Source organism: Phascolarctos cinereus, unplaced genomic scaffold (assembly GCF_003287225.1).
Source record: "Phascolarctos cinereus isolate Bilbo 61053 unplaced genomic scaffold, phaCin_HiC Scaffold_3;HRSCAF=262, whole genome shotgun sequence".
NCBI classification, from domain to species: Eukaryota; Metazoa; Chordata; class Mammalia; order Diprotodontia; family Phascolarctidae; genus Phascolarctos; species Phascolarctos cinereus.
In genome coordinates this window covers 24887958-24959802 of record NW_027555736.1, presented here as the reverse complement: position 1 = coordinate 24959802, position 71845 = coordinate 24887958, and the positions used below count along the sequence as shown (strand labels likewise).

The window sequence follows — 71845 nt, the reverse complement described above, 5'->3', positions numbered from 1 at the left end:
GCCGCAAGGTGGTGCAGTGGATAGAGCTCTGGCCCCGGAGTCAGGAGGACCTGAGTTGAAATCTGGCCTCGCACATACAACACTCACCAGCTGTGTGACCCTGGGCAAGTCACTTAACCCCGAATTGCCTCACTTAAAAAAAATAAAAATGCCTCCCCCAATCTCCACTTTATCCAGTAACCTCTTAAAGCAGCAAAGGTGTTTTCTGAGGTAGTGTGTTCTAAAGAATGGGCTTTAAAACTGAAAGAGCAGCGAGGGTCCCTTCAGGATCCATTGAGCCAGGCAAATACAGAGAAGGTGTGGGGTGAGGATGGTTTCCATCCTGTCACGTCGAACACTGATGCTTTTCTGATTCCATCGAAGTCTGTACCAAGGGCACCTGACAAATATTTTAGAATGGCTATGGTAGCCTTTTTCCCATTGAGATTTTCCTCCTCTCCTAACCCACAGTGAGGCATCCCCATAGAGGACCTCCACAGTCTGGCTACAGAGTACATCTTCCTTCTCCTCTGTCCCCTCAAAGTCTGACCCACTTGGGTCAAATGGAGTTAGAGAAACGAGTCCGTTGTCTGGAATGTTGAGTATCCCTTTGGAAATTAGGAGGGGTAGGGGGCAGGGGCAGGGCTATCCCCATCGCCTTCCTTACCCCCAAGCTCAGAGAGGCAGAGACAAAGCTGCTGGTGCCGTCCCTTCTAAAGTGACCTTCCGTGCACACTTCTGTCCCGATTGAGAGAGATTTCCAGTTTAGAATGTAAGGTCCTTAAAGGTACGAACTCTATTGGCTCTTCCTTTGACTCCCCCGTGCTTAGCACAGTGCCAGGCACATAGTAGGGCTTCATAAACACGTCATGATTTGTCGGTTGCTTCATTGGGTCTGAGAGGTGTTACTAGGGGAGCTTCTCAGTCGGATTCCCCAGTCCATCCTCCAGCTCACAAAGTGGCCTTCCTGTAGTATGCAGGTCCAGTGGGATCCCATTATCTTCTGGATCGAATAGAAAGTCCTGTTTGGGTTTTATCCCCAAAAGCCCTTCATTACCTGACTCTTCTTAGATCTTCAACTCCTCCAAATACTCCATCCAGTGACGGTCGTCCTGGGTACTCTGGGCATTTTCACTGGTGGTTCTCCCATCCCTGGAATGTTCCCCTCCTAGCTTATCCTGTCTTCAAGTCTCATCTAAAATCCCACCTTTTGCAAGAAGCCTTTCCTGGTCTCTTTTTTTTTTTTTTGGCTAGGCAAGGGGGTTAAGTGACTTGCCCAGGGTCACACAGCGAGCTAGTAGGTGTCCTGTGTCTGAGGCCGGATTTGAACTTGGGTCCTCCTGAATCCAGGACCGGTACTCTATCCACGGCGCCACCTCGCTGCCCCCAACAGCCTTTCCAGGTCTCCCTGAGGCTAATGCCTTCCCTGTTTTTGCCTTTGTATCCCCAGTCCCCAGCATGCTTCCTGGCACGTAGTAGGTGCCTTGGAAATGGATCATTGACTTGGAGGAAACCATTTCCAGGGTAGTGCAGTTTCCGGGGTGTTCCGGAACCTAGACTAATACAGAGAAAAGGCACGTCTTTGGACAAAACTGTCCTTTCCGAGAAGAGCCTAAGCACACAGCTTGGAATAAAGAGGAAAAGGCTGAGGGGAACAATCTGGACTTGCTGCTAGCCGGAGCTGTTTGTTTGGTACAGATCTGATAGGAGGATTGTTTCTGACGCAATGCCAAGTTCGCTCCTCACAGGTGGAATCTAGAGCTCTTCGAGTATAGCCTGGAGAGCCCTGTACCGTTTTTTTTTTTTTTGTGGAGAAGGCAGGACCCACAAAAATCTCAGGACTTAAGAATTGTAGAACTTAGGGGCAGCTAGGTGGCGCAGTGGATAGAGGATCGGCTCTGGAGTCCGGAAGACCTGCGTTCAAATCCAGCCTCACACTTGGTCACTTGAAACTTAGTAGCCGTGTGACTCTGGGTAAGTCACTTAACCCCAGCTGCCTCGAAAAAAAAAATAAATAAGAATTGTATAAGCTATTTGCACGGGGGCTCCTAGAAGTGACTTGTGCTTTCTGCATTTTCGCTGAAGAGCCACGTGAAGGCTGTTCTATACCTCATGTGATTATTATTACCTTGAGTGCTTGTGTGGGATTGGGGCCCTCACCAGGGCAGATGTAGACAAGAGCTATACTTGGAAGGCCCTGGGGAAATTTTGCCCTTGAGCGGGTTACGTTTCATCCTAATGGATCCTCCTTGGAATAGAGGAGGCAAAACGAGATGGCTTCTTCATCCCCCAAGTTAGTAATGACATTCCTCCGCAACCGCACTTCTGTTCTACACGTCTGTACGCACATAGGCTCGTACATTTAGAGCTGGAAGGGACCGTGGAGTCAGTGTTGCTGAACCAGGGTAGAGACTCCGGATATTTTATTTCCAAGCTCTTTTTCTCAGAGAGCAGGGGCCAATTTCCGTCTGATTTTACATTTTTCCACCTCTTTTGATTTTGCTGCTAGGGTTCACAGACCCAGTTAACCTCTCTGTCCACTGCCGGCCAGCTTCACCGCCAGCTGCGGCGAGCCCTCTGGCCAGGAGCACAAGCCCACGAAGTAAAGAACACTGCCTACTTTGTGTGACTTTGGGGATTGGGGAGGATCCCTGGGAGGCTCTTTGAAAGAAGAGAGGTGGGGACTGCGATCTCTATCAGATTTCCCCTTTGGGCAATGACCCCAGCCAGCTTCTTGGGAGAGCCCACTGGGGCCTCGGGCCCTGATGCTGCTCCCCCATTGGTCCTAAACATTGGGTGTGTTACCATTTATCCTCGGGCCGAAGGGCGGGTGGTAAGCATCGGCTGTGAATGTAGCTGTTACTTCAGCCCCTCCCTTCCTATTCTATAATGTGGTCTGGCCTTGGTTAGGGATTGGTCTCCCCAGTCAATGAACCACACACGTAGGTTTGGAATCTACTCCGCAGGCTTTTCTCCCGCTCAGGGGTGAGTTCTTCTTTTCCAGTGAGCTTTCTTTGAGTGGGGGAAGGGGTGGATGAAAACGTTGAAGGTACTTAGCGATCCCCAGAGCAACGGCACGATAGGCTTGTTCTTGGAGCCCGGTTCGGGGCTGGCTGGAGGGGTCGATTTCCTTGTCCCTCACCCCTTTTCCACTGGCAGGCGGCATGCATCGCTTGCTTAGTCACCCGCTGGAGGAGAAAACTCAGCACCGCCAGTGATCGGAGGGAGAGTTGCCCGGAAGGCTACACAGTTACTCCGCTAGGAGGAGCCTAGGACTCGGCGCTGTTGGTGATACCTTTGGAGGGGGAGCCGAGCCCCTCATTTCACAGATTGGGAAGCTGAGGCACAGAGGAGGGATGTAATTTGCCTATGGCCTTTCAAGATGGAATAGCGGAAGAGGCAAGCAGGACATAAATCCAGGTCTTCCGATTCCTAGGCTCATGTTCCTTAGCTCCCTAAGACACCCTCACCCAGTTTCCTAACTGGGCACTAGCTTCCCCAATTCAGCAGGCTGAACGTGCAGCCTGAGCCGCTCATGGGCCCTCGTGAGGTCGGAGGGGCCGCTCGGTATCACGATTCTAGGATTTTCCTAAGATTATCCATCTGGGGCTTCTCATAAAGCACTGGTTGACTTTCAAGACGAAGAGAGAAAAAAACATCGCTGGCAGGCTTTAGCTCCCTGGCCGCAGACAAAGTGTTTTTTCCCCTTTTGGCTGGGGAAGTTTTCACAGCTGACTTCAGCTGCTCTCAATTGGTCCTCTGTAAATGAGCCAAGAGCCAGTGTTTCAACCAGGGTGGCCAGCTGCAGCTCTCCTAGCCAGGCCTCCCCGGCCTGCCTTTGTTTCTCCTGGCGTCTGCCCCTCCAAACTGAGCCTCACTGAGCTCCTGGCCAGCAGAGGACGGGCCCGAGACAAAGTGGGCCCTGTAGCTGGGGGTGGGACGCGGACTCCATTGTCATGGGGTACGCTGTTTGCCCCCGAGGACGCACGACAGATATCCAAAGGCTGGCTCTGTGGTTTGTCTGTCCCGGCCCCCATGGCCTCGTACGAGCACACTCGTCACCTCGGTCAAGCCTGCCCTGGTGAGGAGCCCAAGAGATCTGGGTCAGTGAACACCGAGATTTGGCAGAGAGCCCCCTCAGATGGAGGAACGGCGGCTCTGAAAAAAATCAAAGTCAAAAGTTTGAAAATGGAAGGGACAACGCAGATGCCACAAAAGGATGGGGGACCAGGTGAGCAGCTCAGGTTACAAAGGCATCTGGGCAGCGGGTAAAGCGAGACCCTTGACAGAAAGGGCCGCGAAGGACCAAAGGGCCAGGTCCCATTCCTGGCTCCGCAGCTCACCGCCTGTGTGCCCTTGAGCACCTGGGCCTCCTATTCCCCCCCCCCATAACACGAGGGGTTCCGGCTAGGCACGCTTTTAACCTATGATCCTGTGACCATCCCTGTGTTTGGGTTTGGCGGTGCGAAAGGCCACAGGTCAGCAGCAGTGCCTTGAGCTGGAAGAGAACTGAGCTGACCGTGAAGCGCCCCCCTCCCCCTGGTCGTACAGGTAAGGAAACAGGCCCCACATTCCCCAGGGAATGTGCCTTATAAGACCACACGAGAAGAAAGTAGCAAAAACCAGGATTTGAACCCAGGTCTTGTGACTCGAACCCTGGTGCGCTATCCTTGCCACAAATATGAGCCTCTTAGGATATAAATGTTTGTTGGTCTGAGAAGGGCTTGGAGACCAGTGTGTAATGGGTGCATTCAATTAGGCTCCAGGGAGTTTTAATGCGGGCAAAGCATTTTGCAAATCTTAAAGTGCCACAGAAATATTGTTACTATCTATGATCATTAGACTGTACCCGCTATGTGACGGCCGCTCTGGAATACGGGGGTCTGATCCACTGCAGATGTTGTTTTCTCTACGGACAACATGGGAGATGATCTTAGGGAATTCAGGGTTGCAGAAATGATGACCTAGGCCACCCACCCCTGCACCCAGTTTTACAAGTGAGGACGATGAAGCCGAGGGAGGGGGATTGACCGGTCCAAGGTCACCTGTGGAGGCGGCAGAATCAGGGCTCCACCTTGAAGCCTGCCCTCCAAAGTCAGCACTGCACTACCCCGCCATTGCCCTTTGGGGCCCCTGGCCCAAATCCCAATCACAAAGATTTCCCAGCCAAGCCAACAGGACAAATTCTCATTCTTCTGGAATTCTGTCCCCTCCAGGGCGTTAATCAGAAGGCGACTAGAACGAGGAACGCGCTGCCATGAGGCAGTAACTCACGGACAGGCTCCCTCCCCTCCCGCTGCTTTTAGAAATGCTGATGTAGCTGCCTACCCTCGTGTTCCCTGTTAGCCTGGGAGCTCCTTGAAGGTGGTGCCTGGTTTTTTCCTTTCTCTGTATCCCCAGACCTTAGCACAGTGCCTGGCACACAGTCAGTGTTTAATAAATGTTTGTTGATTGACTTTTAAAATTTTATTGATACCTTTTGGTTTTTACCAAAGTCATTTTCTAACATCCTCCCTCCCCCCCCCCCAACGCTCTCCCATTTGTAACAAAGGGAAAGTGCTTTAAAAAAAAAATGGACAAAGCAACGCTGCGGGCCTGTGACGTTCTGAACCCGCAGCCTCCCTCTTCTCTGCCTTAGGCTGACTACAATTGAGAGATGAAATCCCAGCTGCAGTATTTAATTTTAATGCATAGAACACACCAAGCTTTTTGAGTCAATGGAATGTATGCACCAAGACAATATAAGACATTTCCTAATTTCTTTGTGATATGATTAGCATTGGCACTCAATTATGTATTTTGCCAACATCTGAGAACCAGATGGAATCCCTTTCTGTAAGGTCAAGATGTAAATGGCTAACAAAGCTGATGTCCTACCCACTCCTTGACCCCCAGCTACTGTGCCAAATAGAGGCTTCTGATTGACATTGAATATGATCATATTACTTGTTGTGAACAATTCATAATTAAACCCTAGTGTAATAAGCCACACTATTATTTATACAATACATAATCAGTTATTTTGATAGTTCTAACTAAAACAATTTATTTACACCGTGTCATACTAATGAAACTGCCAAAAATATTTGATAGAGCTAGAAAAAAATAACAAAATTCATCTGGAAGAACAAAACGCCAAGAATATCAAGGGAATTAAAAAAAAAAAACACCACAATGTGAAAGAAGGTGGCCAGATCTCAAACTGTATCATAAAGCAGTAATCCTCAAAACAATCTTGTGGTAGCTAAGACAGAGAGTGGTGGACCAGTGAAATAAATTAAGTACACAACACAGTGGTAAATGACCACAGTGATCCGGTATCTCATAAATGCAAAGATCTCCGCTTTTGGACCAAGAATCCACTATCTGACAAAAGCTCCCGGGAAAACTGGAAAGCAGTTTGACAGAAACTAGGCACAGACTGACACCACTCACTACATACGAAGATAAGGTCAAAATGGGTACACGATTGAGACATAAAGGGTGGTGTCATAAGCAAATTAGGGGAGCAACAGTTTACCTGTCAGGGTGAGGGAAGACCTTATGACCAAACAAGAGGTAAAGAATACTGCAGGACGTCAAGTGGGTAATTTTAATTACATTTTAATTACATTAAGTTGAAGAGTTTTTTGCACAGACAAAAGCAGTGCAGCCAAGATTAGAAGGAAAACACAAAATTGGGGGCCAGTTTTACAGGAAGCTTCTCTGATAAAGGCCTCATTTCTCAACTATATAGAGAACTGAGTCATGTTTACAAGATACAAGTCATCCCCCAATTGACATGAACAGGCGGTTTTCAGATGAAATCAAAGCTATCTATAGACATATGAAAAAATGTCCTAAATCACTATTAGAGAAATTCAAACTGAAACAGCTCTGAGGCACCACCTTATTTAGACTTGTCAGATTGGCTGACACGACAGAAGAGAAAAATGATGGAAGGGATGTGGAAAAATTGGGACACTGATCCACTGTTGGTGGAGTTGTGAACTCATCCAACCATTCTGGAGAGCACTTTGGAACTATGTCCAAAGGGCTATAAAAATACCACTACTAGGTCTGCACCCCCAAGTGATAAAAAAAAAAAAAAGGAAAACGAATCTATATACAAAAATATTTATGGCAGCTCTTTTTGTGGTGGCAGAGAATTGAAAATTGAAGGGATGCCCACTATTTGGGGAACGACTTAACAAATTGTGGTATATGATTGTGATGGAATACTCTTGTGGTGTAAGAAATAAAGAGCAGGATGGTTTCCGAAAAGCCCAGGAAGACATATATGAACTGATGCAAAGTGAAGCAAGCAGAACCAGGAGAACACTGTACACAGTAACAGCACTATTGTAAGGATAATCAACTGTGAATGACTTAGGTATTCTCAGCAATACAAAGATCCAAGGCCATTCTGAGAGACTTGGGATGAAAAAATGCTGTCCATCCCCAGAGAAAGAACTGATGGAGTCTGACTGCAGATGGAAGCATGCTATTTTTCACTTTATTTTTTTCCATGGTTTTTCTTTTTGGTCTGTGTTTTCTTTCACAGTATGACTAATATGGAAATGTTCTGCATGATTGCACATGTATAACCAATATAAAATTGCTTAACATCACAGGGAGGGAGGAGAGGAGGGAGAGAGATGATTTTGAACTCAAAATTTTAAAAATGAATGTTAAAATTTGTTTTTAAATGTCATTGGAAAAATGTTATTCAAAAAGAAAAAAGAAAAGAGAGTGAAAGGGTCACCTCTAATGTAGTTGTCTTAGCTGGAGTGGAGTCCAGATAGTCATGTCTATTAAAGGAGTTCTTAAATATTTGGATAATTGTATTTCAATGTCTGGTTTCTCCTATCATCCCATGTATCTCATTGTATGTATTTAAAAACACTATTCCAAGAAGAGGTCCAAAGGCTTCACCAGACTGCCAGGGGGGTCCTAGGCAATAAATAAATAAATAAACAAATAAATGAATGAATGAATGAATGAATGAATGTATGAATGAATAAATAATGTAGTAGAGTGGATACATAGCCATAATACCCTTCCCTCTCATTCTCCCTCCCCCCTCCATTCTAGACACTTTGTGGGGTCAGAATAGTCTCCAAACCTTAGTTTACAAATTCCTACCCATGTCTTTTCCTCTTTACTAGTCTTCCAGATGACACATTTAGTTCATAACCAAGGTACTTTAATAGAAATACAATAGCCAAACCTTTTGCCCCACAAACCCTGAACTTACTCTCCACAGATACATACTCAGTGAAAAGTGGTGTTATATAGGAATTATGTGTGGGGCATACATAGGGAACATGTGGGCATCTACACACGAAAGGAGGCCCATGACCAATACATATGCACTCAGGAGGGGACGATTCACACAGCCAGGGCTGCTGAGCTGCTGATACCTTCTGCTAATGTCATCTTGCTTTTCTTTACCATTCTTGCCCCCATAAGATGTTGCTTCCCACCAAGTGCTGCTTTTCACTTCACCTGGTCATCAATTCTGGCTATTTTCAGGGTTAATGAATATCATGGATGTCCCTAATGTCCTTTTTAACTCACTCATCAGTTTCTTTAGCCACCTCTATCATTTACTGAGCAGGGCTATGGTTAGGAAGCCTCTCCTTTTATGACTCAGCTAGTTCTAACTGAGGTGATCAATTTATAGCACTTCTAATGGAATAGTAAGACTTTCCTTTTCAGGGAAGGCTGCAGCTATCCTCACTTAGCATTTTCAGCTGATATTTATGAACCCTTTTCTAAGTCTTCTTATCTATTTTGTAACAAGAGGTATGGAGGTTTAGGCTAAAGTCAGATCTGTCTGTCTTAGAGCTATTTCTTAAAAACTTTTCTCTGAACTGAACTGCTCTTTAACTTGACTGTGCTGCCCTCTACTGACTTCACTAGATCCCTCAGTTCAATTGTCACCTAATTTATAGTCAGAAATCCACTTCAGTTCTTAGGGTTTATATAAGGCAAATTCCCCAGGGCTCTACTTCCTTAAACAACAAAGGGATGAAGAGACATTCTGGTAGGAAAACTAACTTAGACCCCCAGAAGACTTCCTGTTTCATACAAATAGTATTAACTGTCCTGGCTAGGGAATTCTGAGAAAGATTATGACCTTTATCCCATTTCCCCTCTCTCTCTCTTTGATCTCTCTATAGATAGAATGCTATAGATAAATTTGCCTAGATTTTGGCAAAGCATTGAATGTAATATTCCATGTTATTCTCACGGAAAATATGGATAGATATAGGCTAGATCTGGAATTGGTTGAATGACCAGACTCAGAAAGAAGTCATTAATGATGCCGTATTAACTTGAATGAAGGCCTCCAGGGATGTGTGCTTGGCCCTGTACTAAATGATACAGGCACAAGTGGCATGCTCATCAAATTTTCTGATGACACAAAGCTGACAGGAATGGCTAACAGTAGAGGACAGAGTCAGGATCTTAATAGTCTATTGAGCCGGATCTAATAAGATGAAATATAACACAAATACAAAATCTTTCACTTGGGTTCCAAAAAATCAACTTCATATGAATAAGATGAGGAAGTTATAGTTTGTCTTAAATAGCTGTAAATATTTTCATCAATTGCAAGTCAACGGTGTGATCCGTCAGCTGAGAAAACTAATGGAACCTTAGGTTCCACTGAGCAGCAGATTATCCCTAACTAGAGAGGGGACCATCCCCTGCTATCCTTAGGTAGACCATTACAGGCACGCCTCATTTTACTGTTTCACTTTATTGGGCTTCACAGATATTGCATTTTGTACAAACTGAAGGCTGGTGGTAACCCTCCATCAAGCATGTCCATTGGCACCATTTTTCTGACAGCACATGCTCACACCATGTCTCTGTGTTGGATTCTGGTAATTCTAGAAATATTCCAAATTTTTCCATTATGATTACATCTGTTACGGTAATCTGTGATCAGTGAACTTTGATGTTACTATTGTAACTGGGGGGAAGGGAGGGTGGCACAAACCACACATATGTTAAGATGGCAAACTTAATCAATAAATGCTGTGTGTGTTGTGACTGCTCCACTGATCTGCCGTTCCTAGCTCTCCCCTTCTCAGGCCTCCCTATTCCCACAGGCACAACAATATTGAAATCAGGCCAATTAATAATTTTACAATGGCCTCTAATTATTGAAGTGAAAGGAAGAGTCAGTCAATGTGATAAATACCATCACTGTCTTATTTTAAGAAATTTCCACAGCTCCCCAACCCTCAGTAACCATACCACCCTGATCAGTCAGCAGCCATCAAAATAGAGATTATGACTGGCTGAGGGCTCAGATGACTGTTAGCATTTTTGGCAATAAAGTATTTTTAAATTAAGGTATGTACATTTTTTAACATAATACTACTGCACACTTAATAGACTATAATATAAACATAAATTTTATATGTATCAGGAAACCAAAAAAATTGTGACTCCCTTTATCGTGATATTTGCTTTACTGTGGTGGTCTGGACTTAAACCTGCAACATCTGAGATATGTCTGTACTAGGATATCGTATTCAGTTCCAGACACCGTATTTCAGGTAGAACTTTGATAAACTGGGGAGTGCCCTTGGAAAAAGGCAAAGATGGTGCTGAATATCTTCTAGTCCATTTCATAAGAAGATTGCTTTAGGAAGAGAAGAATTAGGAGGAAAACAAGTATTCTTAAAATATTCAATAGGATATTGGGTAGAAGAAGTATTTATCGTACCTAGCCCTAGAGGAGTTACAGAGGCTGATTTTGGCTTGATGCCAGGAAAAACTTCCTAATAATTAGAGCTGGGCCAAAATGGAATGGACCGCCTCTCTGGAAAGGTCGTTGATGCCCCCTCCCCGGAGGCTTTCAGCAAAGGCTGGGTGGCCATTCTGGGACAGGCTGTGATGGGGGCTCTTTTTCAGGTAGAAGCTGGAGTCCCTGGTTGCCAAGATCCTTCCCAACTCTGAGAAGCTGCGATTCTGTGAGTGGTTAGAGAGCTACATGTAGAATCAGGATGACCTGGGTTTGAGTCTTGCTTCTAATAGGCAAGTCAGCTAACCTCTGGGAGCCCCAATTCCCTTATCTGGAAACTGGAAGGAAACAAGCCCTTATTATGCACCTACTGTGTGCTAAGCTCTTTACAAATATTACCTCATTTGATCCATATAACCCAGGAGGTAGGTGCTGTCATCACCCCTACTTCATAGTTGAGGAAACTAAGGCAGACAGAGATTCAGGGACTTGCCTAGGATTACATAGCCAGTAAGTGTCCAGAGGCCAAATCTGAACTCAGGTCACCACCAAGATAGGAAAATGGGGTGAGGCTCAGATGAGATAATTCCTGTCAAGAGCTTTGTAGCATCCCACATAAATGGCAGACAGTAAGGAGTTGACAAACGCAATCAATGGATAACTATTATCTCCTAGGGAACAGCTGGGGAGGCTTTACACGCTCAGTGATCCTTGGTGCCCATCATGGCTCCCCTAAATGGGCAGGGCCTCATCCTGGAACTCTGACCTTTCTCTACAGTTGGCTCTGTTCCCAAATAATCAGACTTCAGTCTCCTCCAGGCTCTCACGCTCTACCAACCATCAAAGCTTGACTGAATAGCCCCAATCTGGGGTCAGCCTGCTCTTCGCTACCTATGGCCACTTGGACCAGCTTCTTCCCTTGGACAGGCAGTATGGTGCAGGGGAAAGGGGGGGAGGCTCCGGAGGGGTAGGTCCTGAATTCTAATCCTGCCCCTGACATTTACTCCCTGTGCCACAGTGGGGATGTCTCTTGGTTCATTTGCCAATTATGGCGATTAGACCAGAGGGCTCTAAGGTGCCTTCCTGCTGTAAACTGGATTCCTATAACCTCTCTGACCCTTAGTTTTTTCATTTCTAAAACGGAGATAATAATAATAGCTAGAATTAAAATGGAGATAATAATAGCTAGAATTTATATAGTGTTTTAAGGCTTGCAAAGTGCTTCACAAAGATCATCTCATTTTCACTAACAAATTGACAAAAAATCTCTTTTCTTTCCTCCCATGTTGGGGTTGGGGGTTGGGGAGTGAGATGGGGGAAATCCTTGTAACAAATATTCACAGTCAAGCAAAACAAATTCTTGCACTGACTGTGTCCAAAACATATTTGTGTCATTCTGTACCGAGTCCATCTCCTCTCTGCCAGGAGGGGGTGGAAGGAGACGCTTCGTCACTGGTCCCCGGGAATGATGGGCAGTCATGCACTTCATCAGAGTTCTTCAGTCTTTCAGAGTTGCCCCTCATCTCATCTAATCCCCACAATCAACCTGGGAGGGGTGAACGGCATTATTCCCATTTCACAGATAAGGAAACAGAACCTGAGGGTGCTTAAATGACTTTCCTAGGTTCCCACAGCTAATTTTAAGTATGTGAGGCAGGATTTGAACTTAGGTCTTCCTGTCTCCAAGTCTGGCACTCTCTCTGCTGACCCTCCAATGGCTGAGATAGGTGATCTGTAAGCCTCAAAGTACCCTTGAAACTGGAGTTGTTCCTTTTTCATAGAACCTTGTCAAAAGAACTTCTAGGAGCTCAACACCGCCCTTTTGGAGGTTTTGCATGTAGGAGCTTTGACTTTGTTGTCTTCTTCTGGTTGTATGTTTTGATCTTCTTTGTCACCAAAGAAAGATTCTATGGTCTGACTTTTTTGCATTGTTCGCTCATGATCCCAGCCAATTACTTGAGTTTCAAACTTTTTGTTAAGGTAGGGGTCTGCTTCAAGTGTGGAGAATGTACTGTTCCCAAGCTTCAGGGGTTTTGTGCAGCCGTTTTCAGAGATACTTGTTCCAAGGTGGCATGAGCAAAGGCGAGGTTTTTACTCCTTTCCTGGCCTATGCTTTGGTCTATCAGTGACCACAAGCACTTTTCTGCCTTGGAACTATGAAGACGATTCCCTCTCCACCGCCACCACAAGCTCCACCGCACTCCTCCTCGCCCCAGGACCATCACCCAGAACTGTGACTCAGATCCAAGCATGGGCAAAAGCAAGAGAATCCTGCCTCAGCACCAGCAAAGAGATCTCTGTAGTCCCCCTCTGATCAGCAGCTTGATTCCGTGCCCCCCCCATCTGTGGACCGGGAAGCTCCAGGAGCAGCTGCTGCCCCAAGGCTGTGCCAGGACTGGGACCTAATCAAACTCCTCTCTCACTGTGGTCACAGGCCTTTCCTATTGACCTTCTAAGTTCTCTTTGGCATTTGTGGGTTAAGAAGTCTGGAAACTGCTATAGCTGCCTGTGATTCAGTCTCCTGAGGCCTGGTCTTTGCATGCTCATGCCGTACTATGCTCCTCTCCCAGCCCCGTGCAACAGACCTTTCCCATCAACCATCCAGGTTGTCTCAGGCTGGAAACTTGCTTCACTCTTTTTGTGGGTTCTGCTGCTCTGGAATTTGTTTAGAGCCATTTTTTACAGGTATTTGGAGGGGTTTGGGGGAGAGCTCAGGCAAGTCACTGCTTTTACTCTACCATCTCGACTCTGCCAACTCCCCCTTTCAGAAACAAGGAAAGTGCCTCCCCAACATCAGGCAGGTACTGAGTGACAGGGATAGCTAGACAACACAATGTGTTAGATTAGGAGTCAGGAAGCCCCAAGTTAAAATCCTGCCTCACACACTTAACTAGCTGTGTGATCCTGGCCAAGTCACTTAACCCTGTTTGCCTCAGTTTCCTTATCTGTAAAATGGGGATAACAACAGCACCTATTCTGCAGGTTATTGTGAGGACCAGATGAATCCTCACAAAGCACTTAGCACAGAGCCTGGCACACAGTAGGCACTTAATAAATGCTTATTTCCTTCCTTCCAGGCAGGAGAGCTGGGCCTAGAGGATGTGTGGGGTGAGGGCTATGAAATCTGGAGACAGACCCTGCCCTCTGCACCACAGGCAGGGCTTGCCAAGGGCTGGAGGGTGTTTTTGGAGATGGCAGGTGGCAGTTGGGAAGGGCTTCACTCGATCCTCCTCCCCAGGTGCTGCCCTGGGCCTCAGTATTATGCCTCTGTCATGAGTATAGAGACAGGACCAGCCCACGACAAGAGTGTGGCAGCTACAACGGAGTCCACGGGCAGGGGCAGGGGCCTACTGGCCTGCCACCCACTCCAGGCCGGCTAGGTTAAGATTGACCACCAGATGGTGCTATTGGACAAAAAGTGGCCCTCATACTGGGCTGGTCAGAGGAGCCTCCCATGCGGCGACTTCTTCAGCATCCTGGTGGAGTCAACCCACAATGTCACTATCAATCTCTCTGTTTCTCTCTTGTCACAATCAATCTCTCTCTGTCTCTGTCTCTCCTCTGTTCAAAAGAGAGGCTCAGAGCTGACCCTGTCCCACTCACTCCAAAGGCAGCGAAACTGTGGGTCCTTGAACTGATCAAACTGGAACCACACTGACTGATGAGCACCTGCTGTATACACAGCACTGGGCTGGGGATCACAGGATCGGGACCTAGAAGGGTTCATGCCCTCCCACACCCTCCTTTGCTTATGTAGCTTCGCCTCGGTGACTACTTTGCTAACTCCCACTTGCAGTAATGGTGGGACAGCTCCCCAGTGGTATTACTAAGAGTTAATATTTATAGAGTTTACAAAGCACTTTATATACTATGTTTAGGTTGTCCTCCTTTTACAGTCAACAAGCACTGATTATGCACCTACCTGCATGCACTAGAACTGAGGATATCCCCAAAGGCCCTCCTCTCCTCTCTATACTATTTCACTTATCAGCTCCCATGGTTCAATTAGCATCTCCACACCAATGATTCTCAGATGTGTCTGTCCAGCCCTCATCTCTCTCCTGACATCCAGTCTCATCTACAACTGCCTGTCAGAAATCTCCAACTGTCCAGTCGACAGCTTCAACTCAACATGTCCAAAAGGGAGTTCATTCTCTCCCCCACCCCCAAACCTCCCACTGTCCCTATCTTGCCTATTACCATCCATTGTGCCACCATTCTCCCATCACCCAGGCCCACCACCTCGATGCTGTCCTCGGCTCCTCGCTCTTACCCCTACATCCAATCTGTTGCCATGGTCTGCAGGTCCTCCCTTCATGCTGTCTCTCCTCCGACGCTGATCCCCACCTTGGCCTAAGACCTCCTCACCTCATGACTGGACAGTCTCCCTGCACCATCTCTCCCCCCTCCAGCCACCAATGGGACCTTCCTAAAGCTCGGGTCTGACCCTCTACCAATCAACTCCAGTGGTCCCCTATTACCTCTAGGATTAAATACAAAATCCTGACTGGATTCTCAAGCCCTCCCTCACCTGGCCCCTTCCAACCCAACCCATCTCCTTCCACTTCCACCCCTTTGTGACCTCTTCCTCTCAGTGACATGGCTTCCATGCTGCTCCTTGCCCAAGGAGGACCCTCCCTCCATCTCTTACATCTGGGCATTTTCACTGGCTGGCCTAGAACATGCTCCCTCCTGGCTTCCCAGGCTTCTTTCACGGCCTAGCTAGTCTCACCTGATGCAGGAAGCCTTTCTTCACCTTCCTTAATCTCGGCACCTTCCCTCCAACCCCTCCTGCCATCATCCTGTTTGTACATAGCTGTCAGACCTCGGGGAGCTCAGGGGTTGTCTCTCGTCTCTCTCTGTACCCTCAGCACTTAGCCCAGTGCCTGGCACATGGTCTGGAGCTTAATAAATGCTTCCTCTTAGTGATGATCCGGAAGTCGTTCCTAGGCTGAGCTCCTGGTCTTCCACTGAGCCTCTGTCAGCCTGCTCCGGGCTCGCTCTGAAAACTGGACCCAAGAGCCAGGGGCCAGAAAGGTTAGCGGGCGTTCAGCAGGCAGCACCCTGGCTGGCACCTGGCCGGGAAGCTTGAGCAGAAGTCTTTTCCAGGCACAGAAGCCTATTCCTGGGGGCGTTTTGCATCACCTTTACCTTCTGGGGCTTGGCAGGATTGGGGTTCTGGGCCACCAAAGACTCCTGGTGCCAACGACAGCATCAGAAGCAGCAAGACGTTCTAATAAAATAAAGAGGCAGCCCAGGCACGTAATGACCTTGTAATACAGAAGAGGAAACGGAGGCAGAGGCAAAGTGACTCGCGGAGTCATAGAGCTGGTAAGGGCATGGGAATATTTAAACTGGGGTCTTCCTCCTGCTAAGCTCTAGCATTACACCATCTGGCTATGCCTCTTTCGTGTTCCTATGGATAACAAGAGTGTTCCCCATTGATTTACCCTCCAATTAATTTTTAGGAAGAGTATTCCCCAAGCAGATACTTTACAAGGACACATGACAAAAACATCCCCCCAAACCAGGGATCCACACACTCTCCCCTTGCACACATAAGATCCTTGGGGAGAGGGCTGTCAAACATAGAAGGCATGTGTGCCAAAGGGTAAACTCACAGCTCGTTACTAAAAGCATTTGTCTTCCCTCTGCAGATATCTCATGACGTTGCCCTTTGGGGTGGCTCTCGTTGTGTGTGTCCCTGGGGGGTCCCGATGCTGCCTCTGCTCAAAGTATCCAGTTTGCTCCTGATACAGACGCTGTTGCTGATTGTGAATGGGAATCCCAGATCTTCTGACCTTCCTAAGCCACCAAGGTTATCACCCGGTCAATGGCTGGGTGCTAAGAGCGGCTGCTCTTCCCGGCCCTTTCTGGTGTCCTTCCTCACCTGGCTGCTGGTACCTAGTGTAGGATGCGGTCTGGGTTCTCTGCGTTCACATTAATTAGCCTCTTGGGTCTCAGTTTCACCAGTAAAATCCGAAGCACCCACCCAGCACACAGAAAGATAAAGGCTTTTTGAAGAGTGTGTGAACGGGGCTGGACTGAGGGTCTCTGGTTCCCTGTGGCTCACACCATTCCCTATGATAAAGCGTCAAGAACCACTGGGTCAGCCAGGGGTCACAGTGGGCAGGGCACTGCACTGGGCGTCACAAAGAGCAAGGTTCACATCTTGCCTCGGACACTTACTAGTTCTGGGACCCTGAGCAAGTCACTTACTCTGCCTCAGTTTCTTGATCCGTCAACTGCAGCAACTGGTCTAGGGAAGGTTCCCAAAGTGGTTGATAGCGCCCCTCGGGGGGTGCTGGAATGAACCAGAGGGGTGGTAGTAGCCTCTGGTGCAACTAGGGGCTTTGAATAAAAATAAGTGGGTGGTGGAAACAAAAGGAAAGAAGAGGGGCAGCTAGGTGCCGCAGTGGATAGAGCACCGGCCTTGAAATCAGGAGGACCTGAGTTCAAATCCGGCCTCAGACCAAACACTTGACACTCACTAGCTGTGTGACCCTGGGCAAGTCACTTAACCCCAATTGCCTAAAAACAACGACAAAAACACCAAAAACAAAAACAAAGAAACAGAAGGAAAGAAGGGAAGAAAATTCTGAAAAACCGTTCATACATGTTTCACCTGCTGTGTAACAGAGTTGAAGTCGTAGTGATTACATTATTTTTCAAATAAACACACAAATATAAGTTAAAACAGATCAGCGGTCAAGTCCACCTACAGGTCTTAAGAAGCAAGTGTTGGCAGGCAAAAGTGTCGTGCATTGTCGGGAAGTCCAGCATGCACTGGCAGGAATGTATGTGTGTAATGACTTGTTTACAATATGATACTATATAGTTATGAGTCATCAAAATTCCAATGCAGGAAAAAAACCACAAATTTACAATAAATTATTAAATTTAAGATGTCATTTAAAAAAATTTTATATATTTTGAAATGATGCAAATTTTCTTAAAAAACTGCTAAGGCGTTAGAGAAAGTAGATTTCCAGGGGGGCACCGAGTAATTTTTTTTTAAAAGGAGGCTATAGGCCAAACAAGTTTGAGAACCTCTGGTCTAGATGGTTTCTACAGTCCTTTCTAGCTTCAAATCTCTGATCCTTTGGGAGTCAGGCAGTGACTGAGTGGAGAACCCGGAGGGCCTTCCACAAAATTATTTAGCAAGAAGACTCACGAATGGAATTGTAGCATGGGAGGAGCAGTGAATTGGGAGTCAGAAGACCTGGATTTGAATCCTGGCTCTCCTATTTGTCTAAGATGGACCAAACACAGTTCCTGTCCCATAGACGAAATGTTCTAATGGGGGAGAAAACATGAAAACCACCGTGTGCATCCACGATCCCCACGGCATCTGTGGTAAGTTGCTCGGTGAACAAGCACCAGTGGTGTGGAGCCGGAGAGGCCACAAGGGTAAAGGTGTCCTTCACGAGGTGGGATCTGAACAGAGTCCTGAAGCTAGGCCAGGGAGCAGCAGAGTATGTGAGGCATGGGGGCCAGCCAGTGAGAGGGCATGGACTTGGGAGACTGTGTATGGGGAGAGTACTATGCTTCGAAGGGAGTCAAATGTAAGGAGGACGAAAAGGTAGGAAAGGTCCAGGTGTCAAGCCAATTTTATACCTGATCCGGGAGACAAGAGGGAGCCCCTGGAATCTGTCGAGTTGGGGGAAGGGGAGTCCAGAATATGAGGAGACCTTGCACTCTGTGAGCTCAGGGGGGAGTGACTTGGGTCAGAGGCTATGGCAACAGGGCAGCTGGGAGGGGATGCAGGCTTTTACAAGGGTAATAGATTTGTGAGGAGAGAAAGGGCCGAGACGGCGGAGGAGGAAGTAGCACTGCCTGGCTGTCCCCTACCACCATTCCACAAGGACTTGGAAAGTGCACTGGATGGAATCCTGACTGGGAAATCCCAGGGAGTCAACTTTCCAGAGCAGGCTGGCACAGGGAGACAGAGAGGGAGGTCTGTGCACATCGGAACACGTCTGGCCAGGAAGGTGCCATGGGATCCTCGCAATGCTGGGATGAAACAGAGGCCTGTGGCTAGGACTAGGCCTGTGCACTAGGAGAAGAAATGTTCCTGGATCCAGCCTGGAGGAGTCTGAAGTTGTGGAAAGAGCAGCAACAGGCACCAACTGGCAACTCTGCCACTTGTACCCCAGGGCTAGCTCGTAGATTCAGTGGTTTTAGGCGCTGCTGTAGTGGGTATGCAGGAGCAGTCATATAATTGTGACCCTGGAGTGGTCTCAGATCTAGCCCCCAGTCCAGTCTGAAGTGGAAGAACAAGTTCAGGAAACTCAGACCCAGGGGCAGCCAGCAGTTCTGCCATTCTTAATCTATGGAGCCTTCCATCTAGCTGACATCGGCTGGGTCTAGCAGCAGGGTTCTGTAACTTCAACCAGGGTAAGCCCACAGCTTTGTTGTTCAGACCCAAACCTGGGTCATGAACTTGCCGAGTTCTGACTAAGAACGTGGATCAGGCCATTCTAGATGCACTGAAATCCTGCAGTTTCCCAACCCGAGAACACAGCACTCAATACTGGAGAAGTCATCAGTGGGACCCAAGAGAACCCACAACAGGACCATGCAAAGTCCAGGCACTCCTTGTGTCTCTAACACAAAGCTCAAAATCAGGAAGACTGGAAGAATAAGTAAACAAAAAGAGACGCTCACCATAAAGGGAAATTATGGCAGCAAAGACTCCCAGGACACAAATCCAGAAAGAGACAAAGGGATGTTAAGGAGGGATACTGAAAAGGTAGAAGAGACCAGTTCTGACAAGAGGTAGGTTATGTGGGTTAAGTGCAAGTAAGGAGTCAGTTAGGGGACCCAGAAGAAAACAGCATCAAGAAAAACTAGAAAAGAGGTAGTATTCAGGAGAATACAGAGGTGAAGAAAGTAGAGGACTGAGAAAGAGTCAGCCAGGGCAGCTTGGTGATACAGTGGAGAAAGCACCAAGCCTGAAGTCAGGAAGACCTGAGTTTAAATCTGGCCTCAGACATTCACTGGCTGGGTGAACCTGGGTAAGTCACTTAATCCTGTTTGCCTCACCTTCCTCTTCTGTAAAATGAGCTGATGAAGGAAATGGCAAATCCTGGCTTTGCCAGGAAAACCCCAAAGGGGGTCATGAAGAGTTGAACACAACTAAAACAACTCAACAACAAAAGAAAAAATCATCAGATTTGGTAACTTAAAGTAACTCTGGAGAAAGTAACGAATGTTAGGTGAATGAGGTCGAAAGCTAGACAGCAAAGTGTTTAGAAGCAAGTGGGAAGAGAAGAAAGGGAAGTACCACGTGTAGACAACTTTTTAAAGGTTAGCTAGAAGAGTTATAGGAAGAGATATAGGACAATAGCTAGCAGAGCTAGTGAGATTGTGAGAGGTTTTAAAATATGGGGGAGACATGGGTATGTTTGTAGCAATAGGGAAGGCAGAAAGGAAGAGGAGGGAAGAAACTGGTAGACGTCGAGATTTAAGACTAGAACGGAGATAAAACTAGGGGCAATCTGTTGGAAAGGAAAGGAAGAGATAGGGTACACAGATGTGTCTAGGTAAGGAAAAGGGCCACCTCTTTGATGTGATATACAACTAAAGGACGTAGTAGGGAAAAGACATTTGTGTGATGTAAGGTGAGGATAAGGAAAGCGAGAGCCACTGGTGAATGGACGCAATTTTTCAGTGAATTACGAGAAGTCCTTAGCTGACCAGATGAAGGGAACAGGTTCCATGGGAGGCTTGAGGGAGAAGGTTTACAACAGGCACCATGGTGAGTGGGACAGTGAATTAGGAAGTGTTAAAAGGAATGACTTCCTGCAGTGAGGGCACAGCTGAGATCATGTAATAAATCTGTGCTGGACATACTCAGCATAGTTTTGTGATTTTCTTTAGTTCCATTTAATAGCATGAGAATAGGGGCCAAGTATATAAATAGTGGGAGTAATCTAAGTTCAGGGTTTAGTTAGATGAGATCAACAACAGGACAAGAGAGCAAAGGTGTAGAAGGCAGTGTAGAATTCAACCGCTTCACCAAGGGGCGTTGACAGGGAAGAGAGAAAAGTGTAGCCAGTACAGGGGCAAAAAGTCAAGGAAAGAACTGAAGGGTAGAGCTTGAAGACCATAGTGGGGATGAAGAACAGGCCATGGCACTGGACAGAAAGATGACCAGATAAAGGAGTTTCAAAGTTCACCAACACAGAAGTTTAACATGTGGATGATAGCAAGACAATGACTATAATCCTCTGAGTATAACCGAGATGGAGTGGAGGAGTGAGTAGGTAGTGGGAAATGAGAAGAACCGAGAAATTGGGGGAGTTAAGGTAGTTGGGAAAGCTTCAGTACATATGCTGAAGTCAGCAAATGTGATGGCAAGTTGGGGTAGACTGTGAACCAGGCAATAAAACTCACTGAGCTACTGCTGATGAGAGACTAAACTTGTGGCCATGTCAGCAAAGAGGACGGATTCAAGAAACATCATGGAGACAGAAATTTGATGAGGTTACCCCGATCTCTTTGCATTCTTTAATACTGTTGACCACTCCCTCCTCCAAGACACTCTCCTCCCCTGGTTTTCCTAACAATGCTCTCCTACCTCCAAGACACTCTCCTCCCCTGGTTTTCCTAACAATGCTCTCCTAATTCTTCTACTTCTATGACCACTCTTCAGTCCCTTTCCTAGAAGTCATCATTGACCCTTCCCCCTCTCCTTTACTGCTAACATCTATCAGTTGCCAATTCTTGTCAATTCTATTTCTACAATCTATCTGGCAACTGTCCTGGGAGCTAACAGATCACTGGTGACCCTGGAAGCCAGAGTACAAGGAGTTAAGAAATGGAAGCAAAGATTGTAGACGCAAGGTGTCAAATATGCACCATGGGCCAGCAACACTCCCCAGTACGGAACCAGATTAAAATCTAATTGGGAAAAATAAATAAAAATACAATAGAAAACCACATATTAACATTATGTTCTAAGTCAACATGCAGACAGGGATCCTTATGTACCTGTTAGTGGCCCCCCCGTTTCTGAGTTTGACACTGATGGAGTAGAGGCTTTCCTAGTTGTTTGGCTATAAAAGGGGAGATTATAGGATACTAATGTGAGGGGATGATAGGACTTAGCGTGTTTTCTTTTTTAATGATGGAGGAAATAATTGTTTTCAAGTAGTAGGAAGGAACTTATGGAAAAGAAAAGATTGAAATTTAGGGAGGGGATATAAGGGACAGCTCTGAAGAAGGGAGGGAATGGGATTTAAAGGTTCAAGCTGAGGGTTTGGGGTTTGCAAGGCAAAGGGCCACCTTCTTTCTGCAAGACTGGAGCAAAGGAGAAGAGTAGGGAATGATGCTGAAGTGATCTGGAGTTCAGAGTTGGGAAAAGGGGTTTCAAGACGGATGGCCTCCATTTTGCCAGTGAAGTATTTATCGAGGTTCTCTTTCGAGAGTAGCGAAAGGCCAGTTTAGGCGGCTTGAAAGGAGGTTTTTAACAGAGGCAAACAGGTAGTTCACCACCAAGAGAACAGAGGGTTTCACAAGGCACTAGGCAAGGAGAGTAGATTTTTAAAGAGCCAACACAACATTAACTTGTTCAAAGGGGCTTCAGCCTCACTAGGGAACCAAGCGGTGATATGGGTAACTGGAGCCTTACGCTTACCTGTGCAAGCAGAGCGGTGGGAAGACGGCTACATCTGGAAATAGGAAACTTCTGAGTATTCTCTCACACACTAACTAGCTGTGCGGTGTTGGGGCAAACTACTTACCCTTTCTGAGCCTGCTGCCTCATCTGTAAAACAGGGAAACAAGCTCAGAAGAGCCATTTTGTCACTACCCTGTTAAACATGGGACCTAAGCCACTCCACAAAAGTTTTCACAGAGGATCCTCATTTTTGCTCTTTGTCAGTGATTTAAAAAAAAAAATACAGTAAGCATTCCACATATACCTCCTATGTTACAGGGTGGTCACAGAAAGCACTCTGCAAATCAAAACATTCTCTATAAAAACGAATGTTATTGGACTAAATCTCAGGTCTCTTTTGCATTGATTTTATGATCCATTTAATCTATGGTGAGCTGTAAAATAGTACAAAGCAATGTCCAAGGGGTAAACAGAATGATTTGATGCTTTAAAATTAACTTTTAGGCAGCTAGGTGGCACAGTGGATACAGCACCAGCCCTAAAGTCAGGAGGACCCGAGTTCAAGCCCAGCCTCAGACCAAACACTTGAAACTTACTAGCTGTGTGACCCTGGGCAAGTCACTTAACCCCAACTGCCTACAAAATAATAATAAAATTAACTTTTGTTTAGATGCAACAGGTCGTTTAGACAGGTAGAGGAGGCAAGGCAGAGATGGGAAGTAGAGAGACAGGGCGGAGAGCTTTGATTGGAGGCAGACTTTGAGAAAGAAGACCCGAGTTTGAATCCTGCTGCATACACTTAACTAGCTATGCATAACCCTAGGCAAGTCATTCACTTTTCTCAGCCTTAGCGCCCTCAACTGTAAAGTAGGTACCACCTACTTTACAGGGCTGTTGTAAGAATCAAGGAGATAGCTTATTTAAAGTGCTGTAAAAATGCTATTATCATTATTTGTTTTTCTTGATCAAATGAGGCTTTTCTGAAGCTCAATCTTCATTGACAAACTTCCTGGAGATTACGAGACAAATTATGCTTTGTTTACAAAGGCTTCCCTAAAAGCAGTTTGGCTTTGAGAAGTTTACTATCAAGTCATGGGTTTGCAGTGGCCAAAACTTCCCCCTCCAAGTGGCTGCACTTCTGGGGACGCATCTTGCCATGCTGACCTAGGCTGGTTCTTGAACTGTGGAGTGTTACTGGTGTCTTCCCAGCTTGGTAGCACCTGCCAGCTCCTGCTCCCCTGGAATGAGCTTCAAGATTCTTAGGGCAGATGAAAAGCAGAGCAGGGACTCTGGATTCCCATTCTCAGCTTTTCAGGATTCCTCTGCTCCCATGCACTCAAAAGAGCCATAGAAACCGCAAAGTAGGGAGAATAATAACTGGGCCAAACTTACTTGGCTCATGGGGTGTTGGGGGGGAGAAGAGGAGGACGAAGGGAGGGACATTAACTAGATAACAACCTTCTTGAGGTTAGATATCAAGCAAGCCTTCAATTAGTTCCTCCAAGGGTTCCCATATACTACCCAAATGTGGCAAATTATATGACCTCCCTGCAGCTGTTCACTCACCAGCACAGAGAGAGAGTTCAGTGTACTCTGATGCAATGGTGTCAAACCCAAAAAGAAATGAGGCCCACTAATCCATACAGAAAGATCACTGTGGGCCGTGTAGTAATTTGGTTTTAAAATGAAATGTTATCTACGTTGTACTGCACTTTCATTATTTTGTTAACTATTTCCCCACTCTGGCTTGGGAGGCACCTGGGACTGTCATGGGCCACCCGCGATGTGTCTGACACCCCTTCTTCAGCTTGATAGTCTGTGAGAACCATCAAGTGCTCTATATATCGATACAGGAGCTCAAATGTTCACCTGACTGGAGAACTCACCTTGAAGGCTGAGCTGCCACGCGCAGGGCACACATCACGAGCCTGATGAACCTCCAGGGTCTGGACTAGTCCTGGCTAACAGAGAGCTCTTCCCCCCTCACCTTTTTCTTCAATACTGGGAAAGCATACTTGAAGACTTGATATGAGACATTCAAAACTCCAATGTCATTACTAACCTTCTGTCTTACCCAGTCGATCCTCCCAGATCTGGATCACTTTTTGGTTTCAGAGGAAGGGAGAGGACAAGGGGGAAAACAAATGTGGGAGCTTCTGGGGGACTCACTTTGTCATCCCGCTGTCCACACCATGTTTCATTCAAGCTGCCAATTCTAGAAACACAGGAAATAGCACGCGTCTACATGGAAGAGTACGTCACGTGCAGTGACTATTTCCCCCAGCTCACATGGAGGATGCTTTCCTGGGGACAGAGGAGTCCTCATACTCAGCACCAGATGCACTTCTGAGCCCAAGGCATCCCTTAGGACCACCCGTGGTAGTGGCACCAGTGGTAAGAGAGGACCAAGGGAGAAGCATCACCAACCCAGAGGAATCTGTACCCAGCACACCTGAGCAGATGAAAGTAGTGTCAGCTGGAAGAAATGCACTCAATACTGTGATAATTCAACAGATGGGAGGAGCTGCACCAAATGTGTCTTCTATCTGCCAATCAGATTCAACAAGGGTAATAAAACACAATTATTTTATTGATTTCTTGCAAATACCGCCAACTAGCATTACTTCCATTCATGCACCATTCAAAACAAAGGGATAATTCGGTGGGTATTTTTTAAATGATGCGTAACATTTTAGTAACAGCAAACAGAAAGTTAAAACTGATGATGCACCCTGATTATGTAAACTGATAATTTTTTTTAAAAAAGCAGAACTAATAATTTGGTTCCTTTCTTCATAAAGTGGAAACTGAAACATTTCTCCTAATAGTCTTGAGGTTATCATCATGTTAGGAGTAGTGCAAAGTGTGGCACATGGAGGATCATCTAGGGAGGCATGTAACTGACACGCCTCATGAGAATTAATAAATTGTGCATAACAAAATGCATGCAGTCAATGCATGATAGAAAGCATCTTTCCAATACAAGGCCACCCTTGGGCTCCTGAATTAATTCAATTTTGCGTTATCCTTTATGGCATTATAGATTAATTATTACATATAGCATAACCCTGAAGTTAAGAGAAGGAAAATAACTGCTGCTTGAAAAAAGTTATTTCGGGTCGCCATTTGGTTTGAACGGGAGAGAGACCCTCGAGAGGTCAGCGCCTGCCACCTGCCGCTTCCTCAGCCCCGGTCAATTCCTCAGCTGTGCGAGGTGCTTCACAGTGACCGTGGTCTACAGCATGGCCAGGCCTCTTCTCCTCCACCTGGACTGGACCATCCCTAGCTCTGTGGTTTTCCCTTTTTGCTGTTTTCACTGTATGATTTCCTCGCCCTTACCACCACCATTTTAGCCCCTTGTGAGCTTCCATTTAACTGTTCATAAGTCCTTTCAGAATATCTTCAGGGAGCTCCAGAAGCTGGAGCTCTGGGGATGGAAAGTCCAAGGGAGGAAGGTTGGGGATGGGAATGTCCTTGGCTTTCCCCGTGTTGGCTGCAAATTCCTGCCAGGGAGAAGAGGCTGAGGCAGTCTCTACAGGGGGAGGCAGGCTCCATAATTCAGATTTTTCTACAAAGTCAGCATCTACATCCAATTCCTTGTCAAGGGGAGCCTTCTGGAGCCTGGCCTTTTCAGCCCGCAGCTGCTTGTTTTCTCTCCTCAGCCTTTCGTTGTCGGCCACAAGAAACTCGACGTGCCGCTTCAGATCGGCGATCTTAGTCGCCTGCTCTTCTATCATCGTTCTGTCATCTTTGGGGACTTTGCTGCCAGCACACGGTTCTGTCGGGTCTTTCCTCTTCTGGAGGAGAAAAAGAAGAGTGTCTGGGTCCCTGTCGAGGACCCCCGGCACTGTGGCAAGATTCAACTGCTGAGACCGGGGCACGCTGGGGCCCTCAGAACTGTCCTCAGCCAGCGGCCTGCACGACATCAGGAGATGAGGGGTTCCATCAGCAGTCTGTTGTGCTTTCCACCTTTCCTCCCGCTTTGCTCTTTTCCACCTCTCCTGAATAAGCAAGAGTTGTTTCATGTGGCTATCCCTTTGTAATTCCAGTGATAACTGAGCCTAGAAAGAGGAAAATGGTCATTTCCAGAAGTTACAAAGCTAAGGCACTTCAATGCTTCTCCATATTCCTTTCAAGTTCCCTACTCTTGGGTCCAATCTGCTAATAATGTGGAGTTACATAAAGAAAAACTACAATATTATCATTTTAATAAGCTCTCTTTAGTCAAAGAATCAATGAGAAAAAAAATTCAAACTTATCAAGATTTAGAAAGCCTGAAAATTTTGCTGAAGGATAGGCTGGCTATCAATTCATCTAGAGAAAGAGATATAATTCCAATAATATATTTCCCCAAATAAATGTCTGGAAATACCTATTTTTTTCCAAAGTGCTTAAAACACACCAAAGCCATCTGCTCCAGTAGCCAAGGTCCCCCTACCCACCAACACTGAAATCTGAGGGTGACGGTTTTTCTCAGGCCACTTGGATAAAGCTGAAATTCCTTCTGCAGCCAGCTGATGAGAAGAAAGGGGATGATGACTAATAAAAAGGCTGGTCTTCCACAGGGGCTCACAAGACACCATACTATGCTTGCCAGGAGGAATTGCGACACACCACAGGAGAGTCAAAAGGCTCATGTGTCAACAGGAGGTTCAGTTCGGGAGAATTTGGGGGACCCCTGGCACAGCACAGACTGTGAGAACCACTGATCTATAGGGTAGCAAGCTTGGACCTCTCAAAGTTAGGTAGTCATGGATGGCCCTTACTCATTTTTTCCCTGAGTAAGTGCAGAGCCTCTTAGGAAATGAATCCATAAGCCCAAGGGCAATGGAAACCCTAAAATCACTCTTATTTCCATTTGGAGCAACAGGAGGGAGGAGCCCATTGCTTCTACTAATAAATCTGCTGAACCAAAAGGCTACAAATACAACCCAGGAACTAAATTTCTACTTAATGAGGCCATTTAAAATGACTCTCTGCACAACCTGGAAGGGTTTACCTGCTGGGACACCAAGCGTGCGCGCACACACACACATGCGCGCACACACACACACACACACACACACACACAAATCAACCTGGAAGGCACTACCAGATGAGTAGAACAAACAAACGCCATGGAAGCCGAGAACAGGTTGAACGGGGCACAAGGTGAGAAGCCCAGGTGCCTGGCACTTCACCCCTCAGGCTCCTCAGTTCTTTCATTTGTAGAATGAAGAGCTTGGGCCAGATGGCCCCTGAGGGCCCTTGCAGTTCTAATCTCTGATAATGTCCATCTAGGATCCAAAGACAGTCCTTTTCTTTCCCCTTGGGCAAGGGTCTGTTTAGCTCAAGGAAGCAACATTTCAAAGGTCTAGAGTGACTCTGACTGGTACTCCAGACTGAGACTGGGCCATCTGGCCATGTACTGAAAAGCAAACTGACAGTGCAAAGAGATCAATATTTCTGCAAGGGGGGCTGCAGAAATACTTTTTCTGGTAGGAAACTGGAAGCAGTCCAGATGCCCACTGATTAGTAATAAAACTGTGCTACATGAATGTAACGGAATATAATTGAGCTGTAAGGAACAATGGATACGAAAAATTCAGAAGTTTGAGAAGCAAATGAACTGATGTAAAAAAACAGAGAATCAGGAAAACAATATACATAATGCCTACAATGATGTCAACAAGGGGAGAGGAAGCCATACAGTGACCAAGCAGCCCCAAATAAGAAATGAGCACAGCTGTGCTCAACTGCTCCCTCTCCTCTTAAATCTCCATAACAAAAGGAGGCTCACTGCGCAGGAGGGATATATGCAGAAAAGAATGTGACATCAAAACCTGTGGCCTCAATAAATGTCTCCTTCCTAAGGGACCTACCACTGTCCACACGTGAATGTCTCAGAGGCTTCCCAGGCAGGGTATTTTACAAGACCTAGTCTGGGTAACAAGACTTGATGTGACATTCCTGGGCCTCAACTATAAACTGTCAAGCCATCCTTTCTTACAAATGTAAGTAAAGCATCTCACCTGCTCAGACTGTGTCAGCTTCATGGCTTCAGAAAGATATGCTATATAAAAAGAGAGACATATTAATAATATTAATAAAAATTAATAAAAAAAAAGTTTTGCAAAGAACACAATAAGTATAAATTTCAAATAATATAAACTGTCAAAAACACTGATATTAAAATTGCACTTGTATAACCAACAGAGGGTTGCCTTCCAGGAAAGATGTTGAGAACAAAGGGTGACCTTGGGTAAATCACTTCCCCTGTGAGCCTATCACTACAAAATCACCACTGCTCACTAACGCTAAACCTTCTGTCTATACCCTTAATCCCAACTGCTCTAAGCCTCTTCTAGCCCTTGGCTCTACCAATGCAGAGGAATCAGGCAGCTCCAGTACCAACGGTGTCTTCTATAACTAAGGAGCCAAAGGGCGGAGCTTACAGCACAATGCCATTCCATTCCATTTATTTAGAGGCCAGCTAGGTGGTGAAGTAGACAGACTGCTACGCCTGGAGTCAGGAAGCTTCATCTACCCGGCTTCAAATATGGCCTCAGACACTTATACCCTAATTGATGGGTACCCTGTTAATTTCTAGTTCTTTACCACTACAAAAATAATTCATTATAAAGTTTTGCACTTTATGACCGTTTCCTCTTTCTTTGGTCTCTGGGGTACAGGCCCAGTTCACTTTCTCAAATGTAGTATCTTATTGCATAGTTTTCCTCTGCACCCAGACCTCTGCTCTTCTATATGGAGAGCTCAACATTCATGCCAACATCCCCTCAAACAATCGGGCCTCCAAGTTCGCCAAACTTATGTCTCCTGACAGTCATTTTCCACTTGTACCTCTACCACTGCAAAGAGGAAGCCTCTCCCTTTTGATTATAATCTGCGAGGTCAGGACTATTACTGTGGTCTCTTCTCTCAACGGCAGCCCTCAATCCATCACTCCTTTTCTGGCTGCACTTCTGTTTTCTCTCAGACTTGACTCTACTATATTCTTCCCTTAAATCTTCCATCCCCTGGTCTTTCCACTATTCGGGCCATGCCTGAATCCACTTTCTCCCCTACACTTGAGCTGCTAGAAGTAATACAGTCTTAATCTGCTGTAATTTTGTGACTGTGTTAGCCATCTCCACCTACTGGATATACTCTCCTCCTCCCTTGGTTTCACAGACATCATATGTTACTGGGAGAGAGATACAAAGACAAAAAAAAAAAGTGTTCCTGCCCTCTAGACTCTCCTGGATCTGTCATTTACTACCTATATGACCTTAGGCAATCACCTGACCTCTAAAGGGCCTCCATTTTCTAATTATAAAATAAGGGATGGAGCTGATAACTTTTAAGATGCCTCTAATCTGTCTTCATCTTATCACTGCCAGAATAATTTTTATACATGGATTTGGTCATTCCTGCCTTGGACCAAAAAACTGTAGGCTCTCCTACTGACTTCTGAGTATAGTTTGATCTTCTCTGCCCATCATTCATTCAAAGCCCTCCACAGCCTGCAACCACCTTATCTTCCTAGCTACCTCACATGACTCCCCTCCAAACATTCTATAATCCAGCTAACCCCTTGGACATGCCTTTATGCTCTTTGGTCTCAAGGCCTTGCCTCAGGCCACTTCTTGTGCCTTAAATGACCTCTTTCTTTCCCTCTCTTCACCTGCTGAACTGCTACCACCCTTTAAAACCTAATTCTCATGTCACCATCTCCATGGAACTTCCCCCTGGCTGGCAGCCGCCCCTTTCCCCGCAAACCTCACACAACACTTCACTTTGTAACTTCCCAATGCACTTCTGCTACACTCAACAGTGCCGTCTTATCCTTAAAGCTACATCCCTGGAAGGCAGCACCATGTTTTAGCTACACCTTATATGTACCCACTGCCTCAAATCCCACACAGCATATCTGTATTGAATATGTGGCTTGACATTCTGCTATGTTCTCCAGCTCTGGAATCTAGGAACCAGCATTGAAAGAAGAGAGCAATTCAATTAAGGACACTTTAAGTGAGGAAATCCCCTGATCCAACTGAGGGGATGTTGTCTTTATGTCTGCACATTCATTGTGAATGAAAAATAAATTTGATTGCTTTCTCATGATCACAGAAGCCCGTGAAAATGACAAAACCGCAAACCAAGAATGAAGGATTGCTACTGCAAAACCATCATTTACTCACTAAAAATATGCAAATCATTTCAAGCCCATCATACAGTTTGTTCTGAAAAGGGATAGGAAAAAAAGTGAAGCTCCTCAAGACTCTTTGAAGTGAAGTCTGATGAGGACATTTCACACACGCCCCACTTCTGTCGGCTCAAGTTTGCAGAATCACAGACTTCTGGGCTGGAAGCTTGGGGGTGCTCGAGTCCAACCCTCTCCTGCTGTGAATGAGGAGACTGAAGCTGAGACAAGTCACTTTCCCAAAGTGTTAAGTGGAAGGGGTAGGACTTGAACCCAGACCCTAGATCCACCATACCTGCTCTTCTCCCAGTCCTGTTCAGAGCTATGTTTAAAGACTCATATGAACCATATACTTGGAGCCACAGTGTTGGAAAAGACATTTTGAGAATCAGTTCAACTCCCTCACTCACAAAGGAAAAACCAGAACCAGAGAGGTTCCCATGCTTTGCCCAAGGTCACACAACTCAATCACAACAGACCTCAGGCACATTTCAAACACTAAAACGTTCAATCCTACAAAGTCTGATCAAACTGCTCTTCACCCTCCTCCCTACCCCCCATTTTGACTAAATGTGGTACCCAAACCCAGTATTTAAAGTATATTCAGGGTAACTGGCAAGCAAAAGGGACTAATTCTCAGGCACCCTGCTGATTTTTTTTAAAGCAATATCTATTAAAATTCTCTCAGCAATCTGTTAAACTATTACCAAAGCACAAAGCCATGATTGTGCAGCCTGATTGCAGAAATATGGCAAAGCATGTCCCATGAATGATGGACACCGATCTGCTCCAGTAGAAATGTAATGTGCCCATTGTCCTCAGCTTTCCCCTCTCTACAGCCTCTCTCCCCGCCAGCCACATGAGGACAGAAAGCCAGAGATCTGTTTTCATCTACAAGTTGGTCAAACAAGTTTTCAGATGTTCAGTGTGCTCTTGGGTCACCTCAATTGTTCCCTCTCTGAATCTCTCTCTTGACAGCCAAAGTCCTTTGGTCTGGCCCTGCTAGCTAGCTGCCTTATGTTTTCATCGGCCAACTAAGCGCTCGCATGACCGCCAGGAGCCAGATGGCCAGCAGTCGTGTTGTGCCCATCTCACTTTGCTAAATTCCTTAAGAGTCTGCCAGAATCTCACATTCCCTTTCTTTCCTATAAGCCAAAGTAACCTCATTTTGGGTGAAGTTTAGACAGGATTTCTGCTCCTGACCCCACTGTTTACTGGTCAGCTTGTTTCCTTACAGCAACTACACTCACACTTATTTCTAGCAGCAAGTTCCTAACTTACATGAGTTCCTTGTCTCAATTCATTTACAAACTAAATTCTCAAGAAAAGTGGACTGCTCACAGACAAACCATGAAGCCATTTTAGTCACTCCACAATAAGGAAAGAAACCGTACCTTTACTAAAAGCAGGGAAGGCCAGAAGTAGAGCTCTGGAACATGCTCACCGAAGAACCTCTGAGCTCCTGGTGCTGACTCAGAAGTGGCCTCAATTTATTCTTAACTTTCCCCTGTTCCCATGTCCTAAGACAGGGATTTAACTTCAGACTGCTGTTCAAAATCCTAATTTGTTTCACCCAGAACATCTTTTCTGTAGATTAATAATTTCCACTGTGGACCTTCATTATGAGTTACATTGTGCACCTTATTTTAGAAAACACGAGGGTGTCTATTTCTGTATATTTCGAATCAAAATAATTTGCTATACTTAGAATACCACAATACAGCACTAGATAAAGACTAATTGGTTTAAAATTACTAAAACCAAGAAAACCACCCAGCCCCATATCTAAGTCAATTATCTTTGTCGGACTTACTAATCAGACTTGAGTAATATGTCTCTTAATTAAGCTGACAAGCTCTGGAAGTCTGCTTCCTTTCATTTCTCTACACCTGAACGTGACAAAAAATCAGGACAGAGAATTTTAGAACCAAAAGGGGTGTTCAAGTGATGCACTCTGAGGGTTCTTCTCAGAATGAGAAAGCAGATAAAGGTGGCTGACACTGGTCCAGCCACTTAGATTCAGAACCCCAAATGGTCAACTCTTTGAAATCCACGCCCACCTCCCTGGGTGAAATAGTGAACAAACTGATACTCATCCTACAATCAGTTTCTGTCATTACAAATTGATAGGCTCCATGGAATTCCCCCAATAATCTCTGACCAGCCTTAGGACGCCATCATAGGTTCTTATAAGATTAATTCTTCCATGCAAGAAGGAACAAGTCCGAGAGGCTGATTAGCACGCAGCCATCACCACCAGTGGAAAAACAAATGTTCCACTGGAGATTCTACATGTGAAGGCCAGAGTGTTATTACTGCTCTTTCCATTCTAAATAAAGGACTGTGAAGACATGTGTAGGGGAAGTGAAACTGCTCAAGTTAGCACAAAAGTTACTATCATTTAGTGGGAACATTTCTTCTAGAACACCTACCAGCCGCCTGTTGGTGACACAAAATGGCTTCTTCGTATTTCCCTGCAGCTAACAACCGGTCTGCTTTCCTGCTCTGCTGATGAGCCTGGAAAACAAAAATGCCAGAGGGCTGCTGAATAGGGGACTCAGGGCAAGCAGTGAGCCAAGGCAACAATGTCGTGTCCAGAACATGAGGAATAAGAGGCCACATTCAGGTCTGGGTACCATGTTTTAGAAAAGACACCAATAAAGTACAATGGGCCTAAACCAAGTAACCAACCCAGTGACAAAACTGGAGGTGGGCTGAGGGAGCTGGGCATACTGAGCTTAGAAAAATAGGAAGCTGCTTTATGGTATTTGGAGGCTTTCATGTAGGGCAGGGATTAAAGCTTCTGCTTGACCCCACAGGGCAGACAGAACTGGGAGGAAATGAAGAGAGATGGATAAATTTCTTAACACTCAAAGCTGGATCCAAGAGTGGAGTGGGCTGCCAGGGGAAAGTGAGTTTCCTCTCACTGGAAATCGCTGAGCAGAGGTTTGTGGATCATTTCTAGGGAATACTGTAGAATGGACTCTTGTTCAGGCACTAGTTAGACTAGCCAGTTTCTGAGGTCCTATCTAGCTCTAAAATTAGGAAGTTATTAAGGGTGGGAAGAATCAGATAATGAGGGTAAACAAATCTATAAATAACAAAAGCTCACTTACTATCAGTTTTATTCCTCAAAGATGTGAACTAATAAATAAAAATGTGATGATACTCAATTTGTCTCACCTCCTACTACCAGAGGTACCAAGTACGCAAAAAGAGTTAGAAGAAAAACTCAATAGGGTTGACAATATTAGTTGTCAAACACTTGGTACTTGCTAACTATATTACTCAGACACCTATCAGATGATCAATGTTGCTTTTTCCCCCTCTAATTTAAAAGGATTTCTTCAGATCAGACCTTCCTAGGATATATATGGCTCTGCTCCTATATGAACTTAATGTCATACTTAGTCTCATTATAGCATAGCACCACCATGCCCTAGCTACCCCTTTCTACATTAGCAAGTTACTATTCACAATTAAGAGATAAAGTTTTAGTTATGTAACCAAAAAAGGAAAACTCTAGAAACTGCATCAACACAGACAATATACAGTATGTTTTTAGTTTTCACAGATACTATGATAAAGACTTTTAGGACTTAAAGTCTCCACTGCACTCCACAATATTATGGTGTTGTGCACAGAGAGGCAGACTTGGGCATCAGAAAGACCTGGGTCCAAATCCTGTCTCAGATATACTAGTCCAAGTAATAGGGCACTCCCTTTTATCTTTCTCTGCCTCAGTCTCCTCATCTGTACAATGAGGAGTCCACTGCATCTCCAGCTCTAGGATCCTACTGTCCTACCCCAATGCTACATCAGGGTGTGGAGGGGACTCTGGGTTCTCAAAGGCTGTGGGAGAGGCAGGCTCCGGTCTGTCCTGCCAAGTACAGGCAGAGTAAATTTATTAAGCACTTACTATGCACCAGGTCTGACGGTGTCTATGTCTCCCAAAAACTCAATCAGCAAAGCTGTGAGAAGCTCATCACTGGAATATTAGCCAATTAATTCATTAAACAATCTCCTAAGACTGTGGAAAGAACATCCACACTGAAGAAAGCAAGAATTGTTTGCAGAGTTAATCAGACAGGTTCTCAAACTGAAAATGAAATGCTCACAGAAAATTTATTCTGTCAGCTATGCATAAAACGCTTCGAATCATTCTCAAGAAAGTTTTCGTGATTCAAGAATCCCACGGAATTGAGTAGTATACTTTGGGAATCAGAGGATAGTGGAACTGGGAGGGAACTTAAGAAATGATCTGTAAAATGAGAAAGGCTAGACTAGGTCAGTAGGTTCTAGACCTTTTCTAAGTCATGGGTAATCTGGAGGAAATCTACGGTCCCCTACTCAGAATACTATTTTTAAATGCATGATAAGAAACACACAGGACACATGTTTTCCCATCCAAGTTCACAGTCATCAAGTGAGAATGTTTAAGATCCGTTCAGCTCTAAAATTCTATGAAAAGCTGAGATCTCTTATCTAGCTGGCTGAGTCTCACTTTACAGGTGAGAACACTGAGGACCAGTGACCTGAGTGACCTACTGACAGGCAGGGGCAGAGCTTTATGGGAAGCCTCAGTCATTAATACCTCCCCTGCTGACCTGAAGCCTTCACAAAACACTTTGTGGTCCCCAGCTCACAGGTTGGGGGGCTGCAAGGAAACTTGGAGATCTAGCCCAACTCCATTTTACAGATGAAGAAACTGAGGCTCTTAGAGAAAGTGACTAGCCAAAGGTCACAGAAACAGAAGAACCCAAACCTAGGCCCTTTGACCATAACTCCAGCACTTTCTGCTAATCTCTCTCTGGAACTTTCTATGAGTCAAGAGCACTTAAAAGCTGTGATATTGGGCAGGCTCTTCACTCTCATCTTCAGTTTCCTCATCTCCCTAACGAGATGGCTGCATGCCACAAGTCCGCTTGAGTTCCTTTCAGGTTCTAACAGGCTACATTCTCCTAGTAACTGTGGTGCAGAAGAAACCTAGCACTCGCTTAAGTTTTGCTCTCTCCCAATTCAGAGAATAAGGCAGCTGGCACCTAAATGCTTGTTGACATGAAACAAACTCCTTCTTTCCATCTAATCTAAATTCAGTTTATCAATAAGCATCAAACATTTTCTGAGTATTTTGTAAAGAAGAAGGTGTTTTGGTTTCTGAAAGAACTTTTAATACAGCAGATGATCCAATTCAACATATTCAAAAGGCAGATGAAAGAAAAAAGGCCAAGTTCCACTTGGGCAGACCGGGATGAAAGATGCCTCTTCCCCAAGCCCTTCCTGTTCCAATTCTGCCACTTTGTAAGGTTCACGGATGTGGAAAGGGAAGGAACCTAAAAGCCACCCAGTGCAGGTATGCTTAAGCTCTCTGTAGCCTCTGACACCAGTGACCACCTTTCTCCTTCTTGGGACTCTTTTCTCTGGCTTTGGGGGACATCCCTCTCTCCTGGTTCTCCTCCTACCTCTCTGACCACTCCTCGGTCTCCTTTGATGGATCCCGGTCCAGGTCACACCCACTAACCTTGGAGGGCTCCACAGAGCACTTGGTGGTGTCATCATTTCCCACAACACCTGTCTGCTTCAGTTTTCTCAACTATAAAATAGGGATCATAATAGTGTCTATCTTACCAGGTTTTTGTGAGGATCAAATGAGATATATTTGTAAAATGTTTAGCACATGCTGGCACTTAAATGCATTTTTCCTTCCTTCCTTCCTCTCTCTCCTTTTTTTTTCTTTGTTCTTTTCATGCATTTAGTTACCTCTATACTGATTCTTTTCTTTTTCTTTTTTTTTTTAAAGGCAATTGGGGTTAAGTGACTTGCCCAGGATCACACACCTAGTAAGTGTCATGTGTTTGGTCTGAGGCCAGATTTGAACTCAGGTCCTCCTGACTTCAAGGCCGGTGCTCTATCCACTGCACCACCTAGTTGCTGCTATACCGATTATTTTCAAATCTAATGATTTAACCTCTCTGCTGACCTCCAGTCTTATGCCTAAAACTGCCTAGTAAACATCTCAAGTGGGACGTCTTGTAGACATCGCCAACTCAATGTGTCCGAAACTGAACTTCCCATTTCTTCCCTCCCCCCTCCTAACTTTCCTCTTCCTGTCAAGGGTAACACCACCTCTCCCCTTGGCGCCGAGCCTAAACATCATCCTCTGACTCTGTCACACCCAGATGATACACTGTTAACATCTCTTGTGTGCTCCCCTTTCTCTCCTCTGACAGGGTCATCCCCTGTGCTATTCCACACATGGACTACGGCAATGGCCTGATGGTTGGTCTCCCTTCCTCCTGTCTACTCCCACTTCAGTCCACCCTCTACTCAGCTGTTAAAGTGATCTCCTAAGCAAGTCTGATCATGTCACACACACCCTAGCCATGCGATGAAGCCCAATAGCTCCCTATCACCTTTGAGAGCAAATACAAAATCCCTTTTGTTGTTCAAGGCCCTACACAACCTGTCCCCTTTCCTACCTTGCCAGTCTTGTACCTTAGAGCCCATCTCCTCACCCCTATCCCATTCTGTAACCCAATGATACTAGCCTCCTTGCTATTCTTCAAACTAGACACTTCACCTCCCAATTCTGGGAGTGTTTACTAGCTGTACCCCAAGCCTGGAATTCTCCTCCTCATCTATGCCTCCTGGCCTCCTTCAAGGCCACAAAACCCACTTCCGTGAAAAGCCCTTCCCAATCTCTTTTAATGTTAGTTAGCACCTTCCTCCTGCTAAGCATCGCCAGTTTATCTTGTAGATGTCTTGTCTGTGCAAAGTCGTTGCACGTCATCTCCTCATGAGGCCCTTGAGAGCAACAACTGCCTTTTGCCTTCCTTTTTCATCACCAACACTCAGCACAGTGCCTGGCACATACTAGGTGCTTAGTAAATGATTATTAACTTGGAGTCTATGGGTCCATGGATAGATTGAGGGGTCAGGAACTTTGGATGGGCAACAAATTACATATTTCCATTACCTTGTAACTGAAATTTACCATTTCCTTCAATTAATCTAAAAACGTTATTCTGAGGCATCCATAGGTCTCCACCTGCTGATAGCAAAAAAGCTTTTAATCCCTGCTCTAATCCAACTGTATGTTACAGATAAGAAAACAGAAGCCTAGAAAGATTTAAAGAGATCTTGAAGGTCAGAATGATAGGAAAAAATCAAGACTGTGAAGCTTGAAAGGTAAATATTAAAGTTCTGTATTTGGTTTCAGAAAATCAACTGCAGAAGTACAAGATAAGAGAGGCGTGACTAAAACAGGTGTTCATCTGAAAAAAAAATCTTGGGGGGAGGGAGCAGGAAGTATTATAGGCCTGAAAGTTCAATATGAGTCAACAGAGCAAACTGCTTGCCATAAAACAGCTCATGTCATTTTAGGCTGTATTTGGAGATGCATAAAATCCAGCCTATGGAAGTGATGGCACTGCCAGAACCACACAGAACCATGTACATGCAGAGCTGTGCTCAGTTCTGGATTCCACCTTTCAGACTGAAGGCTGAAAAACTGGCGCACATCCAGGACAGTGAGGGGTTTCAAGACCACGTTGCCACCATCATCGTCGTCACCACCACAAGAATCCCATGCAATTATGTTTCTTGTTTCCTTTGGATGCACAATAACCACAGTTCTACCAGCTCCTTGATTTCTTCCTCCAAAGAAAGGCTAAGATATCCTTCCATTCTGCAGCAATTTCCTTCTGTTTTCTAATTTTGGTATAGCTAGAATGTTAAATCATAAGTTTAGTTTTTCACTGTCACTGGACCGGATTCTGACATTCAGAGCATATCAATAACTCTAGTTAAAGATTATAAAGTTAATAGTAAAATAAAGTTAAAGTTTATAGAAAACTAAAAACTGTCTCAAAACTGTGATTCTTAGGACTCTCTCCTCTCCCCCTCTCCTTTCCACACCAATGGTATCACGACCATGGGAGTAGAAATCATCCCTCCTTTCTCATCTATGTACAATTTTTATGAAAATGATCTACCCCCAACTTGAGAATGTTTTTGATGAAGGTATCAACAGGAAAAAGGTAGGCTTTTTGCAAGGAATATTCCATAGTAGACCATATTCTTTATAATCACCCAAGTGAGTAATGTAAAGAAGATCCCACTCTCCTCCTTCTACTCACTAAGGTTCTCAACTTCAAAGTCATCCTCCACGAACAACTCTCCTTCGTCTTCCCATAGCCAATGTCCGTAACATTTCTTCCATCCACCCTCTCCTGTGTTTACACAAGCCACCACCCCAGTTCAGGCTCTCATCACGTCTCACCTAAACTACTGGAAAAGTCTCTTTCTTAGGATCCCTGCCTCAAGTCTCTCCCAAAGTGAGATTTCTACAGATCTGACCAACTTACTTTCCAGCTCCAAAACCTCCAGCAGGGGCTTCCTATTGAAGTGAGGATCAAATGCAAAGTCCTCTTCTCCATTACTCCTTTCACATACTCTACAGGCCAACCAAAATGCAGCTTCTCATCTATGACATTCCATCTCCCAACTTCCTCAAGCCCTCATCATCAAGCCTGTGACATAATTCCTTCTTCCCTCCACCTTGTAAAATCCTGAATGTTCGATAATGGCTCAAGCGGCATTCATGTCCTATGAGGCTTTTCACCATTCCCTCAGCTGTTACTGCCTCCCTTACTAAATGATCTTTTATTTACTTTGTATATATTTTGGTTACACTTAACTTAAGGTTTCCCTTGATAAAACTTAAGCTCCTTGAAGCCAGAGAACCTTTCACTTTTGTCTTTGTATTCCTAGTTTCTAACACAGAGCCTAGCACATATGCCTAGTAGTTGCTTAATGCTTGAAAATATGCTTAAATCTTAAAACTAGTAAATCACAAGAAAAGGAAACTTAAACACTTAAGGAAATGTTAAGTGTTTAACAAGAGCAAAGCAGTGCTAATCCCTTCATGTTAACCACCTCATAACAAGGAGGGTTCCAATTCTGGGAGAAGGCCCTTCTATCCTCCCAAAACTTCATACTCGGGGCAATAGCACTGTTAGATTATAAACAAAGCTTGCTCAGGAACAACGTTCCAGTCCTAAAACAACTCCAGCCTCTTTCAAGCTGCCCCCTTCCCTGCCAGCTAGACTCTACTGTTGCCACCTTGGTATCCATGTCTCCTTGGTGTAAGGCCTTGTAGTGGGCACTGTGGGGGGTAGAGGATGTTTGGGGAGGACTAGCACCTCCAATGTGAGGGCTTACTGAGCCCTTTTCAGGACTGCACACCCACCTTTGGTCTCTACCTAGCATTCAATCTGTGGTTCCAAAGAAGCTGTAGCCACACCTCAGTAAACCATATCTGCAGACGGGCTAAACCAGGTTGGGGGTAACCAACAGGCCTCAAACTTGTCAGTGAGTCAGGGGGATGTCTACCCCAAGCATGTGATGACCTTCCCTGGCAGAATGCAGGGATGAGAACAATCTGTTCCAACTGCCATGAAGGTGGCTGAAGTTGTGGAATGCTTAGACGTTGGTTACTGGTCAGACACTGAAGATAACAAGGTCAACTGCATTCAGGACCACTGCCAATCTTCTTGATTTTTGTCCTGCCACTAGACTTCACTGATTTAGGAAGAGAGTGAGCTGCCAACTTTCACAACTCTGCCTCACTTAAATCCAACTCACAGGCAAATCAAGATATCACCCATGATGTCACTGGTCCTCTTCAAAAACAAAGGATGAACAACTAGGCAGTGTGGGGTGACCCACACAGAGCTAAGCTGTGACCTTTAACCATAAAACACAAAGTTTTGGGAAAAACTATTCAGTACAGTAAGTGACTCCTATTTTTAAAAAAGTAAGTATTCAAAGAATATCACAAAGTGCTCGTGGAATTTAAAAAAAAAAAAGAGCAAGGAAGGTCTCCCCCCTAGTTCGAGAAATGAACACACCTGAAATTGTCACACCTTCCAAAAAGCAGCCCAACAATTTTGAAAAGTACTGAAACAGGCATGAAAGGTGAAGTGGTAGCAATTACTACAGACTTATCAGGAAACTGACATTAAGTGATCTCACTAGTAACAAAACACCAACACAAGCTCACATTACAATATGACGTGTCCCAAAAATCTTAAGTGCAGTTTTAAACTCTTAAAAACTCCTACAGTTGTACAACTTACACTACTTAACTGTTACACACATGTGCCTACTACTGTTGCCAGGCATGGGCTAAGCATTAGGGAAACAAACACACAGAAATTTTTTTTTAAAAAGACAGCAAGATAGTCCCTGTCCTCAAGCAATCTATAACTGAATGGGGAAGACAACCAACACACAAATCGAAGCTGAAAGGGTGTGGGGTGGCAGAGAGAGAGTCAGGGGAGGATGATGAAGAAAGAAGCTGAGAGGAGTACTATAGCCAGATGGGAATGAGGAGACAGCAGAAGTTCTCACTCCAAACTCATTCCGGGTCCCAGGAGCAGACAGTACAGAGGAGGTATAAAAATCAAGGCCAGCTGTCCTGCAGGCAGGGTGAACAAGTCCAATGAATGCAGCCACAGAATCTAGATGGCCCTCTCCTACGGGCAGATTGCTGGTGGAGGTCCTGACCTCACCTGGCTACCTCAGTCACTTGATCTCTCTGACTTTTCTTGTGGGGTCATGTCAAAACTGTCCCATGTGAATTAAAACCTCATTCTTTGGGTGACCTTAAGGCAGATTACAAATGTAATCCTTTCAATCACTGATCAGCAGCTAATGAAAGATTTTTACAAAGTTCAGAAACTGACTGAAGAGCATGACAATGAATATGTTAAATTTTAATAAGAAATATATCAATATATTAATAATGCAAAAAAAACCTTTTTAAAGTTATTTTTTAAAAGTCTATAGCACGAAAGAACTGGAAATTGAGAGGATGCCCATCAACTGGGGAATGGCTGAGCAAGTTGTGGAATATGAATGTAATGGAATGTAACTATTGTGCTGTAAGAAATGATGAACAGGCTGACTTCGGAAAAACCTGGAAAGACTTGTATGGTCTGATGCTGAGTGAAGTGAGCAGAACCAAGAGAACGTTGTACACAGTAACAGCCACATTGTGCAATGACTAATATTGATAAACTTAACCCTTCTCAGCAATACAAGGATCTAAGACATCTCCAAAGGCCTCATGATGGAAAATGCTATCCACATCCAAAGAAAGAACTATGGGGTTTGAATGCAGATGGAAGCATACTATCTGCTATTTTTTTTTCCTTCTGTTGAGCTTTGTTTCCTCTTTCTGGTGGTTCTTCCTGTTGGTTCTAATTCTTACTTACAAGATCACTAATTTGAAAATGTTTAATAGGAATGCATATGTATAGCCTATATCAGATTGTGCACCATCTTGGGGAGGGTGGTGGGGAAGAGGGAGAGAAAAATTTTAAACTCAAAAGCATATGGAAGTAATTGTTGATAAATCAAAATAAATTTTTTAAAAAGAAAAAAGTCTATAGCATGTACACTTTTGAAGCTATTAAAGCTTAAAATTGCACTACCATTTCTGGGACACCCTTATTGCTTTACAGCCCACTTTTCTCACAATGACTGGGAGGTAATGCAAATATCATCACACCCATTTTACAGACAAGGACAGAAGCTTCAAGGCTAAAGAAATCCCAGTAGATCCGTCACTTCAAAGTTGGGTCTTCTGACACCCAGGTAAGTGGCCTTTCTTGTAGCAAAGAGTAGAATTCAGAGTCAAGGGGCCCAGGCTCAAATCCTGGTTCCAGAACTTCCCTGTCCATGAGAAGTTGGGTAAATCTTGTCTTGAGTAATATTTCTAAGTCATTTTCTCATCTACAAAATTGGGATAATTCTTGTCATGCCTACCTCATAGAATTGTTTTGAGTAAAGTGATTTGTAAAATCTTAAAGAATTAACTAAATCTTTTTTTTATTATGAAACCAAACTGTTTTCAATATTGATTTGCCACTGAACTTTAAGTACATGCAGAAAATGAGCTACTTAATCCATTTTACAGATACAGCTAAGAAGTTAAAGGCTCATTAAAACAAGGAAGATATCAGTATCATTTTCAAGTTAACCAAAACATTTTTGGTGTAGACTTAATCAGCAAAGAGTATAAGCTTATTGGCACTAGCGTAACTTTTAAACCTTACATGCTGGGATCTGATTTTTTCTTTTATATGGTTTATACTGTTAAATGGCTAGACTTGTCAATTTACACATGTAGCTTTACAAGTACAAGTAAAAGAAGGAAACGAGTTCTTTCAGTCTTCCAATCACACTAGATATTGTCAGAAATAAGTAATATTCAAATAATGACTCGGTAATTTGAATGAAAAAACAGAGTAAGTGAGAACAAGAAGACCAAGCGCTTAAGAGTGCCAAAAGCAAAATAGTTTCTATAAAGTTATAATATAATGTTCCTATAACGACAAGCATCTTGACGGGGGAGACCCTCTTCATCTATAACTTGCAAGGTACCTAGCTATGCCAAAAAAAAGTTTTTTGTTTTCATAGGGCTTAAATTCTACTTAGAATTATAAACAAGTATGCCAGTTGACATAATATTGACCAAGAATCTTTTTGAATTAGTTGTGACTAAGCACCCAGTTACTTTACAAACAAATCAGGTAACAGCAGCGAAGTCGGGTCTCCTTTGGTGGCAGAACAAGACAAAAACCCCCTCTTCCTGCCAAGCCTGGCTCCTCATCAAACTCTCTCCCTAGATAATTAAGCAACCAACAAGTATATACTAAATACCCACTCTTTCTAGGCACAGTGCTAGGTGCTGTAGATACAAATATAGAGAACGAAACTATCCCTACTCACAAGGACCTTACATTCTAATGGGTAGATAACAAGGCCATATAACAAAGCACTATAGATATCAATAGTTAGTAAAATTATTACTTAAATGATACATACAAAAACTTAAGGGACTCTGAAGGACGGCAGTAACAGTTGGGGAGAATCAAGAAAGGTTTCATGCAGAAGATGCCTAAGATGTATCTCAAAAGGAAGAGAAGCCATCTCTGAGGCAGAGGTAGAGAGGGAGCATATTCTGGGCATAGAGACAGCCAGTGCAAGGGTACCAAGACAACAGATGATGTGGGATGTGTAAGGCTCAGAGGGCAGGAAAGAAACTGATTAGGCTTAAAAAGGAGGTTGGTGAGTTTATAGTTTATCTTAGAGACAAAAGGAAGTCACACAGATCTGCATTTAAGAAAAGTTACTTTGGCAGCAGTATGTGGAATGGACAAGAGTCAGGAGAGACCATGGGGCTGTTATAATGATCTGAGAGATAAAGAAGGCCTGGACTAAGGTGGTAGCTCTGCACATGGAGAGAAGGGGTAGGATGCAAGAGATGTTGTAAAGGTAGAAATGGCAAGATTTGGTAACTGTCTTGATGTGTGGGTTGAGAGAAGAAGGAGTCCAGGATAATGCAAAGATATGCACCTGAGATACTGAAGAATGGTGGTGACTTCAACAGAAATATGGAAGTCTGCAACAGGGGAGAGGGGGAATTCCGAGGGGGAAATATGGAGTTTCATTTTCGATATGCTGAATTAAAAATGTTTCTGGAATATCCTGTTTGAAACATCCAACAGACGACTGCTGATCTGGATGTGAAGTTGTATGCATTAAGATGATTAAACTCATGGGGCAGCTAGGTGGTGCAGTGGATAGAGCACTGGCCCTGGAGTCAGGAGGACCTGAGTTCAAATCTGGCCTCAGACACACAACACTCACTAGCTGTGTGACCCTGGGCAAGTCACTTAACCCCAACTGCCTCACCGAAAAGAAAAAAAAAAAGATGATTAAACTCATGGAACTAATAAGGTTACTGAGAAAGTACAGAAGATGACCCAGAACAGAACCTTGGGGACCACTCACAGTCTAAGGAGATGATATGGTTGATGGGGCAGCAGAGGAACCTCAGATGGTACGAGGCAAACAAGGAGAGAAGTGTCACAAAAACTCAGAGGAAAGAGGCAAGAGAGGGTGGGGAACAGTATCGGATGCAACGGACTGGCCGAGGACTGCAGTGGTTCAGCTGTGTCCGACTCTACGACCCCACTGACCACAGCATGCCAATACCATCCATGGGGTTTTCTGGTTTGCTATTTCCTTCTCTAACAGATTAAGGCAAACAGAGGTAAAGTGGCTTGCCCAGGGTCACACAGCTACAAAATGTCTGAGGCAGGATCTGAACTCAGATCTTCCTGACTCCACAGTCAGTGCTCTATCCTCCGGCTCCAAGTCGCTGGTAATTTGACAATAGTGCAGAGAGAAAAGAGGGTCCGAGATAGAGCTTGAAGTACACCAACAGGTCGGAGGGCAGGATGTCCATAATGATAAAGCAAAGGGAACCTGAATTAGACCAGCGGAACAAGAGTACCATGAAAACCCTCAGGAAGAGTGCTGGCCAGCGTCAAATGCCACAGGGAAATAATAGGGGAGCGTGCAGAGGTCATCAGATTTGCCCATGAAGAGATCATCTCCTTGCTCCTGGACTGGAAAAAGAGCCTGCTGGTTGGTCAGTCCAGCCCAAGTCTCTCCCCACTCCAGCCTAAGTGAATTTCCTAAAGCTGAAGTTTGACCACGTCACCCCCAACCCAATCAACGCCCGGGGCTCCCTATCACTTCTAGGGTCAAACATGAAATCCTGCTTTGAGTTCAAAGCCCTACATCCTCTACCTTTCTAGTCTTCTTACACCTTCCGCCCCTCCTCCCCCATGTAGTCTTCAACCCAGTGACATCAGCCTCCCAGCTGTTCCTCACATAAGACTTTCCATTTCCTGACTCCATGCACTTTTTTTTTTGGGTGAGGCAATGGGGTGAAGTGACTTGCCCAGGGTCACAGAGATAGTGCGTGTCAAGTGTCTGAAGCCAGATTTGTACTCAGGTCTTCCTGAATCCAGGGCTGGTGCTCTATCCACTGTGCCACCCAGCTGCCCCTACTCTATGCATTTTCACTGACTGTTCCCCATGCCTAGAATTTTCCTCTTCCTGTCTTCCTTCTAGTGCCAGCTAAAATCACCTTCTACAGGAAGCCTCGCCAATCCTCCTTAATTCCAGTGTCTCTTCTCTGTTGATTATTTCTAGTTTATCGTGCAGCTTGTCTGTCCAGTGGATTGCATGTTGTTTACATTAGATCACGAGCTCCTTATAAGTAGGGACTCTCTTTTGCCTTTCTTCTTAGCCCCAACATTTAGCACAGTGCCAGGTACATAACAGGTGCTTAATGTTTATTAATGATGGGCAGCGCTTTTTTTTTTCTATTTTGAAGGAATCAGGGTATAGATCACAGGGAGGAACTGTTTTCAGTGCTTGAGAGGAGGGTTCAAAGAATGCATTGAGTAGTCAAAGGAGATTAAGTGACCACAGTCTTATTAGCTAGATCAGACCATTAACTCCAAACTGTTTTTAACATATTGTAACCTTTTCCTTAATCAAAACTGTTCTATCAATTTGGAGGTGGCCAGGTCAGACACACAACTATGTCTGGATAGTCTCTAAGCTAAAATGCTTAGATTTAGAATAGTGTTACATTAATAAAAATTGTTTCTAGTAGTCATGCCCCAAATTGAAAGTATTGTATTCATATTTTAGCTTCAACACCACTGTGAGGCCTCAACTAAGGAGGCTGAAGCCTCGGGGAGTCATTTCAGATCTCCCTTCCCTCTCATAAGCAGTAAGTCACTAAATCTTATGCACTTCAGAACGTCCCTCCCACCCACCCCTTCTCTTTATTCACACTGCTACCTCCCTAATGAAGGCTCTCAGCCCAGCCTGCCTGTATTACTGAAGAGCCTTCCTCAATACTCTCCCTGCTTCAAGTCTCTCTCCACCGGAAACTGTTCTACACACAGCTGGCAACGGGAGAGTCTAAAAGCACAAGTCTGACCATCTTCCTCACCTACCCAAGACACAACCATGGCTGGTCTCCAAGGGCAAAGGCAATCTCCTCTTTTTGGCGTTTCAATCCCTCCAAAGCCTGGCTCCCGATTTTCTGCAGCACCGGTGCTAGCAGTGTTACGTGAGATGGAGAGAATGGATGAGAGACCCATAATTCAAGCAATATGAAACAGGGCCTCTAATAGGGTGACAGACAAGATACTAAGGAGGTAGGGAAGGGAAGGAGAGGAGATAACAGAAAAGAAGAAACAGGATCAATAAGAATGAAAGCACATTTCTACTGCATTTTATAGCAGTAGAAGTATTATCTTAAAGACTAGGAAATTGAGGCTCAGCAGGGTTGTGACTCACCCATGGTCACATAACTAGTAAATGTCTGAGATGAGACTCAAACCTGTGCCTCTGGAAGCCACATCAGACCTCTCTTTGGCACACCACACGGCCTGTACCAATTACATGTGGGACTAAGGAAGTAGAAGGGAAAAAAAATTAACATGGCCAGTTGGGAAGATGACAAAACCATTGACATACCTAGAAGTTAAGAATCAGAGCAGGTTTAGGGGTAGAGGTGACAAATTTCGCTCTTAAAAACTAAGGCAGTTAATACTACCAGATTTAGTCTTTAACTCTTCGGTAGATTTTGTACTAACTGTTGTGCTAGGAAATTAATTTGTTCCAGGGAAGTCCATATCAGTGTCTTAAGTTTCTCACATGGCCTAATTCTTGTGGAGGCTTAGAATAGGCAATGGATTGAGTCAGAAGACTCAGTTCTAATCCCAGCTCTGGTTATTTCACCTCTCTGGGCCTCAGTTTCCTCATCCGGTAGGAGCTGTGCTCTATAACCTAGTCCGTAGCTATTATCAATCTAGTGGACTGGACACAGAAAGTAAAATAGGCAATGGGTAGAGCTAACCTCTGCAATTCTAAATGAGCAAAAGGCACTTAGACTGCATCTTTGGCCAAGCCTGAAGACAAATTCAGTCTAAGGCTAAATGAAGTCATCTCTGTAAAATGCTTTGAAAATCTTAAGTAAATGATGACGTTGATGATGTTGCTGTGAGGGTTTGAGATAGCCAATATATAAAAAAAATTTCTTAAGTTTTGATGGAGATGGGGAAGTGCTGAAGGACAGGATTTTGTGACCTGAGAGACAACCACAGAGACTTCCTTTATAGGAACCATGGTACTTTTGAGAGTTCAAAGGGATTTCGGAGGTCATTTGGTCTAATCTCCTTTATTTTACAGATAAGGAAACCAAGAAAAGAAATATTGTTCATATAGAAGGTCAAAACATTTACAAAAAGCTACTACTCAAGATGCAAAACACTAGTGATTTTCCTCAGTGACAGTGAGACAGAAGCTGGTATCTCCCGTGATAACAGTGATAAAAATAATTTTAAAAAGTGCAATGAGTAAGGGAAAACGAGTAGGAGTCACTTTATCAACACTCAATAACAACAGCCAGCATTTATCTAGCACTTGAAGGTTTGCAAAGTACTTTACGAGTATCATCTCATTTGGTCCTCACAACAGCCCTGGGAGGCAGGTGCTACAATTTCCATTTTTCGGATGAGGAAACTAAGGCAGACAGAGGGTAAGTGACTTGTCCAGAGTCACACACAACTAAGTATCTGGGGCCACATTTGAATTCAGCTCTTCCTGACTCCAGACCCGTGCCACACTGATGTCTGAAAAGGTGAGCATGGCTTTGGTGTCGGAAGGTAACCAGTGATAATGATATGTTTATCCATATCTGACCCATGGCTCCTCAGGGAGAACTTCTGTTTGTGTCCAACACAGTGAGCACTGTGACCCAAAGACACTACAACTGACTGCAACCGAGGAAAAGCACAGTCACTAGTAAATTAAGTTCAACACAAGAGCTGTTTTGCTTTGCTCCACTTGGACATCATCGGTACAGGGAACACCTGAATAGGATGAAGTTAGCACACACCTGCTACTTAAGTCTTAGGTTGTCAGCTGGGACCCTGAGAGGTTAAGGGGACATGCCCCATGTCATGGGATCAGCAGGAGTGGAGAAACTTGCATCCAAGTCCCCTTGGCTCTTAAGGCCAACTGTCTGGCCACTGGTCAGTCTAACAAAACTGAAATTTCTCATTGTCACTTTGCTGCCAAAGGGCAACTTGAAACTGAGCAGTGGAAAAGAACAGGCTGGTCCATCCTGCTTTCCAGGCCTGTGCAGAAATAGGCTCTGCTGTGTCCTCAGGTGAAGTGGGAAATAAATAAGTGCCAGACCATGAGTAGTAGTAGTTACCAGATGACATTTAGGCAGCTTGACCATGTTTACAAGGTGCTTTACAGACAGTTTATCCCATTAGACCCTAACAAGCCAGTGAGGTCGATAATAGAGGTCATTATCTATTTTAGAGAGGTTAGTAACTTGTTTTTAAATTTGTTCTCCTATAAATCAATCCACATCTGGACTAATTAGAGAATTTAAAGGTTTTTTATCTCTGGCAAAAAAAAAATTAACATTAAGAGTTATAATTTCTGAACAAGTATTGAGCACAGCATCTTAGAAAGTCCAAAGAACACTGACTGGATTTGGAGATGAAGGCCCTTGCCACATATTGGCTTCATCAGTCACCTGTGTAACCTTGGGCAAATCATTGGATTTTGTTGAACCCCAACTTTCTGACCTGTAGAATGAGGAGGTGGACTAGATAACCTCTGAGGTGCTTCTTTGCTCTAACCTCTGAGATCCTGTGAAGTTACCTATGGTTGTTCAACCCTTAAATGCCAGGGGCAGGATCTGACCCCAGGTCTCCGATGACTCAGTGTGAAGTACTTACTAGCTCTTCCAGAACTCACATGTAGTCACATCTAATGATTATAATGTTCATATATTTTAATTTATATCCTATAATGAATCTAGGATATACAAAACTGAGGGAAAAGATGCCATCTTTTTATCCTAAGTAGTACCTTGACCATAGCAGCTCAATAAACATTTGTTGAATTTATTGGAATTAGTATCACTACTCACCTTTTTTTATCTTCAGGTGAATAAAGACCTGTCGTCATAACATGTATGCCATATTTGACAGGATATTTCAAACCTACTCTGTTCAACTCTATGTTAAGTATAATATAACATAACAGGATTGCACATCCCGGTGGCAAATTTGACAATGGCCAAATCAATTCGAAGACATTAAATTCTGATCTAAATGGTACCTACTAATCCTATACACATCTGGGACCCCTTGGCAGTATGGGAATGTGACACTAAAATTAGCCTGTGCATCAGGGAGTCAGCCTGAAAAAAAATGAAGGAGGAAAGGTCAGGGAGTTCAAATAAGTTTGTGATCCATAATGTGTTGATGAGTCATTGACCTGGGCAATAATTCCCTTCACTATGCCTAGGTTTTGTTGTCTATGAAAAATGGGAAGTCGTTCTTACCAGACTTACAGAAGGAATGCTTTACAGATTCATCATTGCAAAGCTCCCTATAAAATAGCTTTGGACAAAGTTAATGCTTCACTAATAGAAATAACTAACCACCCCTGGAATTTTCCCTGCTGTCATCCTGATGCCAACATCTCCTTGGCATTTATGTAATCTTCACCCTACCTCTAAGCGGTTTCCTCCATGGGCAGGACACAAAAAAGAATGGCACCCCTGATGCCAGTGAAATGTGACAGTCATCTCTAAACCCCCCTCAGGAACATAAGGAATAATCATCATCAAAAGCAAGAAGCGGGGGGCAGCTAGTGGCGCAGTAGATACAGTACCAGCCCTGCAGTCAGGACCTGAGTTCAGATCTGGCCTCAGACACTAGACACTAGCTGTGTGACCCTGGGCAAGTCACTTAACCCTAATTGCCTTAAAATTAAAAAAAAAATAAAAAGGCAAGAGAATTACCAGTGGCACACTCCCTGAACCAAATATTTCCTCATACAGTTTGGGTTGGGGGTTCCAGGTGGGAGGAAGAAAGGAAGAATCAATCAGAATTAAAGCAGCCCCAACTGAGTTCCAGGCACCATGCTAACTAGAGGCTGGTGAGACAAAGACCAAAATAAAGAAATCATTTCTGTTCTCATGAAGCTCGTGCTGTTGATTTGACAAACACTGATTAAGTACCTACTAATGTAGATGCCTTATATATTCTAGGCACTCAGCAAGAAACCAAAATTTCCAGTACCTAATCATCAGAATTCCCGATACCAAATATCATAGTCTAAAATGCTGAGTATGGAGAATGCATGCCTTTAACTCTTTGTCTCTATCACCAGCATCTGATCCTAGGTCTGTGATTCTATTGGTGACTGGTACCCAATGTGGATGTCTCTTCAAAAATGTTTAAAATCTCTAGCTCCAAACCTTACTTCATTTTTTCCAATCAGACAATATTCTGGGCTTCACACAAAAAGGCAAGGCCACTGACCCAAAAGCTGAATTACTTTTCTAAAATGCCAAAAGACTAGTTTGTGCCACTTCACCTACATTTCTCATCCTGTGACCTGGCAAGGCAGACTAGGGTAATGGGGCAGGCTGTAGCCAAAGTGCAGAGTGGAATTAACTAGTCCGCCCTAGACCTTAAGGAATGACCATACCTTATTTCTTGAAATAGTACTCTGTAAATGTCTTACCATTTGTGAGGATATTCCTATGAAGTTTTAGCACTTCCTTCATAGGGAACAATACAGTCTCTCACGTTAAAAACCAAAGGGGCTATCTTTGAGCACCCCTTTTTTATAAAGCCATGACTTCCTACATTCATTGAAGTATGGTCTTTAGAGGAGAATTTAAGGTCCTTGAACACAGGTCCTGTCATACCTTGGTCTTTCTAGTCCAGCCTGACGCTCAGGTGCTTAGTATGCTTGATTATATGAGGAAACAGAGGCCCAGAGTTAAGGGACCTGCTTGAGCTCCTAATTAGAGAAAGAAATTGGACTAAGAACCTGGGCTTTCTGGTTCCCTGTCCAGTGCTTTCATTACACCAAGGTCATTAGAATCCTCAAATAAAAATAATCCTTCCATTCCTTTTTCTCTCCCTCTGAAAAGAGCTCCATCCGTCCCCTCGTTTCCCTCACTCTGCCTCTCCCTTCCCCTCCCTCTGACAGCCAACTCTGAAGGTTTTCAGAACTCTTCCCCTGCTCAGTCTGATTTCCTGTGAGATCTCTCTACTATAGCCTAACAGAGGAAGGCAACACCAACCTTAGGTGATGACATGGAAGGATCCAAGCAGAAGACAAAGAATCACACAATCTGAGAGACAAGAGAGGATTTGCAGTGGTCACCTAGCCCAAGCTGTATCTGAAGCATGAATTCCACCACTCTGCTCTCCTCATCAAAAAAATCTGCTTGAATGTCTTAAGGGAAAAGGAACTTTTTTTTTTTGCTGAATCAACTAATTCTACTTTTAGTAGCTTTTACTGTTAGGAAGTTTTCTATTATATCTGGTTGAAATAAAGCCCTCTGTAACTTGAGTCAGGTATAATGCTGCCCTTTTCAAACTTTAAAGCATCATTTCTAAATACCAAGTTATTACTACTCCTCTCTATTCTACCTCATAGCCCTTCAGATACTTGGGTAGTTATGAATTCTTGAGAACCTGGACTACCCTAGTCCAAGGCAGTGGAAAGACCAGTAGATCTCTGGAGCCAGAGGATAAAGGTTTAAAGTACACTTTAGTTGCTTACTTTATGTAACTCTGGTCCGAGTTCTTAACATTTCAAGGCCTGTTAAAGGTTAGACAAGACAGCCTCTAAGGTCCCTTCCAGCCCTAAAAGTATAAGCTCCCTGGTTCCTTCAGATTCTACTCCTTGTTCTACTCCCTCACAGTTGTGGTCACACTCCCCTGTCCTCTGGCTTGTCCAACCTTCTTAAAATGTAACAGCCCAAACTGAAGACAATATTCCAGTGAGGCTATCAACCTCCCTCCTTCTAAACAATACATTCCCATTAATAAGACTTAAGACTGCAATTCCATTTTTGCCACAAATAGATCTATTCCCCTCCAAAGGTTAAGTCACGTCTGGGCTGGAAACAACTCACCCATAGCTTAAGTTGCAGGAGGAAAGTTGATGAAGGAAAAAAGAAAACAAGACTGTTGACATCCTGGGATTTAGAGCTAGAAGGGAAATCATTTGATCCAAACCACCTCAATTTACAGCAGAGGAAATCAAGACCCCCTCCCCCGCCCGGCCCCCCCCCCCCCCGTGACTTGTCCAGATCACAGGGTGTTGACCAGTAGAAGGACCTGAACCCAAATCCCCAGACTCCACGACCACCGTACTTTCCACCACACCTGGCCGGCACCTGTTCTGAGAAAAAGATTTTAAAACTCTGGTCCTACTAGGGGAGAAGCCTGGGCCGAAAGCAAAGTGGACATTCTGTTCTTTTTTATGGGGGGTTTCTCTCTGTGGGGAGGGGGAGCCCTCTAATTTCTGCTCAGGCCAGAGGATGGGGGCACACGGGGGCCTTCAGCCCAGGCTGTCTCGGGGGCTTCTGGAACAGAGAATGCGTTCCCTGGGGGCCCACCCTACCGGGGCTTCTCCTTCCATTAACAACTTGGGGGAAAGAGTGGAAAATGACCTTCCCTTCCCCCACCCGAGCCCGGGCAGCGACGTGGCACCCCGGCCCCACGCGCCCCCACCCCCACCCCCCTGGCCTCCCCTCCCCTCGGGGAAGCCTGGGAACCTGGGGTGGGGGGGGTGAGCCGCCTGGAGACCGGGGAATGGGGAGGGGGCGGGGGTACCAAGACCCACGGGATTTGGGGTTTGCACACGTCCTCGTTTTACAGCGGGGGAAACCGAGGCTCAGAGAGGAGAAAGACGTGGAGGCAAGACCCACGCTCAGACCCTGAAGGAGTCCCAGTCCGAGCCCAGTCCCTCGTTCTCAGGGGGAGAAACTGAGGCCCGGGGAGGGTAAGGGGCTTTAAGGCAAGAGCAACCCCGGGACTCAGAGTTTGGGTACTCGTTTTACAGCGGAGGAAACCGAGTCAAGAGGGCGGGCAGAGGCCTGGGAGGCCAGGCGCCCAGGTTTTCAGAGGGGAACACTGAGGCCCGCGGACCGGGGGCGGGGAAGGAAGGGGTTCGGCAGACCCCCATCCCAGCCCCGGCCCTCCCCTCCCAGGTGCCGCACTCACCAGGTTGAGGGGCCCGTCCATCACTTCCATAGACGCCGGGGCGGGGGGCGGCGGCGGCGGCGCCTCGGCTCATGGAGGGCCAGAGGAGGGCAGCGCTCGAACGGGCCCGGGAGCCGGGTCGGCGCCGCGGCCGGATCAACAGAGCCGCCGCCGCCGCCGCTTCCTCCTCCCCCTCGTCAGACGCCGCCGCCGCCGCCGCCGCCGCCAGAGCCCTCCCCCCGCGCGCGCGCGCGCAGCGTGCTGACGTCACGCGCACAGAGGCGCTGCCGACGCCCGGCTCCGCGAGAGAGGGTTGGGCGGAGCCTAGCGCGATTCTCGTTCTGTCGCGTTCCGCGTCCTGGAACTCGCGAGAGCTTCTTAGAGGCCAGTCTGGGAGCGTGGGGAGGGGTCCTGGCGACATCTGCCCCTATGACCAGCCTCCCTCCCTGTCCACAAACCGCCTCCTAATCCTGTCCTCCCCATTCCCTCCTCCCACTCCTGACCCCACCTCCCATTGACCCTTCCCATTGACCCCATGACCCTCTGCCGTGCCTGCTCTAGCCCTCCTGCTCACCCCGTCCCCACCAGCTTCATCTCCCTGCCCCGCTGACCCCCTTGCGACCTCTTTGACAACCTCCCAGTGGACCCCCTTATCAAGTCATGGATCCCGTCCTTTGACCCTATCTGAGCCCCACTGATGCCCTAGTAACCAGCTACCCACCGCCACTGACCTCCCAAATCATCTCCCATCCCTTCGACCCCCCCCCATTCCAATGACCACCACTTATCCCCAACAGCCCCCTGGCCCACTGACTAACTTCCATCCTCATTGATCACCTCACCACCCATTGGCCTTTTTTCTTACCCTTCTGACTCCCCAACCTCCTTAACCTGCTAGCCATCCCAGTGATCTTTTCCCAACCCCCTGACCCCTCCCAGCCTCAGGGGACCCTGACATTCCTTATCTCATACGCATTTGACTCCTTCCTACCTAGGACTGAGACTTCACCCTCTTCTACTCACTCCCAATTCCATTGGCTGTTTCTCAGCCCCACTGGCTCCTCCAGTCATCAAGACTCCCATCCTACTACTCAGCCACCAAAACTCCTCAATACCATTAACCTCCTCCATTGGCTGCTCAGCCACAGTGATCACCTTGTACCCACTGACACCCCAGCCCAAACCCCACTGACTACTTCCTTGCCTCATTAACTCCCTTCCCACTGGTCATATCCTAAACCACTGAATCCTATTTAACTTTGATGGCTATCTTCCCAGCCCTACTGACCCCTCTTCCAGTCTTGACAAGCACTTACTAATCACTTCCTATGAGTCAGGCACTGTTCAGGGATATAAAGAAAGGCAAAAACCTTGCCTGCCACCAAGGAGTTAACATTCTAATGGAGAATTATCTCCAGTTTCCCCTTATTTGTGCTTCCTACCTCATTTAAACTCTTTTCTTAGGTTCATCCAATCCTGCCATTCAACTATCAACACTAAAAGAGGGCTAAATTAGAGATTACAGGATCTGTTTAAATCCCAGCTCTGCCCCAAGCTATGTGACTGGTCCCGTCTCCTTCCTTGGATCTCAGTTTCCTTCTATACAAAATGAGAGGGTTTGAGGAGATGCTCTCCAAGTTTTCTTCCAGATTCAAATCCTATGATCCCATGATTTACTGGTCTTCAGGACCCAAATAATTTCTATGCCTCACACCCATCAATATCTTCCTCACTTTTCCAAGTCTTCAGAATTATGAAGGCTGGAGGTAGGGAGGAAGGGGGAGAAAATTTTAAAACTCAAAAGCTTATGGAAGTGATTGTTGATAAATCAAAATAAATTAACGATGATTAAAAAAAAATATATAAAGGCTGTGCAGTGACAACTACATGCAGCATGGATGCTTGGCACCAAAGGATGATGTGAAGGATTTGAGTCTTACCAAGGCCACTCACTTGCTGTGTGATCATGGGCAAATTATTTCACTTTTCTGGACCTTGGTTTCCATATCTATATAGGAGTAAGATGATCTCCAAATTCTTTTCCGGTTCTGACAGTCTAAAATTCTGGGATATCCAGCAGAAGGTCCGCTGACAAGCCTGAGATTGTGAAATGAAGGAAGGATGCTGGGGTGGAACATCCCCGGGAAGGGAAAGGAAACTAATCACCTCAGCTACTAGCTAGCGCCCCTTTGGAAGGAGGGGAGACTTCACACTTGTCCCAGAAGAACACAGCCATGGCTTGACTAGACAGCTCAGACCAATGACGTATACCCAGTTTAGACACATAGTTGGCATGACACCAAAGCTAATTATGCCCTTCCTTTCTGAAATGGATGTGTAGACCTCATCCTCCCACGGGTCCCTTCCTCTGTTCTAGAAAAGGAAAGAAGCTCAGTCCCCTTGCAGCTGCAGCCTAGTAATTAACGAAAGGAGCAGACTGCCTTTAGCCTGAAGTAGGGAAGCAGACTCTGAGAAAGGAGATTGAAGATATAAGTGAGAAAGCAGGGATACAAAGAAAGGCCAAAGACAGCCCCTGCCCTCAAGGAACTCTCGGTCTAGTGGGGAAGACAGCATGCAACCAGCTACGTGCAAACAACCTAGAGACAGGATAAACAGGAAATGATAGCATCCACAAAGGGAAAGCTCTAGAATTAAGGGATCCCAAAAGGCTTTTGGTAGACGGTGGGACATTAGCTGGGACTTGGAGGAAGCTAGGAGGCACAAATGAGGAGCGAGAGCACTCCAGGCATTGGGGGGAGGTGGAGGGAGGAGCATAGCCAGAGACAATGCCCAGGGTTAGGAGATAGTTTCTTGTTTGGGGGATTGCCAGGAGACCAGTGTCAATGGATCCAAGAGTACATGCAGAAGAGTAAGGGGGAGAGGCATGTGGGGGGAAAAAGGTGTTTGGGGTACGGGAGGCTCGGAAGGTCTTAGAACACAAAATTGAATGTTTCTTTTTGGAGGTTTATAGGGAACCACTGGAGTTTATTGAGTGGAAGATGGCATATTTGGACTTACACTTTAGGAAAATAATTTTGGTGGCAGAGTAGGGTGTGGACTGGAGTAGGGGAAAGACTTGTACCAGGCAAAGGACAAGAAAGCATATTCAAGAGAGGTTATCTAAGTAAACTCTACAGGCCTTGATGATGTTATTGGATTGTTGGAGATATAGGGGAATCATGAGAGAGAGAGAGAGAAAGAGAGAGAGAGAGAGAACGCTTACTATGGGACACCCACTGTTAGCAGGCACGACCTGGACAAAAATCCAGCAAAGGAGACTGAGAAGGGGTCAGGTAGGTAGGAGGAGAACCAGGAGAGAGTGGTGTCCTAGAAAGAAGAGAGTTATCAAGGAGAAGTGAGTAATTGGCAGTGTCAAAGTCTGGAGAGAAGTCAAGAAAGATGAAGATTGAGAAAAGGCCATTGGATTTGACAATTAAGAGATCACTGATAACTACAGAGAGAGCAACTTCAGTTGAATGGTCAGAAGCCAGATTGTGGAACAAGAGAGTGAGAGAAGAGGAAATGGAAGCACCTATTGTAGACAGCCTTCTCCAGGAATTTAACCATAAAAAGCAGGAAAGAGATGGGATGAGAGTTAGCAGGGAGGGACAGATCAAGGGAGGGTTTTTTGAGAATGAGGGAGACTGGCATATATGTAGAGAAGCAGTAGACAGGAAGAGACTGAAGATAAAAGAGGATGGGGATGACAAAAAGGATTATCAGCTGGATAAAATGAGATGGCATCTGATCACTTGTGCATGTGGAGGGTTGGGCTTGGCAGGGAGAAGGGCCACCTGATCATGTGAGACAGGGATGAAGGAAGAAGTAACAGAAGAAGGCACTGAGTGATATGAGGAAGAGGGGAGAAGAGGGCACTCTTAGCAAGTCCCTTCAATTTTTTTTCAGTAAAATATGAGGCAGGATTCTCAGCGGAGAGGGGAAGGGAGGAGAAGCCCTAGGCATTTTGAGGAGCGGTTTGAAAGAGTCTCTGTAGTGAGTAGAATAGTGAGTTAATTAGGAAAGTATGTAAGAAAGGATTGCCCAGCAGAATGGAGAACCCAGTTGACATTATGTGACATAAATTTGTAGTGGACACATTCTCCACCTTTGTTCAGGATAGGAGTGCTCCAAGACTGAGGGTTGCCAGAGGTGAGCTGGTATATATAAGTGGGCAAAAGACTTAAGAGAAGACAATGTAGAGTTGAATCAGTTCATCAAAGGGTCAAAATGGGGGAAAGAGGAGAATGTAGCTAGTACAGGGCTGATGGCCTAGGAAAGAACGGAGGGATAAAGGGATCAAAGGTCACAGTATGGACAAAGAATAGGTTTATGGCTTGTAAGGCAGAAGAAGAAATGAAATGCAAATACACTGTGACCTAATAAGGGAATTTCAGAGTTCACGAACACGGAAATGGGAATTTGCGGGTGAGGGCAACATGAAGGATATGGCTGTGTTTGTGTGTGACTGAAGTGGAATGGAGGAGGAGGTCACTGGAAATGAGTAAGTTGAGTAACTGGTTGGTTGAGGTGTTTGAAGGAGGATCAGTCTGTATGTTGAAGCTCCCTAGTGTGAGGACAGGAATTGGGGGGCCACATACTGAACTCATTGAGGCCAGAAGCAGAGTATCCCAGAGGTGTGTAGATAAGCTACTAGGATTCTGACTGAGTGGTAGATATGGATTTCGTGAATATCAAGTGAAGAGAGGTACTGAGTGATGTGGGTAAGGGGGGAGCTGGGGAGTGACAAGGGAGACCAAGGAGCATTCCCATTTCCCTGCCTCCACCAATGAGCCAGGGGAATGAGTGAAAGTACAGCCAGTGTTTGAAAGGAGAACCAAGGAGGCTGCATCATCAGGAGGGAACCAGGTCTCTAAGACAGCCAGGACAGAAAGGATGGGAAAGGAAAAGGTAAGATGAAAGCAAGTTTGTTGCATATTAATCAGGCATTCCAGAGGGCACAGTGGAAGGGGTGGATGGCTTTGGGTGGGAGGTGACTGGTGAGTTGAAGAGAACTGAGATAAGGAATCAGGCAATGGCGAATGGAATTTGAATGATGATTGCTTGGGGGTCACTGGGATAGAGAGGATATAATAGGGGAGGTGGAGTTTCTTATTAAGGGAAATGTTTAGGAAGATTTTCAAAGTCAGTAATGTTATGACCTCGGGGTAGAGGTCATATAAGAGCGTTGGGTAGCTTAAATGAGGGAGCAAGAACTTGAAGAGCCCCTTAGGAGGCTGGAGAGCAAACAGAAGACGGAGGCTCTGGATGGTGAGCCCCCTTCCCCCTTTCCACTCCTCTCCTCTTCCTACTGCCCACTGGAGCCTGAGATCAGGCAGGAGATGGTGCAGAGCAGTCCGGAGATTTTAGTGCTTCTTCAAAACTTAACCCTTCGATCCTCACTTTGTCCTTGTGGCTGTGAAATTGTCCCCATTTTCCAGGCTAGCAAATGGAGGCATGGTGTAATTATTGGAACTCCATCAAACAAGATGAAAAGGATGAACTAATAATTAGAAGAAGGAGTAAGAGGAAAACAGTAAGCAATCAGCATTATTTAGCATTTACTGTGCCAGGCACTGTGTTAAGCACTTTACAAATATTTCATTTTATCTTCACAACAACCTTGCAAGGTGGGTGCTATTATTGTTTCCATTTTACAGTTGAAAAAACTGAGGCAGATTGAGGTTAATGGACTTGCCCAGGGTCACACAGCTAGTAAGTATCTTGGGCAGAATTTGAACTCAGGTCTTCCTGACGCAGGTCCCGGTCCTCTGTGCATTGTGACACCAGCTACCTCTGTAAGGAGAAGGAAGAAGAGAACAGGAAAGGAAGGAGAGAAAGAGAAGACAGCTTTCTGGCTTGCAAGGTGCCTGACATTCATTACCTAATTTGGCCCTCAGCTACCCTGTGAGGGAAGGCGGCTAGATGGTGGTGGACTTCAGCATTAGGAAGATCTGAGCGCAAATTCTGCCTGAAACACCTTTTAGTTGTGTGCCCCCGGGGAAATTGTTTAACCTCTCTGTGCCCCAGCTTTCCCATCTGTAAAATGGGGATTAATAATAGCATCTACCTCACAGAGTTGTTTGTTGAATAAGGTAATATATGTGACACTGTGTACATTTTAAAGCTCCATATAAATACTAGCAAAAAAAAAGCTATCAGAAAAAAGTATGAGAAAACAGAAATTCTTGCCTAGGAATCTCATCTGAGAATGTGCCTGAATTCATATGGTTTTCTAGTAAATGTCACAGATGGTATTCAGATGTAGGGCTTTTCTGCCTAACAGCCCTCTAGAAGTGACAGAGAGAAAGCCAGTCACAGTAGATATACTACTGTCCCTCAGCAGCTCCCGGTTCCCTGGGGCCAAGGAGGTTAGTCTTCGTAGGTTCAAGGTTATGAACACCAAAAGATGTGAGCTAAAGGGGAGCTAGTGTGGGGTCATGTGGGGTTGTTTATCAAGTACAGATCGCAGACCAAGGTCTGGACAGAGCCAGACATTCTGGCATTCTTACACTGATCCTGACTGCCACACAAGTTCAGCGAGGAGAGCCAGTCAAGGATTCGACTCCACGATGTTCAGGAGTGGGGAGGCCAAGTTTCTCATCCAGCAAGCTGACACTTAAGAGAGGTCAAGCTACAAGGAAACATTTGTCGAATGAACAATTCAACCTCGGCTAGCTCAGGGGCTGTGAAACTGGGGGTATGGAGAGGGTTACCAGGGGGTCCAGACACAGGCCTGTGTGCCCAGCTATTACCCCTGGAATCATGGGACTGGCTCATGTCCATTCTTTTCAGAGTATCACAAACTCCATCCCTCTGCCAGGCTCCTTGGCTTCCCCAGCAACTAGGAGCATGGAAACCCAGTACTGAGGTCCAGGCTGCAAAGGTGCTGGTCTAGACAGGGTAAGTGTGGAAGCAGCAGCAGGCATCAATGTCGGTTCATCCAATACAAGCATTGTTTTGGATGAAATGACTCCCAAGGAAGCAAAATTACCTACGATCCAAATGAATGAAAATGCTTTTATTAAGCAATTGTTTTGTGCCCACACAAGGCTAAGGGTTGGGGGATACAAAAACAAAAATGGAGACTGTCTGTACCCTAAAGGAACTTGTATTCTAGTAGGCAAAGCCAACCCGTGTGGTGGAACAGTGTCCAGGTAAATGAGTTTTGATCTGGAAAGTCACAGGGATGTAGAGGTGATCCATAAGAAAGTGATTCTCAAACCCTCTCCAGAAGCAATGGTGCTGCTGATTTGATTATGACGTCCAGAGCAAGATGTGAAAAGGCAGAGGAATGGTACGTGTGGGATGGCAGGCAGACGTTTAGATGGCCCAGGCAGCCAACTGAATGGTGTATGAAGGTGAGACGTGGTCTGTTTAGTATGAGTTCAGTAGGCTAGTTGGCAGCAGCTCAGTCACCACTCAAGAAGGCTGGGCCCTAGGATAAAAAGATCTGAAGATTCCATTGGCAAGTGGATTAACTTCCTCAGAACCTGGGACCTGGATTCTCGAAGTCCAGTGCTTAGGTCTAGCATGCGGATGGACGGCGATGGTCCAGGCAGGAGTAGGGCAGGAGCAACAGACAGTGGGTGGCCCAGGCAATAACTATATAGGATGGGACGATAAAGACCTGTGGTCTAGGATCAATTGGAAACCACATCATTGAAATAAGTAGGTCCTCTTGGCTTCCAAAGATGATCAACGTGCAATTCAACTCAGTTCAAGTCAACAAGAATTTATTAATCATCTAATGTATACCAAATACTGTACTACAGACTGGGAATACACCATCATGAATCAAATTGTATTTGCCATCATTTTTAAACATTTTTTTAAAACTTTTTTTCTTTTTTTTATTCTATTTTTTTGGTTTTTTTAAACATTCACTTTCACAAGTTTTCACCCCATCTCACCCCTCTCCCCACTCCAAGATGGCATGCATTCTGAATACCCTTTCCCCTAGTCTGACTTCTCTTCTATCTCTCCCCCCTTCTCTTATCCCCTTCCCCTTCTATTTTCCTGTAGAGCAGGATAGACTTCTGTACCCCATTTCCTGTATTTCTTATTTCCCAGTTGCATGTGAAAACATTTTTTTTAAAACATGTGTTTTTAAAACTTTGAGTTCCAAATTTTCTCCCTTCCTCCCTCCCCACCCACCCTCACTGAAAAGGCAAGCAACTCAATATAGGTTGTACATGTGCAGTTATGCAAAACACTTCCATAGTAGACATGTTGTGAAAAACTAACTCTGTTTCCCTTAATCCTATCCTGCCCTCCCATTTATTCTATTCTTTCTTTTGACCCTGTCCCTCCTCAGAAGTATTTGCTTCTGATTACCCTCTTTCCCAATCTGCCCTCCTCTCTATCATCCCCCTGCTCTCTTGTCCCCTTCTCCCCCTATTTTCCTGTAGGGTAAGACAGATTTCCATACCCAATTGAATGTGTATGTTATTCTCTCCTTAAGCCAAATCCTATGAGAATAAGATTCCTCATTCCCTCTCACCTTCCCCTGTTTCCCCTCCACTGAGAGACTTTTCTTTTCTGTTTTTTTTTGTGAGATAATTTACCCCATTCTACCTCTCCCTTTCTTCTTCTCCGAGTATCATCCTCTCTCATCCCTTAATTTTATTCTCCAGATATGACCCCTTAATCTTCAACTCACCCTGTGCCTTCTATCTATCTATCTATATATATATACATACATATAATTTTTTTCCTTCAACTACCCTAATACTGACAAAGTTCTCATGAGTTACAAATATCATCTTTCCATGCAGGAATGTAAACAGTTCAATCTTAATAAGTCTCTTATGATTTCTCTTTCCTGTTTACCTCTTCATGTTCCACTGAGTCCTGTATTTGAAAGTCAAATTTTCTATTCAGCTCTGGTCTTTTCATCAGGAATGCTTGAAAGTCCTCTATTTCACTGAATGACCATTTTTTCCCCTGAAGGATTATACTCAGTTTTGCTGGGTAGGTGATTCTTGGTTGTAATCCTATCTCCTTTGCCCTCCGGAATATTATATTCCATGCCCTGCGCTCCTTTAATGTAGAAGCTGCTAAATCTTGTGTTATCCTGATTGTGTTTCCACAGCACTTGAATTGTTTCCTTCTGGCAGCTTGTAATATTTTCTCCTTGACCTGGGAACTCTGGAATTTGGCTACAATATTCCTAGGAGTTTTCCTTTGGGGATCTCTTTCAGGAGGAGATCTGTGGATTCTTTCAATTTCTATTTTGCCCTCTGGTTCTAATATATCAGGGCAGTTTTCCTTGATAATTTCTTGAAAGATGATGTCTAGGCTCTCTTTTTGATCATGGCTTTCAGATAGTCCAATAATTTTAAAATTCTCTCTCCTGGATCTATTTTCCAGGTCAGTTGTTTTTCCAATGAGATATTTCACATTGTTTTCTAATTTTTCATTCTTTTGGATTTGTTTTACAGTGTCTTGATTTCTCATAAAGTCACTAGCTTCCAATTGCTCTATTCTAATTTTTAAGGAAGTATTTTCTTCAGTAATCTTTTGGACTTCCTTTTCCATTTGGCCAATTTTTCTTTTTAGGGCATTTTTCTCCTCATTGGCTTTTTGGACCTCTTTTGCCATTTGGGTTAGGCTATTTTTTAAGGTGTTATTTTCTTCAGTATTTTTTTGGGTCTCCTTTAGCAAGCTGTTGACTTGTTTTTCATGATTTTCTTGTATCACTCTCATTTCTCTTCCCAGTTTTTCCTCTACTTCCCTTACTTGCTTCTCAAAATCCCTTTTGAGCTCTTCCAAGGCCTGGGACTGATTCATATTTTTCTTGGAGGCTTTGGATGTAGGAGCTTTGACTTTGTTGTCTTCTTCTGGTTGTATATTTTGATCTTCTTTTTCACCAAAGTAAGATAATATAGTCTGACTCTTTTTGCGCTGCTTGCTCATGATCCCAGCCAATTACTTGAGTTTTAAACTCTTTGTTAAGGTAAGAGTCTGCTTCCAATGTGGAGAGTGTACTGTCCCAAGCTTCAGGGGTTTGTATAGCTGTTTTCAGAGATACTTGTAGGGACCTGTAAATTTTCAGTTCTTCCAAGGTGGTATGATAAGGGGGAGGTGTTTACTCCTTTCCTGGCCTGTGACCACAAGTATTCCTTTCTGTCCTGTAACTGTGAGGAGGGGTTCCTCTCCACAGCCACTACAAGCTCACCACACCAGCGCTCCTCCTCACCCCAGCACTGCCGCCCAGAACTGTGACCCAGATCCAAGCACGGGCAAAGCAAGAGATTCCTGTCTCAGCACTGGCAAAGAGATCCCTGCAGTCCCTCTCTGATCAGCCACTGGATTCCCCCTCAGTCTGTGGGCGGAAGCTGGGAAGCAGCTGCCCCCCAGGGCCACGGGCTTGGGGAATGAAGCTGAAACCCCGCCTTCCTCTCTGAGCACCAACAGAAACAGGCTTTTCCCACTGACCTTCTAAGTTGTCTTTGGCATTCGTGGATTGAGGAGTCTGGAAACCTCCACAGCTGCCCACGATTCAGTCCTTTGAGGCCTGCCCCGGGTTCCCTGAGACCTGCGCTCCCATGCTGCACTGTGCTTCCAGCCCAGTGGATACACCTTTCTAATCAATCATCCAGGTTGTCTTGGTCTGGAAATTTGTTTCACTCTGTCTTTTTGTGGGTTCTGATGCTTCAGAATTTGTTTAGAGCTATTTTTTATGAGTATTTGGAGGGGTTTGGGGGAGAGCTCAAACAAGTCACTGCTTTCACTCTGCCATCTTGGCTCTGCCCTCTGTATTTGCCATCATTAATTGTGCAAGAAGGGATCTCCTCCAGGAAATGTACTGTTTTAAGAGCAGAGACTAATGAAGGTCCAGCCCTGTCATAATCTCTAGCATTTACGTAGGACTTTAAAGTTGGCAAAGCACTTTATGTCCATTATCCCATTTGGTTCAAGTGCTAGAGCCATGACATGTGAAGAGGCCTTCCTGGAGGCTTCCAGAGCATGGAATAAAATGGTCTAATGAAGAGTTTATGGAAGAATTCCTGGGAATTTAATCCCCTGTGGCTCAACTCACCATCCCTGTGACTTTCCAAATCAGAACCGGAATGTTATTTGTCAAAATGACTCACTGACTCTTCCCCTCCTAAAATCTAAAACCAAGTGAGAAAGGTCTTTGCTTCAGCATTTGCATCCCCAGTGTTTAGGGCACAGTAAATGTGGAATAAATGCTTTTCCCTCCATTTGTAGCTGCTCCTTTGGGGCAATCCATCCTCCCCCAACCTTCCCTGGAGCTCGAGGGCAGCTTCTCCAGAGGTCTGGCTCAGGCTCCAGAGGTGACCCTCAGGGCCCACCGTGATTTCTGGTATTGTATGCAGTACAAGCAACTGGGGAGGAGCGCCTGAAATGAATTGTAGCCTGAATATTTCTATCATTCTTTGGGGATTTCATGCTGTTGCAGTGTTTCAAAATGGGGATGTTATGTATAGAGAATAGTCCTTGGAGTCAGGAACCTTCGGATTCTAGTTGTGCCTCTAACACAGTGACTTAGTGACCCTAGGCAAATCACCTTAATCTTTTAGTCCTCTAGGAAAGCTTTTGGTTTGAGAGAATGTGCTGGGGGCAGCTAGGTGGCAGAGTGGATAGAGCACTAGCCCTGAAGTCAGGAGGACCTGAGTTCAAATCTGATCTCAGACAAACACTTGACACTTACTAGCTGTGTGACCCTGGGCAAGTCACTTAACCCTGATTGCCTAAAAAAAAAAAAAAGAAAGAAAAAAAAAAAGAGAGAATGTGCTGGCCTAAACCAGACTAGAAAGTTTCCTCACTTGGGAGTTCTTTGTATCAATGAAATGAGAGGTCCAATCCTGTGAAGTAGATAGTACAAGGGTTATTATTTCTGTTACATGAGGAAGGAAACTGAGGCTCAGAGAGAGGGAAAGTGACTTGCTTAGGGTCACCCAGCTAAGAAGAGACAGGGCTAAGATTTGAACCTGGGACTCTTGACTCCAAGGCCACACCTAACGAGATGATAATTGTCAAATGCTTAGCATAGTGCCTGGTACATAGAACATGCTATATAAATGTTAGCTATTCTTCCTCATGTTTTCTGGCAAAACTTTTCTTCCTGCCTCTTCTTCTTCTTCTTCTTCTTCTTCTTAAAATTTTATTAATTTATTTTGATTTATCAATAGTCACTTCCATATGCTTATGAGTTTAAAATTTTTCTCCCTCTTCCTCCCCACCACCCTCCCCAAGACAATGCACAATTTGATATAGGCTATACATTTACATTCCTATTAAACATATTTTCACATTAGTAATGTTGTAAGTAAAAATTAAAACCAATAGGAGGAACCATCAGAAAGAGGAAACAAAACTCAACAGAAGAGAAAAAAAAATAGCAATTCAACTTCCATAGTTCTTTCTTTGGATGTGGATAGCATTTTCCATCATGAGGCCTCTGGAGATGTCTTAGATCCTTGTATTGCTGGGAAGGGTTAAGTTTATCAATATTAGTCATCGCACAACGTGGCTGTTACTGTGTACAACGTTCTCTTGGTGCTGCTCACTTCACTCAGCATCAGACCATACAAGTCTTTCCAGGTTTTTCTGAAGTCAGCCTGTTCATCATTTCTTATAGCACAATAGTATTCCATTACATTCATATACCACAACTTGCTCAGCCGTTCCCCAATGGATGGGTATCCTCTCAATGTCCAATTCTTTGCCACCACAAAAAGAGCTACTTTAAATATTTTTGTGCATGTGGGTCCTTTTCCCATTTGCATGATCTCTTTGGGATACAGCCCTAGAAGTGCTATTGCTGGATCAAAGGGTATGCATATTTTGATAGACCTTTGGGCATAGTTCCAAATTGCTCTCCAAAACGGTTGGATCATTTCACAACTCCACCAAAAATGCATTAGTGTTCCAATTTTCCCACATCTTCTCCAACATTTATTATTTTCCTGTTTTGTCATGTTCTGCCTCTTCTTAAAGAAACTTCTTCAGTAGTAGCCAAGGTCCCAGAATACATTGTTTAGATACTTCCTGTTGCACCCAGGGCCCTCTGCTGCTGTTCCTTTCCCACAAAAGCTGAAGTATAAGACATCCATCTTGGTAGACTTAAGGAAGCCATGGGACAGTAGGGATGGTGGTGCCATGGACCAAAGCTAGACTAGACCAGAGCACACAGAACCATGTCTCTGCTCCCTAGACCGTCCCTAACACTCGGCTTCTTGTCTTGTTCACAGCCCTTCACATTCCTCCCTGGAGAACTGAGTTTCCATGGGAGGAGTCTCTCCTGGAGCTATTTTGGCCCTCAACAACACCTTACACTCACTGGGTGGCTTCCACATGGCCCAGTAGGTTCAGAAGCAAATGCAGGAAGAATGATGCAACCAGGGAGTTTGCTATGACTTCAGGTGGAAGGCCAAAGAATTTTCACCACAGAGCTGGACCGAGGCCAGGCTTTATCGCTGGCTGCTGTGGTCTGGGGTCTCCTCCCTCCCTAATTCTAAAATTTGATGGTCTCTGAATGAACTGTGACTGCCATTTTCCTTGTTTTCATTTTCAGTTCATTTTTTTTTTCTTTTAGGAAAGCATGTTGGACAAAGGAAATGGAGAAATAGACCCTCAGGCTTTTCTGCTACCATGATGAGATTCAATTCAATAAACATTTATTAAGCTCCAGCTGCACACACACCAAGTCCTTCAGAGATACTTGTTGAATGACCGACTGAAGTTAATTCACCATCCTATCCTGAACACTTCCACAATTAGCAAGGTGACTTTTCCGCGAGGGTAAATGATGGTTCCTAACTGGATATTAGAAGCTGGAAATCAAGGAATTTAGAACTGGACAGTGCCTGATGTGCCATCAGGCACTCATTTTACAGATGAAGAAACTGAGGCCCAGAAAAGTTAAGTGATTTGTCCAAGGTTTACAAACAGTCAGGTACGTGGCTGGGGCTTGAACTCACCTGTATAAAATTACAGAATTCTATTAGATGCCCTCTAAATCCAGTCCTAAAATCTGTGATCAATAATCATTTAAATGTCTACAGCAGGGGTGGGGAATCTGTGGCCTCGAGGCCACATGTGGCCCTGTAGGTCCTCAAGTGCAGCTCTGCCACCTGTGGCCAAGGGGCTGCAGGTTCCCCACCCTGGGCCTACAGGATACCAAGCCCTGTATTAAGGGGGAGAAGGAGAAATGACGATGATTAAATAAAATAGAATCCTGGCCCTAATGAGATATAATCCATGTTCCTCAATAGAGGAATAGAACACGGAGTGTAACATGGGCCGCCCCATGGGACATGTTCCAGAGAACCACAAAAGAGCTTTGGGGTGTGCTTCAGGCCATGGGGTGACCCGGGGCTGAAAGAACTGAGGTATTTGATCCTCTCTTAGATCATTACAATAGCGGTTAAGAGATACCTCCTAGCTCAGTCTCTTGCTTCAAGACTCTTTAAGAGGCTCCCAGTGATGGGTGGGCAGCCCTCTTCCATCCCGGCATTCTGGCAGCAGGACTCTACCAGGTAAGTCTGCAGCTGGGCCTCGGCTGCTTTCTCAGCGTTTGTGTGTGTTCTCTCTTGATCTTTGAACAGATAGACGTCTGTGCTCAGCTGGATGTGTCCAGGTTTGGAGACCACCTTGTGAGTGGAGAGGTTAAGGGTCACAAATCATCAGTGACTTGCTCATTGGGCCCATCATAAGCTCGTAGGCATTAGAGGTGGCCCCCACCACTCTTTCAGGCATGGCCCCATTCATGTTTCAGCTAACTCTCCATGCACCTCTTTCTCCAGATTTTTTCTTCTTCTCCTCTTCCTGGATAGCCACATTACCTCCAGGGAAATGGCTTCCCTCAAGCTGTCTTTCCATCTTCCCCTTTTATGGTGTCTTTCTCCATTAGAACATAAACTCCCTGAGGACAGCAGCCATTTTGTTTGCATCCCAAGCATTTAGCACAGTGCCTACCACATAATAATCAATTAATTAGTACTATGAACCTATTTATTAGCATCTAATACAAAGCAGCTGCAAAGTACCTGGGAAGGGGGTGGGTGGCACCAGCAGTGCAGATGACCAGGAAAGGCCTTATGTAGAAGATGGTGACTGAGCTGAGCTTTGAAGGGAGAAGGGGTTCTGAGAGGTGGAGGTAAGCAGGAAGGGCACTGGGGCTTGGGGACAGGCATCGTGCCAAGGCATGGACTGGGGAGATGGGAAAATTGCGAGTCAGGGTAGTGAGAAGGCAGGTTTGGCCAAACTAGAGGGGGTGTGAGCAGAAGTGAGGGGCAATAAGGTTGGAAAAGGTAGGTCGGAGCCAAGTTGGGAAGGGCTTAAAAAGCCAAACAAGGGCTGGGATCAGAATGGAGAACTCCCAGGTAATGACATTCCCCCTACTGAGGCAGGCTGTTAACTTCTTTGAAACTTATCATCTTAGAGAATTGCCTAGATCCCTGAGAAATTAAGTGAATTCTCCAAGGTCACCTTATAGCCAGCTAGTGCATGGCAGAAGCAGGCACCCAGGTCCTCCTTGTTGTGAGGTCACCTTTCTATCCCCTGTCTTGCTGCCAGACAGAATCCTGAAAGCCAGAGGAAGCCCCTAGAGTTTATTGAAGATGGCAGTCATAGGGTCAGTTCTGTGCTTTAGGAAGATCAGTCTGGCAGTTGTGTGAAGGATGAATCGGTGGAGGGAGAGGTCTGGGGTAGGGGAACCAATAGAAAGCTATTACAATAGTCCAGGCAAGAGGAGTTAAGGTGGAGGCTTTGTGAGTGGAGGAAAGAGGATGTGAGAGGAAGTGGTAGAAAGGACTATGAATGGATATGGATTTGAGGATGACAACAAGGGTTTGAAACTGGGAGTTTGGAAGGATGGGGATGCCTTTGATAGAAATAGGGAAATTGGGAAGAAAGGTACATCTTGGAGGAAAGAATGATTTCTGTTTTGGCCATGCTGAGTTTGAGAAGCCTCAGCTCATCCAGTTGCACTTATTCAGTAGGCGTTAGGTGATGTGTATTGATTGATTGATTGATTGACTCAGTCAATGACTGATTGATTGATATTGATCGACTCAGTTTAGGAAAGAGTCTAAGGCTGGAAATGAAGACCTGGGAGTCATCAAATAGAGATGATCATTCAACCCCTGGGAGCCCATGAGGTCACTGAGAAAGAATGTGGAGAGACAGGAGATCCTGGGACAGAGCTTTTATATTATAGATGATGAGCCAGCGAAGGAGACTGAGAAGGACAGTGAGACAGGTAGGAAGAGAACTAGGAGAGAACAATGCAGGGAGAAGAGCATAGTCAACAGTATCGTGCTATGGAGAAGTCAAGAAGGATTGAGTACTGAGAGAAGGCAACCAGATTTGTCAACTAAAAGATCTTTGGTGAGTTTTTGGTGGAATGATGAGGCTGGAAGTCTCTTTGGGCTAAGCATAAAGTGAGTATGATGGGTTAGAATACCTCAAAGGATCCTCCCAGGTTTTGGCTATTTGACTCTACTGTGGTTGGCCTCAGTAGGCTGCAGAGCTGGGCCCATGGGAGTCTTTGAGGTCCCTGAGGCAATGGAGAGAGAGGAGAGCGCAGAGCTGTGGGGGCCACCACATTTAGGTGTGTTATAGAGGATGAGCCATCAAAGGAGCTCCATGGCTGAGCCCTGCCAGGCTCAGGGGAGAACCTTCTGCAGTACAAGCAAGCTCTGCCTTCTAAGGAACCTGTCTTTCTCAAGTAGATGGGAGTACAGAGGAGGAGGAGGGAATTCAACTGTGTGAGAGCCACTTGTTAAATTTTCAGTGTGAGTGTTTACACCTCGGAAATTGGTGAACTCTATAGAGCAGGGCTTCATGGAATCTTTTGTTGATCGCTTAGACTTAAGAAAGTGATGGAAAAATGTTTATAATACATATTCAACTTAAAAGAGGGTAGCTGGGTGGCTCAGTGGATAGAGCGCTTGGCCTGGAATCAAGAAGACTCATCTTTCCTGAGTTCAAATCCAGCCTCAGACACTTGCCAGCTATGTGACCCTGAGAAGTCGTTTCACCCTGTTTGCCTTAGTTTCCCCATCTGTAAAATGAGCTGGAGAAGGAAATGGCTAACTACTCTGGTAACTCTGCCAAGAAAACCCCAAATGAAGTCATGGAGAATTGGACACAACTGAAAAACGACTGAGAAAACTCAAAAGTGGGGTGTGGCTATTTGACTTGATCAGCCCCTACCTTACTTAGAAAAAGCAGAAATCAGTCGCTTCAGATTCTCCCCTTTGTCCTTTGTTCTGTCCTCTGGCATCAAAGAGAGCAGCCATTAGACTAATGGTAGCTCCTGCTCCTGGACCGTAGGCAGGTTGTTTAGCCATTGCTTATTTAAATAATAGCAGCCTTAGGTAATAGCATGTGAGTCCGCAAAATTCTATGTTTTCTGTAATAATGAATTCTTTATTAAAAATAATTTAGCTAAGATTCATTTGCTCATTATTAGCCCATCTGAAACAAGTTTTAAAAAGATACAAGAGAGTAGGATTTGAAAAGAATATATAGACATTTCTATCAAAACTAGGCATCAGCTGTTAAACGCTATTTACTCTACCTCCAGTTCTTCTGAGGTTGAGCACCTTCCTACCTCCGCTGCTGTCTGTAAGTTTTCACTTCCTAGCTGAAAATGCTCCATTCAGCCCTCTGCACTTCCCTTATTAAAAGTTTCTAGAAGTTTCTATCTCTCCTGTATTGTTTTTACAACGACAGTTTGCTTCCACATCTGAGCAGATCTTTGCCCATGTCATTTAATCAGAACTGAGAGCTTACAGAGGTGCATGTCCCCCCAAGATTTTATTTTTTCCAGTCAGAAGAGGATTTCCACCCCACCTGACCCACTTGTTCTGGCTAATTCCTGCCAGGGAAGCCAGGATATCTATGAAAACTACTTTCCATTAGGTTTCCTTAGACTGAACATCCACAGACTTAATAGGCAGGCAGACTTGTGTAGTGGAAAGAATTTAGAGGTGGAAGGGACCTCAGAGGTCACTTAGTCCAACCCCCTTATTTTATGGATGATCAGACTGAGGCCCAAAGATATTAAGTGACTTGCCCAAGGCCATTAAGCTAGCCAGTATCAGGACCTAAGACCTCTGACTCCAGATCACCCCTTTTTATTTGATGTGCATCTGCTGAATCTCAGCACCACCTCGTTATCCGTGTGTGAAGCTTGAGGAAGTTGCTTAATCTTTTTAGGCCTCAGTTTCTTTAATTATAAAGTAAGAATAAATTGAATATAGCCTAACTGCTGCTCACACTAAAAAGACAGACTGCTTGTCAGATCAGGACTACATCTTCCCCTCTGGATTCCAGGGGTGCTCCTGAGGTGTTAGGGT

General features: G+C 45.0%; 1 protein-coding gene across 3 annotated transcripts; it reads right to left on the bottom strand.

Moving 5' to 3' along the window:
* Positions 1-24915: 24915 nt before the first annotated feature.
* Positions 24916-53730, bottom strand: NRBF2 (nuclear receptor binding factor 2). 3 transcript variants are annotated; one of them, XM_020998229.2, is made up of 4 exons: positions 53532-53727; positions 32961-33045; positions 28358-28398; positions 24916-26407 (listed from the first exon to the last, which is right to left on the bottom strand). In XM_020998229.2, the coding sequence occupies exons 1-4, from the start codon at positions 53559-53561 to the stop codon at positions 25718-25720; spliced, it is 846 nt and encodes a 281-aa protein (XP_020853888.1). In that variant the 5' UTR covers positions 53562-53727; the 3' UTR covers positions 24916-25717. The 3 variants fall into 3 exon arrangements, with proteins under 3 accessions (XP_020853888.1, XP_078006858.1, XP_020853889.1); XM_078150732.1 differs by lacking the exon at positions 32961-33045 and having other exon boundaries at positions 53532-53730; XM_020998230.2 differs by lacking the exons at positions 32961-33045; positions 53532-53727 and adding an exon at positions 31923-32840.
* Positions 53731-71845: the final 18115 nt, after the last annotated feature.

Coding starts and splice junctions, on each gene's coding strand:
- NRBF2 (XM_020998229.2), bottom strand. CDS start 53,561: ATGGAAGTGATGGACGGGCCCCTCAACCTG. Junction 33,046..53,531: donor TGGACGGGCCCCTCAACCTG/GTGAGTGCGGCA, acceptor TTTGTTTTCCAG/GCTCATCAGCAGAGCAGGAA. Junction 28,399..32,960: donor GTGTCACCAACAGGCGGCTG/GTAGGTGTTCTA, acceptor CTTTTTATATAG/CATATCTTTCTGAAGCCATG.